This window comes from Mangifera indica, chromosome 7, assembly GCF_011075055.1.
Source record: "Mangifera indica cultivar Alphonso chromosome 7, CATAS_Mindica_2.1, whole genome shotgun sequence".
Classification (NCBI taxonomy): Eukaryota; Viridiplantae; Streptophyta; class Magnoliopsida; order Sapindales; family Anacardiaceae; genus Mangifera; species Mangifera indica.
In genome coordinates, this window is record NC_058143.1 from 6,898,629 (window position 1) to 6,970,717 (window position 72,089).

The window sequence follows — 72,089 nt, forward strand, 5'->3', positions numbered from 1 at the left end:
TAACTATCTCTTTCACATAAATGCAACCCAGCTGGTCTATAGAGGTAGTATCTTTCACTGGCAAGAAATGGTTTGTCTTGGTTAAACTATCCATTATGACCCATATAACATTGTACCCTTGTACCCCTTAGGAGCCTTACTATGAAATTCATGAAGATATGCTTTCATTTCCACTTTAGCATGCTTAACGACTGTAACAACCTTACTAGTCTCTAGTCTTCAACTTTGACTTACTGGTACATGAGACATTTAACTACATACTCTCCCATATCTCTCATCATTGACCATCAAAAACTCTTTCTTCAAATCTTGATATATCTTTACACCCTTTGGATATGTTGGGTAAATAAAACTATGAGCTTCAGCCAATATTCTCTATATTAACTCCTAATCCTAAGGTACACATGTTCTACCTTGAAACTTAGCACCTCTTCCACGACCTAAAAATTTACCTCAAGTTCATTCTTAACCCCTTTGGACTGTCTACTTACACAATTCATTATAAGCTTGCTCTACCTAGACTTTCTCTAGTAAGGTTGTCTGCATTTCTAATCTTGTCAATGCTTTAGGAACCCATTTTATCTTCTTCTTCTCAAACTCCACTTGGATCTCTTTTTGACCAAAATTTTGTGATAGGTATACTTTTCTACTTAAGGCATAAACCACCACATTTATTTTCCTAAGGTGATATTTGATATTGCAATCATAATCTTTCACTAACTCTAGCCACTAGTGTTGTCTCATGTTCAATTCCTTCTAGGTGAAGAAACATTTTAAACTTTTATGGTCTGTAAAGATGTCACAATGGACTCCATACAAGTAATGTCTCCATATCTTTAATGCAAACACTATTATTGCTAGCTTTAGATCATGCATGGAATACCTTGTCTAAAAGTTCTTCAACTACCCTGAGGAGTAAGCTATCATTCTATCTTGTTGCATCAATACTACTTCAATCCCACTATGAAAGTCATGCATGTAGATATTAAACTCTACCTCATCCTCAAGTATGGTTAATATTGGTGCTAACATCAGTCTATGCTTTAACTCTTAAAAGTTTTCTTCATAGTCATCAATCCACTAAAATAGTGCCATTTTCTTAATAAAGGTCATGAGGGGCTTAGCTAACTTGACAAATCTGTGGTACCAAGAAGGTTACCTTGTCTAACCAAAACTCATACTTGGAAAATTTTGTATATGACTTCCTCTCCCTTAACCTCTGAAGCATGAATCTCAAGTGATTCTCATACTCTTTCCTACTTTTTAAGTACAATAGGATGTCATCAAAAACACCACAAAAAAACTTGTTGATGCAATTCGAGAATACTCTATTCATTAAGTCCATGAAATGGCTAAGGCATTTGTTAATTTAAATGGCATCACTACAATATCATAATACCCATATCTAGTTTTGAAAGCTATTTTGGGATGTCTTTCCTAGCTACCCTAACTTGATGATAACCTAACCTTAAGTCAGTCTTTAAAAACATCAAAGCTTCACTCAATTAGTTAAACTGATCATCAATCTTGGGAAAGAGATATTTATTCTTAATGGTCATCTTATTGAGCTTTTAGTAATCAATACATATTTTTAAAAACCCGTCTTTCTTCTTCACAAACAAAACTAAAGCTCCCCAGGGTGAGTGACTCGGTCTGAAACCCATTATCTAAAGCTTTTACAACTATTTTTTCAATTCTTAGAGTTTTGTAGAATACCTTAAATATGGGTGTTATGTACAATGCCAATTCTATATTGAATTTTATCTCTCTCTTTGGCACTAACTCTGGTAGGTCATCTAAAAACATATTAGGAAATTCCTAAACCATTAATATGTTATCCACTCTTAAACCTAATCCCTCTTTTTTGGTCACTATATAGGTAATGAACCTTGTACACCGTTCATTCAACATTTTTGGGCCTTCATACTACTTATCATCAGAATTCTTATTCGTCCTTCCTCGAACTCAAATTGATCTTCATTATTTATACTAAACTTGACCTTCTTCCTTTGATAGTAGATTTTAGCTCTAAACTTTCCTAGAAAGTTCATAGACAAAATTATGTCAAAATTTGGCATCTCAAACATAATCAGGTTTACCATCATTTTTCCCATGATTATTATTTTTTGCCCTAATAGAATCTACTCACTAATGACTATATCTCCATCGAGCTCTATTTTTACTTTTTGTGCTATTGTGATCAATTTAACTTTTAGCCTTTCTATTAGGCCTTTAGCAACAAAGTAAAGAGTTACACCACAATCGATTAGCACATATAAAAGAGTTTTAGGGAATAGCAACTGACTAGTTATAGTTGATAGGCTAACTTATGCTTATCCTTGAGCTATTGTATATACTCTAGTTGTGGCACCACCCACAGTTTGTTTTACTTTTAGTTGCGCTGCATAATTTTCTTCTAAGTGCCTTGGTTACTTGTATCTAAAACATACTCCCTAACCATTAAAACACTCATTCTAGTGTTGCTTGCCATATTTCTAACATACTAGGGCATCACATTTATTTTTTTTCTTATTGGCCTTCCAATTTTTCTTTCCCTTTTGCTAAAAGGTCTCTTACCTTTATTGGACCTCTCATGTTGTGTCTAATCGCTAAAGCTATTGTTACTATTTACAGAAACTATTGGTAAAGGCTTTTAATTCATCTTCTAAATGAACACCTCTGATCTGAATGTCTTGCTCAATGCCTCACTATAGGTCTGAGGTGGTATTAATCCTATCATCACATAATAAGTTATTGTTGGATTTAGCCCATGGATGAATTTCTCCATTATGTCAAGTTTTGTGCTTACCATTCCAAGTATATAACTACCCAATGCATTAAACATAGTGGAGTACTTCTTCACTGAATTGGTCCATTGCATGAGATTGATGAATTCTTAGGCCCTCAAGTAGGTCATATAAGTTGTTTTATATTCAACCTCAAACAATTTTTTGAAATCTGCCCAAGTTATATAGATAGTCCTCATTATCTCTAGGGTGAGATTCCACTAAGCTCTAACATCTAATTTCAGCATATAGGTGACATATCTCTCTTTTTCCCTATTTATCATATCAAACAAGGAAATAACTTTCTTAACTGACTCTAGCCACTCTTAAACTACAATAGGGTCCTTAGTACCTATAAACTTTTAGGGTTGGTGCATGTTTATTAGGTTGTAAATTGAGTACAATTGTGTTTTCCTTGAAACTAGAGTCTCTGTTAACACTTTCTTATGCAACCTTTGAGATGTAAAGCTTGTACTGATTCACTCCCCTAAGTTAGAGCACTTTCTTGTTATTACTCCCTAAGTACCTTGCAGATCAAATTTCTAATGTCTGTAATGTTCAATCCTGACTAAGAGGCTATGGGAGTTATCTTTAAAGTCTGAGCCTTCTACTAGTTGCCTTGACCATTACCATTCAATTGTCTAGATCTTCTTATTATGAATCTTGAAAACTCACAAAGATTACGAACATTTCTTGGACAAGCAGGAAATTTTATAAGTTAAACTTACAGTGATTAGTTACAAGTACGATCGACTTGATGTAAGGGGCACATATGTATTTTTTGAAAATTTCCCTATGACACCCATTTCTAGAAGTATCTTACAATGGTAAGTTGTTTTTAAAAAAGACTAAAAATATCTTGATTAAAAATATAGAGAGGAAAACATACAAATGATGTCTCTAATTATTTTTAAAAAAAAAAAAACTCTCATAGTTCAATAAAAAAATCATTCTTATACATCATCTATTGAAAACATAATTATAAGTAGAAAAATTGACATAACTGTCCTTTTTGTCCACATCGATCGAAACCTTACACTGTTGCCATCACTCAATCCTTTCACCTACGAAATAGACAAAATAGGAAAAGGTGAGTGATAAACACTCAATAAGTAAGAACATGTTAAAACTTTATTAAATTCCTATTTTACCTTAGACTCAGTTCACCCTTATCTGATCATTGCACGTATACTATTTACTCTACTTGGATGACATGAATCGACTTTTCATTTATTTCACACCTCGAGACCTATTAAGCCTTTCAAGTCTGCCTTACTAAATTAATCTCGTGTCTCATATCTAACGACCTTCTAGGATGTCATTTTCACTATACATTTTTCAAGTGAAAGCTCACTTAACCTTAAACTGGACTGTAACTGACTTGTCAATCAAACTAAGTCAAAATAGGGATTTGACACCTTAACCACATGAGTGTCATAACTGTGTAGTCTATTCCTTATGCCACTATCGGACTATGATTAAACTCAAACCTACTATAGCTCACCACACCTTATTATGGGTGATTGGATTTTCCAGTAAACCAATGGTCCTACCATAGACCATGCCCTACTAGAGGCAGAGTAAAGATTATCTCATAAATGTCCCCTTTCAATGACCCTAAAACTTGTACCTCTAACTATGGTACTATTATATTAAACATGTATGTTGTCTCAAGCTACCTAGCTGTGAGCTCGTTATGTTTTCACCTTTTCATTTATGTAACTTGGACTCTTGAGGCAATAACTCACTTTCTAAGTCTTGCTTTTACTATTGAAGTATTCAGGATTCATCATTTATTCTCAAATAATTATACAATATAACCAATAGTCGTTCGTTCCTTATGAACGTTTGTTCATTATTTGTTCATGACAAATAGACATTCTTATTCAGATGAACATTTATCTATCATTTCTCTTTGAACATCCTTTACTCTTCATTTTGCTCATTCCTAAGTCCAAAAGGGTATTCTAGTCTTTCTACGCTATGCATGATTGTTCATTTTTGTTGAATGTTCATTCATAACGTCTCTTCTGACAAAGATTAGTGATGAGCAATGCACATGCACATTCATCTAACCTCATTATAGAAAGTTATAAGTCATGAATGAACATTTGTTATCATGTGAATGAACGTTCATGATGTGTAAAAATACACTTCCAAGCATGAAATGTTCGTCTATCTTAGACAAATGAATGTTTCATATGTCTAGAAAGCCTAAACTACACTATTTTTTAAACTACAGTATGATTTATTCCATTCCATCAATTACACATATTCCAACATAATTTTAATACTCTACACCATGCAATAACACAACATCACATGAACATAATCTATACACAATAATAAATCAATATACAAAAGCCTGATCATTCTCCTAGGTCTCAAGTGTTCATTAATATCACACAAAGCACATCATGGGCAACATTCATATGTTTTATCATTACAAAACGCTAAATCAATCATTGACATACCTAGGTTCTTTGTCTAGCACTACATCACAAAACCATTACCATATTTGTATCAACACATTCATACATACATATCAAGAAGGAATGCCACACTAATTTCACCATGAGAAACATCTCATACAATCATCAAATATCATAATCATACAATGTCCTATTTGAAATGTGAATGAAACGAAACCTTTACTTATAGATTATGGTAAAATTATGAGTTGGCTTACTGATAACTATATCTCTCTAACTGGATTTTTCCCTTATTCACACTCTTCGAAACCTACAAGTGATTGCAAAAAACTGGAGTGTTACGACTCTTCTCTCTAAAACATTATCACTCTAAAGGTTTTCTATTTTCACGCATTTGGAATGAAAACTTGTCACTTTTAAATGCAATTTTCATAACAACACAAACGAAAGTTCCTTTTATAGTTGAACATTCATTCCTTATATTTAAAATTGTGTACATGGCTTTTCCAACTATTCTAACATGGAAGGTTATGCACAAATGTTCATAAGCTTATGATTGTTCATTCATAAATTGGAACTAAAATTTATTATTTAATTTTGACTTATTTTGGTCCACAGTCAATATAGGTTGACTTATAACACTTGAAATGACTATTTTACCCTTGATCTTATTTATGAGTATTACAATTTTCCACCCCTTCAATTTTTAAAATACAAACTACTAACCACAATTTAACTTTATTGACCAAAAAAAATTCTTTACCTATTATAAAAAGAAATCACAATATTATTTCTAATTATTTCACTTTTTTTGAAATTATCATGTTGCCCTAAAAAGTGATTGCTAGCAATTTGACCAAATCTAACCTAAATCACACCATTGAAGGTGTGATCTTATTGTATTTCACTTGGCCTAGCATGATGTAGATCAAATCTAACCAAATCAAACTAAGAAAGGTACAATCATGTTAACAAAATTGTAGTCAAGTGTGTTGAATTGTTGAAATAACAACAAAGGTGTGATTCTAGCCAACAAAATCACATCAACCCATGTGTGATCTAATAACCAAAACTTATCTTTTTAAGTGTAATTTGATTAAAATCACACTTAAAAATGTGTTATTTCAACTACCAAAATTGCATTAGGCCTAACTACACCTAGAAAGGTCTGATTTTGTTGAAGCAAACCTAACCTAGTGAGATTTTGATCCAATCACACTTTTCAATTGCACTCTAATAGAAAAAATCATAATCAGTGTGTGATTGATAAGCAAGCAGAAATAAAAGAAGAAAAACTACTAATTCGAGGAAGGAGGACCTCTAAAAATTAGAGAAAAGAATTATGTAGAAGTTGATTGTTCATTGACTTTTTAATTCTCTCACATCATGTTTATATTGCTCTATAATTCAGAACTAAATTGGGTATAATTGTCATTGCACTACTACAAACAAAATTCATCAAAATTAGAAGCAAAACTAACATGGATCCAATAACTTCTTAGCCAGACTCTTAATGTATGCCCTAGTTGTAATCTTGTAGCCACTTTATACGTTGGGCCCTTTAAATAGGCCTACTATAAGAAGATACAATGAGTTGTTGATCCATTTTTAATGAATCTACAATGACTTTATTGTCCCCTTCCCCTTGGAAAAGAACCTTGCCCTCAATGTTTAAATAGGGATAATCTTACTAGAGGTCTTGCGATAACTCCCAAGAAGTGTCTTTTGAAAGTAGGTTTGTCTATTGTACCAAGATTTATACAAGACTAGTAGCATTAATCCTTTTGTCCACGACCATTAATGGTTGTATTATAGGTTGGTTATCCACAACAGTTAAAGGAAGAGACAATAGTGTTGCAAAAGTGGAAAACTTATGTGGTTTTAACAAGGGAACATAAAAGGTAAGAAAAATTTGTGAAGTTAGAGGAAGGTCCAAGGTGTAAGCAACTTTTCCCACACGAGCAACGATTTGGAAAGGTTAATTCTATCATTTTGCCAATTTGTGGTGAACTCTAAAGGTGACCAAAGTTTGGCGGTGTAGTTACAATTTAACACAAACCTAATCCCTGACATGGAATGTTTTATCTTAATAATGAACATCAATAGCTTTTTTCATTTTAGTTTGGGCTATTATCAAATTTTGAGGCAATTGAGTAAAAATGTCCTCACAGTTAGAATAAAAGCCATCAACAGTCACAATAGTGGAAATGTCAAGGAGATAGGTCAATATGGCAGCAGGTAACCTTCCATAAACAACCTAAAAATGGGTGAAACCAGAAGAAGAATGAACAAAGGTGATGTAGCACCATTCTACCTAATGTAAATATTTACCCCAAGTAGAAGGCTTGTCATGTACAAAAGCTCATAAATATTGCTCTAATCCTGATTCACTATTTGATTTGACCATCAGTTTGTGGATGGTATGCCAAACTTATTTTAAGCTTGGTCCTATGAAGCTTGAACAATTACACCAAAAATTACTAACAAATATCGGGTCTCTATCAAAGACTATGTTGTGAGGGAAGCCATGCAGCTTACAAATAAATAAGGCAAAAAGCTCAACAATTTTATAGGTAGTGAAATAGTTGATAATATTCTAAAATGACTTGTTTTAGAGAAGTGATCAATAACCACCAAAATTATTGTATAACCTTGGTATAAAGGAAGACTGATAATAAAGTTGAGAAAAATATCTTCCTACACTCAAGAAGGCAATGGTAATGGCTAAAGTAAACCAATAGAAGTTGCAGGGCTATATTTAGTTTGTAGGCACATTAAACAAGCTGCAACAAATTCCACTGCATCACGGCCTATTCCTTGCCAAGCAAAGCTTGTATTCAACCGAGCTAACGTTTTAGCAACTCTATTGTGTCCCCTAACAAGAGTGCTATGAAATTCCTTCATGAGTAAATGGCTAAAAGGTGATGTAAAGCTGAGATAGTAACTTGCCATGTTAATAAATCAAACCATTAGCCATTTAGAGGTCAGGATGTGAGTTAGGAGTCTGTAAAATAAGTTGATGTAAAGCTTACAATTCTAGATTAGTACAATTCTCTTTAAGCATAAGGAGTTGGGGCTATAAGTCAGAGGTGCTTTTCATAGCAATGTTGCAAGATAAGCATCAGCAATAAGATTGGCCTTTCTTGGCTAATAACAAATTTTATAATCGAAGCCACATAATTTTGTGAGATAGTAATGTTGAATAGAGTTTTGAATGACTTGATACTTTTCTAATATATTAAAATAGTGAATTCACACCCCCAACAAATATGGGCTCCACTTTGCAATGGCTAACATAATGGCACATAATTCTCTGACATAAGTAAAAGAGTTATAGAGTTTGGGACATAATTTTTGCTAAAAAATGCTACTGGATGGCCATCTTCTATAGAACTGCACCTATGTTGAGTCCATATGCATTAGTATGAAAAGTGAAAGGTTTGGTGAAGTCTGACAACACTAAAACAAGAGCATTTGTCATTACATTTTTCAAAGCATCAAAAGCCAACTGAGAGGAGTTATCCCACTTGAATGCATCCTTTTTAAGTAATTTAGTGTAAAGGTAAGCAATAGAGGTGTAATTACGAATGAAACAACAATAAAACCTCTTAAAGCCTAATAAGCCACGTAATTGTTTCGTTAGGCAAGGAATTGCCAATCCACAATGGTAGAAATTTTGCTAGATTCTAGAGCAACTTTCCTATGGGATATTATATGACCGAAGTAATCCATCGAAACTTGAACAAATAAACATTTAGATAGCTTCAAGAGGAAAGAAGTTAACAACAAACTTTGAAAGACTGTGGTCAAATGTTACACATGTTGATTCAAGTCAGGGCTGTAAACTAATATATCATCAAAAAGCACAATGACAAACTTCCACAGAGAAGGCTTTAAAAACTAGTTCATCATGCACTAAAATATGGAAAGGGCACTCAGAAACTAAAATGACATGACTAAAAACTCAAAGTGTCCATCATGAGTGTGAAAAAATGTCTTGTAAACATTATCAAGATGCATTCAAATTTGATGATAACTAATGCAAAGATCCAATTTCAAAAAGAAGGAAGCATAAGGCAATTTATTGAGTAGCTCATCAATAGTCAATATAAGTAATCGATCTTTAGTTGTTTAAGCATTGAGAGTGCGATAGTCAACATAAAAATGTCAACTCCTGTCTTTTTTTCACTAAAAGAAAGGATAGGTAATGAAAAAGCACTTGTGAAAGGTTAAATGACACCCAAGTTAAGCATTTCATGTACCAACTTATCAATTTCCTGTTTTTGAAAAAAAAGATAATAGTAAAGGCAAATATTAACTAGTGCGACATTAAGAACCAAGTGAATGAGGTGGTTCATTGGCTGTAATAAAGGCAAATCAATTAGCTCAACAAAGCCTAAAATTGAAGCAAAACTTATCAAATGGCAGGACGAATATCTTATACGGGTGTGCCAATGGTCGAAGAAGCTTGCGACTCTAAATAAAAAAACGATGCCACAAAGTCTGTTAATGTCAAATGGTGGAGCTATTTGGGAGTAATTTCATAAGCAAAAATGTTCTACTCCTATTTGAAATAAACAACTTTGCCTTCCTATATAAATTTCATCGTTAAGTTATTGTAATCCATCATAACTAGCTCCAATAATTTGAGCCATTAAACTCCCAAAACTAGGTCAACACCACTAAGAGGTAACAAATAAAAATCAACAAGAAACCGCTGCTTTTGGAGTAGCAAAGGAACCTTATAACAAATAAAGTCACAGAGTTGTTCAACCCTATAACCTACCATAACTTTAAAAGCTTCAGTTGCATAAGAAGGTCCAAACATTTAGCAATTCAGCCTTGAATGAAATTATATGTGTTATTGGTATAAATAAGAATGGTAACCTCATGTTTACCGATAGTACCACGAACTCAAAGGGTTTCGAGTCGTCTATGTCCTTCCATGGCATGAAGGCTGATAGTATGAGTAATCACTGAATTACGATGCTCAACCAAAATGGCAGAATCAACATTATTCATAGAATCCAAAAGAGATGCATCTAGAGTAATATCATCTTCATTATCGTGGGCAGGAAGAATAAAAAACTTACTCTTTCATTTTTGGCCAACATGAAATTTCTCATCACAATAAAAATAGAAGCCTTTTTCTCTCCTAAGTTGTTGCTTAACCAAGGATAATTTCTTTATTGGAAATTAGGTTAGAGAAGATAAAAGTAATGAGGAAGGCGTAGTGTGATTTTGTTTTGGAATTATGATTGTGTTAGAGCGTTCTATGTAATTGGAAAATGGGAGGCAAGTCATCAATAAGTATACTTGTCCTTTTGAATCTTGGCAAGGCCAATGGCTTGGTGAAGACTGAGTGGTTGGAGAGCACAAACTTTGTGTTGCAGTTATAGCTTAAGACTAGAGATAAAGTAACTAAAAATGAATTGAGGAGGTAAACCCAAGAGATTGTCTCGAACTCTGTTTGGTAATCTTGGATTGAAGTCTTTTGGGTTAGCTTAAACAAAGCAATTGTTGAATCGTCAAATTGAGAAGGCGTAAAGCATTGTTCCAAGGCATAAAGAAACTCACTCCATGAACGAACTTAATTATTGTTATACATCCATTGAAAGTAGCCTAACGTAAGGTTGTCCAAATAAAATGAAGCAATGGCGATTCGTTGAGTTTATGTTGTTTGATGATAGGTGAAAAATTGATTAATCTTAAAGATCTAGCCTATTGGATTAGTGTCGTCAAAGTATGGAACATCCAACTTAAAAAAGTTGGAGGGCATATCATGGTAGCCAGGTGTTTGGGGAGAATAAGTGTCATCTGGTGATCAAAGGCCAAGAGTTGCTCCAATTGGCCAAACATGACTACTAAGGAGCGACCAAAGTCTTGCATTTGAGATTGGAAACCTGTTTGATATTCCTGAAGAGTTTGTTGTCCCAGACAAAGTGACTATTGCTTCTCAGATAAATGAGCAATAGCTTCCTCTTGACGTTGTGCTTTAGTCTCCACCATTGCTTGAGCTTTAGACGAAAGCACCAAAATGATAAGCAAGCAAAATTAAAAGAAGAAAAAACTCATTATTCAAGGAAAGAGGACCTCTAAAAATGAGATAAAAGAATTTTGTAAAAGCTAATTATTCATTAACTTTTTAATTCTCTTACATCATGTTTGTATTGCTCTACAATTCACAATTGAATTGGTTTAACTATCATTACAATGTTGTAAACAAAATTCATCAAAATTAGAAACAAAACTAATATGGATCCAATAACTCCCCAACTAGACTTTCAATGCAAACCCCAATTGTAATTTTGCAACCACTTTGGAGGTTGGGCCCTTCGTATAAGCCAGTTATAAGGAGATACAGTGAACTATTGATCAATTTCTGATAAATTTAAAATGACTCTATCAGTGATCTTGTTAGATCATATCCAATTTGGGATAATTTTACTTGAATTATATCCAAAGAAGTGTGATCTTATCGAATCTCATTATGCTTGTGCAATTATGTCTAATTGGCACCTTGTTTAGTGTAATCCAACAATTTGGTGTTCATTTGTTTTCATAATTTTAGAAAACTGAAATTCCTTCTATGTCCTTCTAATTTGAGTATATTTTTACTAGCATAATTGATTTTTGAGAGATAGCTCACAAACCTGGGGTGAGAAAAAAAAAAAACACGAGATGGTAGAATTGTTAAAACCAGTTGCGGTGTTAAAAGGCCAACGGCAAACGGAATCTTAAATGGATAATGAAGTAATTTAAAAAGGAAAAACCACGTAGATTAAAAAAAAAAAAGGTAGGGACCACCTTGCTTATTTAGAAAAGAGAGGAATTGCATTGTAAAAAAATCAAAACAAAAAAAAAAAATCTCTCTCGTTCTCAATTACAAAACACACAAAAACATGGCGTTTGCGTGCGTGCTCTTTCCTTCATCAATAAACTCAAACCGTTTCAGCCGACAAATAATAAACCCAACTCGCTCCTTTCATTATTAATTTTCATCATTACCAAAACTCACACTTTATTCGGCTCCCTTTGCCTCTTCCTCTTCCTCTTCTTCTTCTTCATTATCATGTCCTTGGAGGCATTCGATTACGAGCAAGAGATGGCCGATTTTATGGACGACGAAAATCATCTCGTAGCTCCGGCGGAAAACGAGCTTAACGAATACGACATGGTTTTTTACATCGCTTTCTTTCTTTATCATTTTTTCAGATGGGATACGATGTCGTTTTTTCGATTTTTGTTTCTAATAATTTTGCTTGAAGCAGCTGACGAAGGTGACTGATACTTCGGCGGCTCAAGCCCGGAGTGGCAAGGACATCCAAGGGATTCCATGGGAGACTTTGAATATAACGAGGGATTTTTATAGATTGACCAGGCTTCAGCAGTACAAGAATTTTGAGAATATTCCTTCATCTGGTGAAGCTGTGGACAAGGTTTCTAAATTTTGTTTCACTTTATTATTTGGTTGTTTACTAAGTTCAGAGAGTCTAATTTTTTTTATAATTTTTATTTGATCATGTAGGAATGCAAACAAACACAAAAATGTGGAAATTATTATCAGTTTTTTCATAACACAAGATTGGTTAAGCCTACAATTCTACATTTTCAGGTTTGTTAAATTTTTAAGCGCTATAATTGGCTCTTTTTACCTGTATTTTAAGTGTTGTTTGGAAAATATTTGTACCTTTATTCATGTATTTTTTTCGCTTAATCATTATTATTTGAATTTACCTCACTTCTGGTTCAGTTTTGTTGTAAGGATAAGGTTACTTCTTTGTTATGTGGGTTTCTGATCTGTTTTTGAATTATCCCGCGTTATAGGAAGATAGTTTCCCTCCTTACACTTTTATATTTCAAAATACTGTAAGCTTTGATTTTAATTTCTTGGAAGTGGATCTTAAGTCTTTTTAATTACAGAAAGAATATAGTTAACGTTTCTGCAAACTGCCTTGAGTGTTAGTTTTACTTCTGTTTTTTTTTCCCTCAGTCTATGGCACCCAAGTAAAGCTGCAAAATAAGAAAAAGAAAAAGGATTATCTGCTTGTGTGTGGCAAGCTTTTTGTTTTCTGAAAATTTTTTATGTTATACAGTTTACACTAAAAGGCTCATGTGGGGAAATTTTTTTCCAAGTGTTTCTGCCATTAAAAGTTTTTATTAACTTTGTTGATCTTCATGTTATTATGTTTCTTTGTTATCCCTTTTTTGGCCATATATGATGTTCTAATGGCTGAATTTGTGTTCTTAATGTTTTCCATTATTTACATAATTTTTCTGAAAATTTGCAGCTCAGGAACCTGGTTTGGGCTACTTCAAAACATGATGTCTATCTCATGTCCAACTATTCAGTCATGCATTGGTCAACACTATCTTCCAATTTGTCGGAGATCCTCAATTTTGCAGGGCACATAGCCCCTAGTGAGGTATAAAAGTTACTTGGTTATAAGGTTTATGCCATTAGCCACTATAATGAATACTCTATGTATGGCACAAGGGTGCACCTTTAGTTTTGCTATGTAATTAGTTTATGGAACTGAATAAGTTTCTTTGAGGAAAAATTCTTTCAAAGGTGGAATTTATATGTTAGTTACATAAATGCTTGCGGTGAATGGTTGAGTTGGAAGATTCTATAAGTTAGTATATGACTGTAATCTAGGGAGTAAATTGATTGAATGATAGGGTTATACTCAACAGTGGACATGTATTAATCTTAGTATATACATAATTTTAATAATTCTGTCTACTTCATACAGTAATTGTTTGGTGGATCCTATCTTGCTATCATAAAAAATTTCTCAAGTATTTGCTAACTTTTAACTGTTTGCCAATGTAGAAACATGCAGGGAGTTTATTAGAAGGTTTTACACAAACGCAGATAAGCACTCTGGCAGTGAAATATAATTTTATGGTTGCAGGTGGCTTCCAAGGAGAGCTGATTTGCAAGGTGAAATGATTTATTTGCAGTTTGTCCACAGCTTTGAAACCCTATTAAGATATCTTGGTGAACATATATATATATATATATGCACACACACACACACTTATATATATATCTGGCTCTAGACAAACAGATACTTGTGATTTTTCTCTCCAATTTCTTCTTAGATATAAGCAATGATATATATATTTTTTATTTTCTCCTTCTTTTAGCATTTTTTTTTCTTGGTTAGAATTTCATCAATGGTTCTTTTATTATCAAATTCAAGATTTAAAAGCCTTATGGCTAACAACCATTTCTGACTTTTTCTATGTTAATTTGGGTAATTACTCCCTCAAACCATTGTTCCAGCATGTCCAAAAACTGTTATTTGAATATGCAATCTCTAGTTATACTAATGCAAATATATTTTATATATTATGTGATCAGATATAGTGACCCATTTGTAGTACTTTTTAGCAAATATTTGGAAGTTTAACATTATTTTGTGTTGTAGTAAAAATTAAAATGTTGATCCTCTATACATAAAACATCTTATACTAATCACAACACTTGTAGCATGTGTTATAGTGGTTCAAGAGTATGGAAAAAACAAATTATAACTATAGTGAGTATAATGTTGGTCGATTATACCAACCACATTTTATATGCCATGATGCTAACTAAAGGTAAAGATTATATGCTCTAAAATATGTGTGGGAGGAATACCTGAGTAATTTGGATCTAATGAATTTGATAGTTGAGTTTTTTAAGGTATTAAAGAAGTCTAGTTCCATTGAACCTTGTAGTACATGACAGGTAAAAAGTCGTTTATCCAAAGGATTTCTATTATTGAATAGCATCATCCCAATTGTCACTGGAAAGTAAGGGTGTAATCAAGCCAAGTCGACTATTGGCTTGCTCTAGCTTAGCTTGATTACTTTAGGAAGAGCTCAAGATTCAGCTTAAGATCAAGCTTTAGACAAGTTTGGCTAACTCAAGGTTGACTTGACAAATTATATTTTAATCCTCTAATCTTTAAATTATTACATGTTAACCTTGTAATTTGTATATTTAATAATCATCCCCATATTTAAAGTATAGAAATAAGATTTTAGGGTGGTAAGTGTAAGATTTAAAACTTTTTGAGCGTGTTGATGTTTTACTTGAGTCTAGTTGTGAGTTCGTGAGCTCACTGAACTAGCCATCCTCAAGCTCAAGCTCAGCTAAAAAACCGAACTTGAGCGACTCGAGCTCAACCTGAAAGCCAAACTTAAGTGGCTCAAGCTCAGCTTATGTGAGCAACTTGACTTGGCTTATACACCTACTAGGAAAATTGTTCAAAGGATTGCATTGAAGAAATTTGGGAAAGTTAAAGTAGGCTATTTATTTAAAAAAAGCCATTTCGACACAAGAAACAATTGTTTCATCATGTTGGAGATAAAGCATTAGAAGTCTTAGGCCTCTCAAGAAATAAGCATCCTAAAGTTTTTAAGGTGGCCACTTGTCAAGTCAATCCATTCAAGCACTATGTAACATCCCACATCACTTGAGAAGGAAAGGTGAAGGCTAGCGTAATAGTTTATAAGCTTCTAAACTATAAGACGTATTTTGAATTACAAAGCCAAAAAACAAAATTTTGATAGACTATGTATCTAAGTAGACAATCTTGGTGCTGTGTTAAGTAGTTTCAAATGGTGTGAGAGTCAATCTCAATTGACTCTGAGTCTATCCCATTTGAAGATGTATGGATGATTTGCAAATGTTATTTGAGTCAATCCCAACTAAAGATGTGTGGATGATCCGTTTTGTGCAATTAAATAGTTTGTGAACTCTTAAACTATTAAAACATATTTTTGGGTTGCAAAGATCTAAAGCAAAATCATAATGAATTTTGTGTCCAATGTGAATAATTTTCCTCGGTTGTTCAGGTTGTTGCACAATGTATGTGTGTTCCCAATAGTTGCCTAGCATAATTATTTTGACACCAAATAATTCTTCATTTGGTGGAACAAGCATGGGAGTCAATTATTAAGAGATGAAAAGTTGAAGGAAAGTGGTTGACAAACTTTGCAAGAAAATCTGAAACTCCTTTTGGACTTAAAAACTGACAATGGGGTGAAGCATGTGTTGTTCTACCAATTGTTTGTCCTTTAACCCTGTTATGCTAAGGTTGCAATTTTTTAGTGTCTGGTTAAATTTCATTCTGTTCCTAACCTTCTGAGAGCCTTCTTAATTGGCATTATAACTGAGATTGACTAGAGGAATCAAATGAACTATTAAAAGAATTGGGTGTTGTAGCTTTATTTGTGAAGGAATGGGCATTCAACTTATCCCAGGTTGTCAGTTTAGAACTGTTGTAGTTCGTTGTTGTTTATTCTTAGGAATATGATTGTCCAGAATTTATTTGACTTAAAGTTCAATGCTAGGAATCTGCACTAATCAAAGCACATCTGGACTTATGACTAGTGGAAGTTTCTAGGTTATTTAAACGGAGCTAGCAGTTGAATCTAGGGATACTTTGTGTTTCTAGCAGACAAATAGGAATAAAGCTGAGGGAACTTTAGTACAAATATAGAATTCTTAAACACTGTCAGCGACCTAATGCTGCTTGTGCTATTGACATTTATCAATAGGACATTGCAAGTTCAAATCAAAAGTATAAATTTTACTTCTTCAAGTGGCACTTTGTTAATTTAACTAGTACTGCACCTTGAGAAGCTGATATCGTCACATGGTTTTTTCATTTCACATTCCTATCTTTTATAAAATTTCTTTTATGTTCTTGACATTGAGTTTTCATGTTTACTGCTTCAGCGTTTGGATAAGCAAGGAGTAAGCTTTTGTACCCGGACAACTTGTGATGATAATTCCATAACGAATGCTGTAGAGATATATGACAACTTGAGGTTTTAATATTATTCCAGATTATTTTGGAGGACTTGTTATCTCAATGGGGATAGTTTGATATGAATATTCTGTTTTGCAGGGGTGGAACACATTTAATGGCATCCAACAATGACTGTGGTGTAAGAGAATATGATATGGCGAGATTTCAGCTTTTAAATCACTACCGTTTCCCTTGGCCAGTGAATGTGAGCTACTTAAGTGCTTAGAGATAATTGCCTGTTTGAGTAAAACTATGCTAGTTTATTTCATTTATGTTAATGACCACTCATTTTTCACTTTCTAACCTATTAGAAAGTATTTTGGGTGGCCTATTTCTTTAAATTTCAACTTGTAATAGGAAATTGGGTTTTATGAATTTCTGCTTCAAATTTAAGATATAGAGATGCTGGCAGTGACTTTTAGCTAACATGCTAGGATGTTGCTATTCTCCCCATAGTTTCAAAGTCTTTTTCCCCTTATTTCAGTTTGATTAACCATAATTTTATAGAGCAGAAAAGTATGTAAGTGTGATGTGAAGAGATTAGTGATTGTGTCAATCTCCAGAGGAGCAATTTTCTCTACTATTTTTCATATCCTCCTGTGGGGTAAAATAGAAGGCAACATGAAAACCTTAGTACATGTGCAAGTCACAAGACTAGAGACATCTGCATGAGATGTGTTAAGTTATTGATTCTATACACCAACAAAATGAAAACCTTACAATGTATGCAAGTCTAATCTTAGGGACATGTGTTAGATGTGTTAAGTTAGTGATTCAATGAACCAACAAAGGCTGTGATGGTAATTAGATCTCCAATGATCCTTTCTTCACATCTTTTCTCATACTCTCTGTTTCGATGCAGCATACATCAATGAGTCCCGATTGCAAGCTTTTTGTTGTTGTTGGAGATCACCAACATGCCTTGCTTGTTGATTCACAAAATGGGAAGGTATGTATCCTTTCATAATTGGATACTGGATATGGCATGACATAATTCATATGCAAATTTATTTATTTTGAAAAAAAAAATAGTTTGGTGCTGATGAAATGACAAATATGGAATTTATTAGTAAAATTCAGTTGTTACTGTTAATATATGTATTTATTTCATTTATATGAAAAACAATTAAAATTTCACAAACACTTAAACTTTATTTATTTTCCTGCTGCATCTTCTCTTTTCAGTCACTTTAATCGTTTGGTTGAGGGAAGCATTCCCTTCTCTGAACTTGGGTGTGTTATTTATATAGCCTTAGTTATCAAATAGGGGGGATTGTTTTTGCTTGAACTTTAATTTACGCCAGGTGAAGCTTTATGTATTTTCATTGTTTCAAAATAACTGCTGGACAAACAAAATTTAGCAAAATATTTAAAACATTTGTTGTGTATGTTTCTTTTTTTATCATTTCTGTCATTTATTACTTTTGTTTAGCAATGAGATGTTTGGCAACATGTGTCTCACAGATAACTGATTTTTTAGCTATTTATTGGCCTCTGAATTCATATTTTAAAGCAATTATTTGAATAGATACTTGTAAGGCAGGTTTGTTTTATGCCTAGTTTTGTTGACAATATTCGTCTTTTGTTTGATGATTTCAGACTGTTGCCACAGTGGTTGGTCACCAAGATTACTCTTTTGCGTCTTCATGGCACCCGGATGGACGCATCTTTGCTACAGGGAATCAGGATAAGACCTGCCGAGTCTGGGATATAAGGAAGCTGTCTGTGCCAGTTGCAACTCTTAAAGGAAACCTAGGGGCCATTCGATCAGTTCGCTTTTCATCCAACGGACAGTTTATGGTTGTCGCGGAACCTGCAGATTTTGTGCATGTGTATAGTACGAAGGGAGATTTTAAAGTGCAGCAAGAGATAGATTTCTTCGGTGAGATATCTGGAGTATCTCTTAGCCCAGATGATGAGTCTTTATTTATAGGAATATGGGACAGGACTTATGCCAGTTTACTGCAGTATAACAAGAGGCACACCTATGGATATCTTGATTCCTATTTGTAATTTTGATGATATAAGCAGATGGCTACTTTTTCCCTTTTGTAAGCCAGTTTGTTTGAAATCAAAGTTGTTGGCAGAATAAGTTAATTTTTTGTTATAACTTTGATTGCAAAGTATATAGTCATAATATGGGTTAATTTGATATTTCCATGTGGTTTTGTTGGTGAAATTTTAATGTCCTGAACTGTCAGTGAGAGTCCAGACAGTCATGCTATTAGGGGCTAAAAGCTCGTAAATAGGAGTTGCTAAAATAGCAAGAGTGCCCTTAGAAGAGTAATTCCTAATTATAACATAAGCCAGTTCATATAACATATGCTATACCATATATATTGATGATTCATAAAAAAATTTATTCGGATCTGTTAAAATCACATTAAAACATATTTGTTTATAAAGTTAGATTCAAATTGAGTTAGCTTTAACGTGACTTATTATTGGGCTTGAATAACTCGAATTCAAATTAAAGTAATTTCAGTTTGTCGAGCTTAAGGATGACATTGACATTAGAACCCATTTCGTCAGCAATTCTCCTTCTATCTTTTCTCTTTTATATATTTTCGTTTTTTCTATGTTATTGTTTGCCTTTTCCAACATTCCTATTCACTTGTTCAAACCGAATTTAAATTTGAATTAATCATTGTTAAGGTTCAATTCAGTTTAAATCAACCTCGTGTTAGTTTAGAGACATAATTTTACATAAAAAGTTTGTATATAATACATTATTTTCTCCTAGAAATGTCTAAAAAAAATAAAAAATTCATCCTAGAGATGCCAAGAAATAACAAAGTCTCCTATAATGTAGAAAATATACCGACTGGCCAGTTAGAATTGGATTTCATTGTTCAGTCATTGATGACTGGTTAATCTAAATTAATGCTTCATATTAATTGAATTACATAGTCTCGTTGCTCTTTATAAGATTTCTCGAGCATTTCTAAAGTTGTGCAATAAAAATTTTTTGAAAAACAAACTGTCGATTCCATCAAAGTTTAAATATACTGCGAAGTAGAGTACAACACATCAAACTGAACAAAAATAAAGATAATTTCAACAAATCAAATTAAGAAATAAGTCCTCAGAACATTTCCATTCTTTCAGGTAGTGCGGTCTTGATGACTTGCAAAATTTGTAGGATTTCATCCATGGAAGGCCTGCTTGAAGGCACTTGAGAAGTGCAAACCAGGGCTAATTTGAGCACCGGCAATACCTCATCTTCTGGATACTCTCCCATGCCTGAATCCACACATTCAGATGCATTCCCTTGCTCTAACATTACTCTCACATGGTCACTTAATATCACCACATTGTCCTCTCCATATTCAACCGCTCTCCTCCCTGTCACCACCTCAAGTATCAGCACCCCAAATCCATAAACGTCACATTTCTCATTCACTCTCAGGCTCTGGCATGTCAATTCTGGTGCAACATACCCTACTGCACTCTGAAACCTATTGCTCATCACATGTTTATCCAACTTTGTCAACAATCTCGCCAGGCCAAAGTCTGAAATCTTGGGGTTGAGGTTATCATCTAGCAAGATATTGCTGGGTTTGATGTTGTAGTGAATTATAGGCGGACGGAAAGAGTGATGCAGATGAGCAAGTCCTTTAGCTGTTCCAAGTATTACTTTGAATCTGTCCGCCCAAGAAAGAGGTGGAGTTGAAGGGAGCCTTTCATGAAGCTTGGCTTGCAAGCTACCATTTGGTGCATAGTCTGAGACTAGAAGTTGTAATTGAGGTGTCCAATAGTAGCCTTCCAGGGATATCAAATTCGGGTGCCTTGCTTTTCCCAGTACTCGAACCTCTCGTTCGAAGTCTTCAGGATGTTGAATTATGTTTGGTGTAACAAGCTTTTTGATTGCTACTATTCTTCCTTGTGTGCCCAATGGGATCCTGTATACAGTACCGAAGACTCCTTCTCCAATCTCTGCTGCCTTTTTCAGGATGGCTTCAGGGTTGCTGATGATCCAATCCGGTGATGATCTTGTATCGAACAAAACAAGCTTACCGGCAGAAATACTACCGGACTTTGAAGAGCTTGAGCACATGCTTTCCAGGGCAGTATCAACAAAGGCAAGTTTCCTTCTGGCTGATACATTTAAGAGACTAATTACTACCACTCCAAATGCAATTATAGCAGCTGCTGAAATCGCAACAATTGCAGAAACAGTAAGGAACATATGCCGACCCGATTTCTGATTTGAGGATTCAGTTCTTGGCCTATGACCATCAGTTTGATCAGTATATTCATTTGGGTTCAGAACAAGAGGCTTTGGAACATTCATTTTACAAGGTCCCTTTAGCAATGGAGAGCAGAGGCCTAAATTTCCCTGCAATGCACTTTGATCCAAGGTCGGAAATACACCAGCAACAGGAAGCCTTCCTATGAGTCTGTTATATGACACATTTACAGCCAGAAGATTTTCCAATTTTCCTAACTCTTGTGGTATCTCTCCGCTTAGCTCATTAAACTCCAACTTCAGAATCTTCAGCTTATTCAATTTTGAAATGGATTTTGGGATAGACCCACTTAAGTTATTGTGTGAAAAGCTCCTGCATATACAATAAAAAGTCAGAATAACAAAGCATTTTAAAATTTTCATTTCAAGTGATATGTCACCTTATAAGCTATCCTAAAGACTTAGGCTGATTCAGTGTCACAATAGGCTTAAAAGGATATTCAAGCGTAATGTGATGCCAATGTTGTGTTGCATAAGTCTAAAAAGTTACTTTTTTCTAATGCCAACATTTGTGTGGAGAAACTCATTTTTCTTGTAGTTCTATGTTTCAGTTGAGGATAAAAAAGGGAAAAGAAAAGGTTAAGACTTACAACAAATAGAGGGATGAGCAATTTCCAATCTCTTCAGGAATTGGACCTGCCAATGAATTGCCATCCAACTGAAGAATTCCTAAACTTGCAGATTCACATATATCTTCAGGAATTGAACCATACAAGTCATTGTTTCGAAGGTCTAACTCCGTCAGGTTCTGAAAGTATCCAAGCTCTGGGGGTATCCTTGAGTGAAGATGATTCCATGATAAATTCAAGTATCTCAAATTAGCAAAAAGACCCATTTCTGCAGGAATACTTCCAGCAAGATTATTACTTGACAAATCAAGTATCTGTAAAGATTCGAAGAGTTTACTTGATCCAGGTGGTATGGTACCCATCAGTTCATTTTCTGAAAAATCTACCACTTCCAATCCCAAATTAAACAAACCCTCCGGCATGCTACCATTAAAGCTATTTCCCCTCAAACTAATCACTGATAACTTTGTACATTCAGCAAATGAGCTTGAAATTTTTCCTGTTAACTTATTATTAGACAAACTCAAGTATTTAAGTGACTTCAAGTTAGCCATTGAAGAAGGGAGGCTTCCTGTCAAACCATTGTTGGAGAAATCAACAAATTCCAGAGAACTTATATTACCAATCCACTGAGGTAAATCCCCTCTCAACATATTACTTGATACATTGATAAAGCTCAAAGCATTCAGCATCCCAAAAGACTCTGGCAATTCTCCAATTAAAAGATTATTGCTCAAATCCAACCTGTTCAAATGCGGGCAGAATCCAATATCTTTTGGTAGAGGTCCTGAAAACTTATTACCCTTCAGTTGTAACTCTTTCAGGTTATGAAGAATCAGCACTCCTTCAGGAATTGAGCCTGAAAAGGCATTGTTGGAAAGATCCAAAGTCCTGAGCCTTTTTAATGACCATATCCGTGAAGCGAAATCCGGTTCACCGGAGAAATGATTGGCTGAAAGATTGAGAGTGTTTAACGATGAACATCTAGAGAGACTACTAGAAAGTGGTCCTTCGAGATTATTACCAGCCAAAGAAAGATAACGCAGTGATAAACATTCAGCAAATAGATCGTCAGGAAGTGGACCTGAGAGAGAGTTCTCAGAAAGATCTAAGAACTTTATTGAAGTGGAATTCACAAGCGTTGAAGGAATAAGGCCTGAGAGACTATTGAAGCTCAAATTAAGTCTTTCGAGGCTACTGATGAGGCCAAGTTCAGGACTGATATTGCCACTAAAATTGTTATGCGAAAGTGAAAGTACCTTCAAATGCTGCAATTTTTGAAGCCCTCTTCCGATTTTTCCTGATAATCCCAAGCTATCAAGAGAAACTTGAGACACACGGCCATTTAATGGATTGCACTGTATGAATCGCCATGAACATGGAGAGTTATCATCTTCATTCCAAGATTCAAGAAACGCAGAAGGGTCTTTAAGCTCTGACTTGAAAACAATGAGGCCTAAAACATCATCGTTTAGTTGAATAGAAGCATCATCGTTGTCCATGCAGTAGCCTGAAGCCATGAAAAGAAGAAAATATACGACCAGTTTAACATCAAACTGACGCATTTTCATCATTCTTTACTTTTTTCCAGTGCTTGTTATGAAAATATTTTATAACATGAGAAGGGAAACCATATGATTAAGAAATTGAAGATATGAAGGGAATGAAGTTCAGATTCTGCAGAAGGCAACTTGAAAAAGATGTGATAGGACAGTGGTCACGAGCGGCAGTTTAATGTACAATTATTTGTCATGTGAATACCCAAAACAAAATTGGAACTCAAGTTAAAGATAACTTTTTTAAGGACTCCATTCATTCGTAGGTTAAACTTTTTTAAAGGAAGGCTGAACAACAATTTCCCACTTAAATTTGGATAAAAGTGCCATTTCACACTCATCTAAATTTGAAAAGTCTATTTTACCCACCTCTGTCAAGTCAGTCATTAGCTTTATTGGTCAAAATATATTTTTGTCACTATATATAATATATAATAAAATTAATATAATTTATATCTTTAATAATATAAATAAATTACACTTTTCAACATAACTACATTATATTTTTCTTTTTTTATTCTTATCTTCTTATCTTTTTCTCTTCTTCCCCTCTCATTTATTGGCAGCTAACAAACATCGAAAGAGAACCAACAGATTTGGATGCGATTGGGGTTAATGCAGGCAAAGAGATGTCTTGCAGTTGGTTGCAACAACATGGTCCAAAGAAAGCAGAGCTTGGTAGTGACAGGTCTAAGTGACAAGCAACATATCCATCAACTACTAGTTGGCAACAATACAAGAGTGACGACAATGGGAGAGGACCAGTTTGCCAATGACTTGTTTTAATTTTCCTTTTTCATAATTACTATCTAGGGGTAGAGGACATTTTATAATTATTTGGGGGATAATTTTTTTATTTAGCTTCAATAAAGATAGAGGGCATATTTGTCTTTTTGTTAATTTTATTTTAGAAAAATGAGTAATATTATACGAACTCATTTTAAATACATTAATGAGTACATATTTATATGTGTCATTATATGATTGAATTTTATTTTATCTTTAATTTAAAATTATTCAATTATATGATGACATATATAAATGTATTTAAAATTGGTACACATAATTTTATTCAAAAAGAATTTATTAAAAAATTTACCATATTGGCCTTAAAACTCTACAAACAACACAAAATTCAAAATATTCTTGAAGAAAATTTTATTAATTTACATGAAAGCCAAAGCCCTTTTAAAATATATATATTTATTTATATTTATACAAAGATATAAATAAATTCTCTTAAAATTAAATATAAATTCCTTCCGATTTATTTGCCAGAGAAAATATCATATTCAAATTACCAAACAAGTGGGCATGGGCGTTTGGAATTACAAGGCTGTGATTTGTCTGGAAGCTGAAGGCATTATTGCTGTGACTAAAAGTGGCCGCTGCTCGTGACTCAATTTTATAATTTCAATATGTCTATGAGTCAATTACCTTGTCCCACCCAAAGTTTTGCTCAAAAGCATTTTTTCATTCCTTGTGATATAAATCACATTTTTCAATTTTAAAAGAAAAACAAACCCCTGAAAATATACAGTAAAAAGGAAAAGTAGCGAATTCTGTATAGCTTGACATATGCTAGAGTTCTAGATAAAATCAAAATAAAACAATAAAGAAAACTGGAGAAGAAGAAAATGAGTTGTGTTTCCTTCTGTAAATCAGATTCCAATCAAACATCTTCAACTTTCCTCTTAATCTCATCAAATCAAAGTTTTTTCTTCTTCCTCACTACCATTTTAGCAAACATGGTGATGTTGAAAGGTCATGTTTCTAGTTTCCTTTAGCAAACATAATGATAGTGGAAGATTGTAATCGCACCCTTTGCCTCTTTCAATCGTCGACCTATTGTTTGTATCAAATAATAAGGATAATACAGAAATTATAGATTTAATGGCGGCAGGAGGAGGGGTCAAGGAGGGTTAATTGACCCTCTAGCTTTTTTTTTTTTTATTTATAAGTTTATATATATTTACATTTGTGCTCCTCATATTATATGAACAATGTTTTGTTATAAAATGTATATTTTATCTTTAAACAAGCAGGATTAGATTTCTACCAAGTTTGTTTAAGCTCAAAAATGAATTCAACTCAAATAGACTTGAAATGAGATCAGCTTAAATGAATTTGAACTCGAGCTTATAAGATGTTTGGCTTGTCAAGTTCACAAATTTGAAAAAATTAATACAAATTTACTAAAATGACGTAATTTTGACCAATACATATCAAAACGATATCATTTTAGTCATTTTTATTTGGTTATAGTATCAAGCGAACTCGAAGCTCGAGTTCTAAATTTGAGTTTAACTCTCCTCAAACCAAGACTAACTCGAGCTTGACTTGTATCAATCCAACCCTAAACACAAGCAATAGAGGTAGACTAAGTGAAGGAGAGTTATTCGTGCTTCTCACCTACGCACCCTTTTCTCCACAACAGTGTCAACCCTCCTCCACCTTCATATTATATTGTTGTCTAGTTATTTCTTCAGGTATCAAAATATTGTCAACCTTTTCTCCACAATATTTTTAACTTAATGTTTACATTTTGAATATACTCTCTATTGTCAAATTTATGGGATTGAGTGTGTTTAAAGACATGGATTGCATAACTAGATCAGACCGGCCAGTCAGACTAGCTAGCCGTTGAACCGGGCACTATAGTGGTTTCTGTAATGCACAAAATCGTTTTTAATTAATTTTTAGAGTAAATTGCGAACAGACCAGTGGTTTAATAATTTCACAGTTTAAACCGCAGGTGGACCGGTTTCTACAGACGTTTGATGTGGTTGACGACAACATGCATTAATATTTGCATGCCAATGTTTCGCTTTCTCCTTCTCTCAGTGGTTTATGCTACTTTCTAGAGCTTTCTATTGCATCTTGGAGCTTTCTGTTGCTTTCTAGAACTTTTTGCTGTTGGGTTTCCTTTCTCTTTGGCTGCATTTTCTTGTCAAGAAGCTGCTTTTTTGGGTGATGCTTTGGATGCTTTCTAGTATGCTGCTTCTGTCTACTTCAGCCGAAGTATGCTTTCGTGGCCTTTTCTTAAGCTGGTGTAGCACATTGAAGTCAGTTTTCTCTGCCTCTCCTTGCCTGCGCCTGAGGATTTTGGAGAAGCCTTGCCCTGTTGCTGTTTGTCTCCTGTCCATTTGCCTTCTTCCTGCTGCAACTCTCTGTGGTTCCTTGCCAAGTTTTATGCCGATTTGTTTCTGAATTTTCCAGATTTTCTTGGGTGCCATGTCTTCTTCTAGTCACCTAGGCCCAGTTGGCTTCTGTTGGTCTCTTGTTGGCTACTTAGGATTCTAAAACTCCGGTTTGACCGACCAATCAAAATAGTCTGACCGGTTGGACCAAAACCAGTATTCAAAACGGTTTATGTCCCGATCTGGTTGTTAAAACATTGATTAAAGATCTTGCAAAAGGAATGGTTGAAATAAAGAAGAATAAGATGTTTCCTGTTAGGTTTAGGTTCACCCATGACGGGTTAATCCAACCTAGTTTACTTTAACTATCAAGGGCAATTAGTGCAAAAGTTCTGGCAGTTGGTCTTTTATTTAATGTCCAAAACTACCTTCCCTCAAAGGTAATTTTTTACATAATATTTTTAAAAAAAAGTTTTTTCTTCTTCTTCTCCACACATATAACCAAAATTGCATAGTAGTTCTTGTCTCCCAAAAGGAATGCAATACGTGGGCAAATGGAGTCGTGGAAATTACTCACATTAACACCTCGTGTCGTGTTTGAATAGATTTCATCACAAACTTGAAGTTGGGTACATGTATTTATATTTACAAAATTTACAGTATTTACAGAATGTTATGTTTAGCATGTTTAAATTATTTCTAACATTGGTATCAAAATCTCGGTTGCAAAGAAATCATCTTTTTTGTGAATTAAATTTCGTACTTTGTGATTTTTATAATCTGGAATTTTGATTTGTAATTAAAATTACGTTTAAAATTTGTTTTTGGCACGAATTAAATTCTACCAAAATTGACTGAAATTAGAGGATAGAAACATGTTAGAATGATTACTAGATTATTATACATGTCTTGAATTGAAGAAACACATCAAATTCAGCCTAAATTGATGGATTCAGAGTCAAAAAATTGTGACCCATGCAATGTCATTCAAGCCATCATTTGTCAAATTTCGACCACTATGGAGGTCATCGTCTATCTGAGAAGGATGACTAAAGGGCTACAAAAACCTCATGGTCCCATCATCAGAAAATGGTCAAAAGATGGTCAATTAAACAACCAAATTTTTAGGGTTCATGCAAAAATCTGGGTAGCAATCAAGTTGGAAAAACTCGATTGTCCGACTCATTTGTCAACAGGCTAACCAAACCCATTGATCAACAGGTCAACCCATGGTAAACCAGGTTAACCCGAACCAATCAATGCCCATCCAAGTCAATTAATCAGTCAACAATCAAAACTTGACCTTCATCATTAACTAGTGCGTGTGAGCATGTAATAGTATTCTCCCAGTGCATGGCAGTGCATGTGGCTCACTCTTAGCGCGTGAAGACACGTGCAGGCATTACTATAGTGAGTGGAAGCATTGATTTGGCAAGTGAATATAGTTGCATGACATTGTGTGGGTAACTCTTTTCAACATGTTTTGGCACATGAAACTTGTCTACAAAATGTGACAACTATGTGATGTTTGGATCTATACGTGAAATGTGTTTCATGGGTCTTAAGGTGTGTAAAAACATGTAAAACCTTATTCTAGCTTTCAAAAATGCATATTGGTGTTTCGAAATACATGTTTCTAATTCATGCACGTTTGTTGACTAAAAACCATCACATTGTGTAAATGATGTGATTATCTGATGATGTAATGGTACATGTTGAGACTATATATAATCTATTGCACTCTCTTAATTGGAAAAGAGATAGTACATAGTCTAATAATATCTATGCATGACTATTAGCCTTGTAATGAATAATCTTGTTTGGCACAAGAATTTGAAAACTTTTGATACTGAGCAAATATATTACAGCTTGCTAAAGAGCAACATTTAGTAATGTACGAGGGAAAATCCACCACTTTGATGTTATTCCCAAATTAACGAAATGTGGTTATTTGACCTATCACAAATTTTATAGAGACTTTATCATAGATAAAGTGACTCTAAGAATGATACGAGTTGATAAAATAGTCCTAATCATAATAAATGATATATTTGTTGTATATATATTTTATTTATGTTAAATGTGAGAATTCTGAGATTTATAGAATTTAATGAAATTTTCATCCAAAATTAATATTGGAGTAATTAGATTGAATTTTAAAATGTCGAGCATTTGTGTCATGGAATATGATTAAGAACACAATAAACTTTCGATAAAATGAACATAGTAAACTTTAAATGTCAAGCAATTGATGTATATTTGGTTGCATTGATTGAGTTATGTCTAATATATGTCTTTGTGATTTAGTTAACCCCTAATGTCTTAGGACATGATGGCTGATTTGAATAATAAGGATATTGAATGAAGATAATTTTAACATGTATCATTTAAAATGCATAATATCATAGATGAGCAAAAGGCTTTGGAGGTTGTAAATCAAGTTAAGATAGAGTCACAACTAACTGAGGGATAAAAACCCAAATGGTGCCTTACAAACAGGATGTGGATACACATCATACATGTCAGAAGCAAGACTCACTTCGTGTGATATCTTGGCTTGTTCCATGAATAACACTCTAGTATACAAGTACTAGTAATGTTCAACTACATATGTCATAAGTATGGTTTTGATTAAAAAATTTGAAAAAACTGCAATCCCGAAATAAAGGTAATTGATTGTTAATTTGATTAAATATCAAATATGATTATAGAACTGAAGTCAGCTAGACGCAACCTGACAAATGAACAATAGGTTCATTTAATAGAGCAATTTTTTCCCTAAAGTGGGAGCGTATAAAGGTGCATATGACCCATAATAAAAATATAAGGACTTTTGTTAGTAGTTCTTGCCACATAGAACTAGAAGACAATCGTTCTTAAGGCAACTAGACCTAGTACTCATACATACATTGCAAAATCAACTTCAAAAAGTAAATGGCTTAAATCCGAGTAAAGGAAAGAGGTCGTATAATACTCAAAGAATAAGAACAAGGAATTGAAATGGAAAAGTGGCAAAACTACTGGAAAAAGAGATGGAAACAAAATGAATTATTGTAATAGAAACAATGAAAGTTATTTCGCTCGTGAATGAACGTAGCTAAAAATAATATTGTCTCATTCTATATAAAGTGACGAAACTTTATTTTTTAGTACTATAATATTAACTAAGTATTATCCTATATGGATTATGGACTCAAAAGTCATCGACCATGTAGCCCATGTTAGAATATCTTTAGTGGATTTCTATCAAATTTTGAAGAAGGTGAATTGGATGTATGTAGGCAATAGCACAAGGGTTGTAATAAGAGGAATGGACATGAGCAAATGAGCTTTGCTAGGTGGTTGAATCCAATACCTACATAAAATCCTATATACTCCAAATATTCGATGAATCTTGGTCAAAGTACTTGTTCTTTTTAAACTATGATATAATAGATTTGATTTCTATGGATTTGGTTTATTGGTTGAATAGTTATACGGTGTTTACCACATTTCATTATGATAATGTTAGTTTTTCATTATTTGTTTCTCTTATATGTATAGATATGAATGTAAATATATGATATATTATATTAGGGCACGTTTGTCAAGATGGGTTGAATAAATTAGCCTATGAAAGTTTATTAGGAATCTTTACATAAATAAAACTGTCCATGTGTATGCATTGCCTAACTGGAAAAACTACTAGAAAACCATTTAACAAAGCTACAAGAGTTTGACTTCTTTTGCAATTTATGTATTTAGGTATATGTTTTCCTATGAATGTAAAGTTTGAGAAGGTATCTCATATTTTATTATTTGTGTTGATGACAATGCTCGATTCGATCTTGTCTATTTGATCTCTATTAGTCAAAAGTCGTAGACTACTTTAGACATTATATATATAATTAAGGTTGAAAATCAATTAGACAAAATGAATAAGAGTTTTAAGAATTGACCGAAATAGTGTGGCAATTAGTAATTCTAAGAACTTCATAACAAATTGGTATAGTAGAGGAGAATAATTAAAATCTATTGGGAATGGTTAGGTTAATGATGGCACAAACAAAACATTAACCTTACATTTTAATAATATGATGTTAATTGTTACTTACGTACTTAATCGAGTGTCTACTAAATCAATTGTTTTCACTCTCTATGAGTCATAGTTAGGGAAAAAACCCGAGTTAATTGATTGCAACTTTAGTAGTTTTGCAATGTTTACCTTTAGCTTTTCCCATGAGTTAAAAAAAAAAAAAAACAGGACCAAAAAGAAAGGAATGTATCTTGATAAGATACGTTGAACCCCCCATGGGTATATGTTCATTAGGGGAGGATTCCACTGAAAGATTAATTGAAATTGTATTAGGAAATACTACATTCATAAAAGATATTTTTTTTAATAAGGGTGATGTTGATAAAAGGTTTCATCTGAATGAGAGAGAGAAGAATGAGGATAAATACATTTTAGCAATCATTAGTTGAGTCTTGAGAGATAATACCTACACTTATTCTAGGCAATAGGAGCGAATGCAATTGAGCTCCAATCTATTTTGGATAGTGGGATCAATGATCCTCAACTGCTTGCTTCGTCCATCTCAATCTAGTGGGAGCATTAAGATTAAGTTTTAATCTATTTCGGATAGTAAGAGCGATGATCCTCAATTGCATAGAAGTGGATGTCCAAAAGTACTCTAGTGACATTTTAAATTGAAAACAAGATTTTCACAACTGCTCCCCAAGCTGATGAAAAACCTAAAATCATAAAAGAAGTTAATTCATCTCTTGCTAAAAAAAATGTTGAGATGCGTTGGAAGAATAGATGGAATACGTAGAAAACAAACCAATTCTAGGTTTTGATTGACTCATCGTTAGGTCGAACACTCATTAAGAACAATTGGATTCCCTAAATCAATCGTAAGACGGATAACTCAATAAATAGATATAATTTTGCTTTATAGCGAATACCTATACCTAATAAGTATAGATTGTGAAGAATAACGTTTTTGTCATTTATAAAATTTACTTCAATATATTTGATTCTAACTGTAGTAACACATTTGAATTTAGAATTATATTATATGATTATCAAGACAAATTCCTTAGTGGAGAACTTGGCAAAGAAATCTGCGTGAAACGAGATATGAATTTGTTGTTATAGGTTTAAAACATAGAGTGTGCAAGTTTCAAAAACATTAAATGACCTAAAATTCTCATCCAGACACTAATATTTGAAATTTTATAAGTGTTAATACCTTATGACTTTAAAATTATTAATCAAGACCATCATACCTATGTGACAAAGTTGATGATAAATTTGTAATTCTGTCAATGCGTGTGATGATGAGTAGATAGATAAAAATGATTTGAAGTAATGGTCATCAAAGGATGGTTGCCCATATTTTTAACCTACAAGATGTGAGAAAGTAGATTTCATATTTGGAGTTAAAATTGAGAGGGATTGTTCAAAAAAACTTTTGACTCTATCATAAGAGCATAATATTCAAAAGATTATAGAACAATCTAATATGGTAAGCTATGAACCCGTTGGTACTTCTGTGTCAAATGATAAATTATTGAGTCGAGAGGTATGTCCCAAAATTTAAGATAGAAGCAGAGAAATGTCAATAGTTACTTATTCGAATATCATCGGATGTATAGTGTATGTTATGGTGCATACATGCCCAATCATTTGTTTTTATTGTTAGGCTAGTTAGTCAATATAAGTCAATATTGGAAAGAACACTGAAAGGTTGTCTATAGAATATTGATATATTTTTGAAAAAGCTTTCTGGATTATTGTTTATGTGATTACAGATCAAATTTATGTTTGATTGGCTATTGAGATGCTAGTTGGGGAAGTAATTTAGACCAACGCAAATCAAATTTTGGTAATACTTTCTTACTCTGAAAGGGTTCATATCTTAGAGCGATAAGAAAAGGAGATAGGTAGTCTTATCTACAACGAAGCTCAAGTATATAACCTATTTAGTGATTGTGCAAGAAACTATTTGGTTAAAAAGATTCTTCATGAATATGAGTAAATAAGATGATATTGTTAGAGCAATAGTTGTCTATTAAAATAAAAGATTCTGAATTTTTATAGAATAACCAAACATATTAACACTAAACACAATGTTTTAAGAGACTTCATTTCTAAAAGAAAAATGAACATACAATATAATTTTACACATTGCATGGTCACTGATCCTTTAATTGAGATTGTTCTAAGAAAAGTATATCTGACATATGTTAAATCTCTTGAATTGCATAAACTATGATTAATAAGTTATTGAGCTTATATATTGTACAAATTTGAAAACCACGAATTCAAGTTTATTTTTATTTGAACTTGCATCATAAAATTCTTGGGTTTTCACTATATACGCATCATTTTTAACTCAACAAAATTGTAATGTCACACAATTAGAGATTAACTTACTCACACAAGCAATCATCTTTGACGCTAAGAAAGCATGCAAAGATGAGATATTATTCTTCAGAAAAGTGATGCTAAGAGAGCATGCTAATAGGAAACAAATTTCTCAAGAAAAGATTTATTGAAATTAAAATGTCTTCTTGATGATTGATCAAGATAAGGTCATAGATAGATACATTTGAAAATGATAAATTTAGATTCCCTATGTCCAAACAACTTATGAATGTCAGATGTTAATTCTTAATATGGATATATACCTACAAATGTGATGATGATTAATAACTCAGGTTAGGTACTAGGTGTAGCAACTGAACAAAGATCTGTATAGTGTTGGGAATAACATTTAAGAAAATACACAATATAGCACATGATTCATACCATGTGTAGCAAAACGACTAGTTAAAGTAATAAGATAATGAATCATTACTCCTGCACTGTTTGAGACTTTATAAGGATTGTCTCATGTTGATACCTTTTGACTATTTACTGTTGTTTGATATTTACTTTTAGTATTGCTATCTCAGCTTGACACCTATGACCACATATAATTCGATCTATGGAACATGACTAGAAAAACAACTAAATTTAAATTAAAAATTTTGAGTAGAAGAGGAAAACTTATATATTAAGTGTGTCTATTGGTCTGCCGATCATATCACTTATATGAGAGAATGGACTTGATCATAGATACATAGGAAAATAACACAATAATATATGAGGGATTGAAGGAAGCTAGTGTTATTGAGTAAATTTGGGGCTGTTACAAGCCTAAAGCTTTATTTTCTTTTATTTAGGTTGAAACAATTATGTTATTCCTAATAGATACATAGTATTTAGCCCCCAAGTGCAAGTTGCTCGTGAGGTTATACGACATATTTGCAAATATGAAATGTACCTTCGTATGAGACTTTTGTAAATAAGTTTTTTTTTTTTGTTCAGGTCTTTCGTCATACATGAGCTAGAGATATTAGGTTTGTGTCCACCCATAATGGGTCGATCCAATCTAGTTTACTTTAACTATGAAAGGTAGTTGGTGTAAAAGTTATTAGCAGTTGGATTTTTATTTAAAATCTAAAACTGTCTTCCCTCAAAGTTAATTTTTTACGTAATATTTTTCAAAAGATGTTTTCTCTTTTTCTTCTCCACACACACGAAACTAAAATTGCATAATAGTTCTTATCTCCCAAAAAGAATGTAGTACATGGGCAAATAAGGCCATGAAAATAACTCATGTCAACACCTCATACCGTGTTCAAATGGATTTCATTGCAAACTCAAAGTCAGGTACATGTATTTATATTCACAGAATTTATAGTATTCATAGAATGTTATGTTTGACATATTTAAATTGTTTCCAACATTTTCATTAGTTTATTTATTGATAAAAATTAACAATGGCAACTACTAGTATGGAAAAAGCATTTTCAGTAATGAATTTTGTGAAGAATCGTTTGTGAAATAGAATAAATGATTATTGATTGAATAATAGTTTAAATATGTATATAAAAAAAAATTATTTAATAATATTGATAAGAAACTCATTATATAATACTTTCAAAAGATAAAGTCATATCGAAGATAATTATAAATGTTAGATGCCGAATACTACATTTTTAGCATTTCAATATCAAATATTTTTAAATTAAAAATAAATGATATTTAATTAAATAATAAAAAAAATCTAAATACATTACAAAATAATCACTAATAGCATTGCGGTCAATATAAATAATAAAAAAAGTATAAAATATTCCCCGCAATTGAAGGTGGCATGACATGGGCAACACATGAGAAGATCCAAACAACGTTCACGAGACACACATAAAAGTGAGCGAAAACAAAGTGTAATGTCGCTTGGGCCCCCACCAACCCAACGCCTGCACTTCCACCGTGACTTCTTCTCTTGTCTTTTCCCTATACGGTGCCACAACCCTCTTATTTCCAACCAATTACAACTTGCCACGTTTTTCAATACTGGTACCACTAATGCAGTCTGCCAACTTTTCTTTTCTTTTCTTTTCTTTTTATTTTCGTTTTGTTCTTGTAAGTAACTTGTTATCTTTGTTTTTGTTCCTGGGAATTAATTTCATTCGACTTAGAGAAGAACGTCTTAGCCTGCTAATAACGTGGGCTATGTTTAGATTTCATAAGAAGGCTATGTTTAGATGGGCTGACACGGTTTACAGGTCTTAACTAATGCATATGAAATGTGCTGTATATTTTATTAATTATTTCAAATTATAATTATCTTAGATTTATGACATTTGAGGGTTTCTTCTGATTTATGGTTGGTTTAATGTCATATCCTTATGGTCAACAAATATATTTTTAGTATAAATATTTGGTGAATCCTATAGTTTTGAGACTAAATTATTATTTAAACATGTAATGTTTATAGAAGATTATATTTGCATGGATAGAGAAATTTTGTTCTATTATTGTCTTTGGTTTTAAATGATATTTTGAATTCTACCATTATTAAAAGTCATTGTATCTTTGAGGTTAAAAACGCTTACTTATTTGAATCGTTATAATTGTGGATTGGGGTGGAATTTTCTTTTAATTAACAATAAACTCTTAATTAAATTAGATCGTCTTTTTGAAATTAAACTGATCACTCAATTAGATATTACCATCTCAATTTATATAAATAATTTTTTACAATTTATTTGTATATATATTTTTACTCTTTTAATATCTATAAAATTATATGTATTATCAATAAATAATTAATTATATATTAATAATAATGTATTATTATATAAATAAGTAATTTTGAATTAAATATCAAGTTATTTAATGAAATTGAGAAACACAGTATTGCACAATCTAGATGTATTCAAATCTTTTTTTTTTTTTTTTTTTTTTTTTTTTGTATGAGGCAATTTGAAAAGGTAAAGACTTAGTCATTCAAAGACAATTAAATTATTGTCAAAGGAAAAGACACCATTGATTAATAATAGGTTGTTTTATTTGGTAAAATCCACCATTGTTTGACTTTGAAGGATCGCCACGTTATTTTACATAAATGTATATTACTTTCCAATTTAATCGAAGTAATAACATGTTAATTGATCTACAATGGAGACTTAATTATTGGACTAAACAGGCACTGGTTCATTTATAACAACTAATGTAGAAAAAATTAGTATTGATTTATTTCAACCTTCTTTTCACTTATTGGTCCCTTATGGCCAACTATTATTTGTTTAGCATAAATATTTGGTGAAAACTATACATTTAATTCTTGAATTTGAGCGTAAAATTGAAGTTGTCACAAAAGAGTGCTAATGTTAAAACATGGAAAGATAAAATGGCAAAGTTACCTCGGTCCTTGACGGTGTTTAAGTACTATTACAGTGATTGAATTATTATAAATTAGAAATGAAAAAAATCTAATTAATATAAATTATTATACATAAATCCAGTAATAACAAATTACCATTCCTAGGTCGTTTCTCCATGCAACCAAAATAAACACCCATCTTTACCATTCCACACGTACTTCCATGACCACCTGACCACCCATATCTGATTTCCCCATGTTAATTTAGTTTCAAATAAAAAACAATTTGGGTCAAATTCAAGCACAGATTTGAAACATAAATAACAACCAAACTCAAACAACAAATTCGAACTATAAATTCAAAGTAAACTCAAAATGAACATTCCCTATCACGGATTCGTAAGATCACGGATTCGTACTAATTAAAATCACGTATATTAAATGCTGCCTATCTAAACTTGTTGAAGAAAGATGGCCAAAGTGCAGTAAATATAAATAAAATCTCTTGTCAAAAACATATTACAAATAACATTTGCCTACTTGCCATCCAAATTTTTTGTCTTCCAACATTTGCCTACAAGCAATCAATGACCAATCGCAAAATGACAGGAGTCAAAAAGTATCAAGCTTAAAATCAGTTATCATGCAAAGCCTTCATCAAATATAGTCTGTTGAAACTCTGTCCGCTAACCCTGCAACCAGTCAAACAAAAATTTATTAATCACCCCAACCTAGTAAATTCCACTGCCCCAGAGGACATAATCTACCCTTTTCATGTAACCTTTTCATTCTCCAACGAAAAGCAAAGTCACAAAGTTTTTTTTGTCATGGGGGGACACCATAATACAGGATAAATTTTGCAATTAAATAGGAAATCTGATAAAGGAATAAATTGCAATGAGTAAAACTCTATAAGAGAAGTTATTTTACAAGAAATTTAAGGCAAGTAATCTCATAAGTACACTCTTTACAGCTACAGCCATCAGCATCAAATCAAAGAGCCATTAGAAATTGCCACAAGCACATTTTGGTGACATATATCCACGAAAATAAGGCACACCAAAAGGTATAGAAAGCAAGGAAATTCATGCCATTTTCAGGAGTCACCAGATGATCTTGACACAAATCATTTCACATCATATTTTTGAATCAAAATGTTAAGGGGTAAAAGGGCAGTAAAAATTCCCTTTAACATCCTATGCTTCCCAACCCTAAAAGCTTCCAAAACAATTAAACTAATATTAAAATAAGATGAAGATAGAAAGAAGCACAAAACTTTTATCAACAGATTGTGAAGCCAAATCATAAAACTGTTGTTCAAAAATCAGCAAGGGCCATGGTATGGAGTACCTTAAGTTGTGATATTCAAATGAAATCTAGGTAAAGACCAGGTAGGCCATTTTGCAATCAAAAGATGCAAGAAAGAATGAAATCTATGCAAGTCTTCCAAGATTTATAGCATACCCATTGATTTGGTTGCAGTAGTTTGCAATTCGATTTGTTACAAGAAAGCTTTCCAGGCGGGATGGCTCTGGGATTGGCTTAAAGATGGGATTTGCAGGATCTTCCTCAGGTAAAGGTTCTTCCCCAGCAGCTTTACGTGCCTTGTTCTCATCCCTACAAAACAAAACAGAATCTATATTAACTAATGTAAATGGGTGCTATGTTCCATGGGTCTGCAAATAAAGATAAAATGAACTAGGGGGCAACCACATCCAGCATAAAAAGCAGACAATATGAAATGTTGCTGAAGTATCAAAACCTAAAAATACTTGGTCCCCATAAATAACCATTTCAGTTGTTCATGTTCCTTAAGACTGATTAGGAAACAATATTGATTATAAGGTGATAATTAATATTATTTCATAATCAAAAGTCTGAGAAACAAAAACAGCCTATGACTTGGTTTATCAGAGCCGGGTAGTCAAAACTAGTAAAACACAAACTGAGTAGCAAATAATAAAATTTACCCCAACCAAACTAGTGAAGACAATAAAAAACAAATTCAAGGGAAATAAGAAAATAACATTAGATCCCTAGAATCTCTAGGCTGTCCTACATCTCACCAACCACAAATATGAAAAAACTTATACCAAAATCAAAGAACATGGAAAACCATGGATGTTGGTATAAGAGGCAAACCATACCTACTAAATGTGCAATATCTCCACAAACACAGACAGGACAGATTTATGTCACAAGAATAGTATCTTCGTTGTTATTATATTTCTCATCTGGGCAAATAAATAAGAGGCTGAATTTTCCTTCCAGAAAAAGTTCCCCATCTAAGATAAGACTTCTTGATATTATGGCAATGTTTCAGACATAAATTCAGTATCCAAACTGGATTACCATCATGCTGAAACATAGCTTAGCCCAAGGAGAGGTCAGTGTAGCATGGACATCAAAATTAACATCTGAAGTCTCATTTCATATCAACAGGACCTCCATATATGTCTCTAAAATAAAATCAGTCCATGATTGGTACAAGAATTAATCTTAAAAGAAAAAATCACAGCTTTTGAAAATAATAGCAAATTCACCCCAAGAAAAACCATGTAAATACAAAAACATAAAATATTTACAGGTCAAAACAGCAAGAAAGATCGTAAGCTTTCAAAAGTTAAGCCAAAAATATAATAATTAAAAAAAAAAACCTTCTCTTTTGAAGCCATGCTTGCTGCTGCGCTTGTTGGCGCGTCAGGTTCCGGTAGTAATATTGAAACTGGAAGAGAAGCATGAATCATGTCAAAGAAACAGTATGGAAACTAATACAATACTAGGAAAGAGGACACAAACCTTCTGTTGTTCCGCTGATAAATCATCCATGCATTCAATCAAAAATTCCACATTCCTTGCCAAAAATGGACCGCTTGATAATCTCAGGCGGTCATAATCACACTAACAAAGCACCAGAATATTCCAAAGTAAGATTAAATTGAGATTCATGATCAAGCTGTAAGTTCTCCAGTTGCAGTTGCTAACTTACCTGGGTAACTGGTGTATCAGCTTCCAGCTCAGTCATAAAAGCACTGACAAGTGCAGAATTTGATACTTTTATCTGTGATACAAACACCACCACAAATTGCAACAATACCCCTTTTGTCAATCAAATGCAGACAAAGCATCAACAAAAAATAATAAATGTCACACTTCCACTTCCAAATACAAATGATCTTTAAAATATACATTAGTTGCAGCTAGAATTCAAATGCAAATCAAGGCACAAATTAGGCCAGTTAATCAATTAATCAGAACAAAAAATGACTAAGATCTCACAACAGGAAAAAATAAACTCTTAAGTGAATGACCACCACATGAAGTGTTTTTTTATTCTCCCTCACCCAGTAAGAAAAACAATGTAACAACCACATACAATAATTTTGTCTTTAGAGAAATTAAACAACAGTGTGAAAAACAATAGCAAGAAATAACAGACATGATTATAAATTTGCAGAAAGAGAAGAAATGGCTCATAAGCTTACAGGAATTTCCTCAAAAATATCCACCCATGACAAGTTTTTCTCTCTCAACCTGTTGGGACACATACAAGCATTTAAATTGACAATTTACATAAACAAATATTTTGAAATGAAAACATAAATTCCCATACTTCTCTCCAGTAAAATTGTTATTGCGGTAAAGATCCATGAAAGAGTCAGAAAGCTTCAAAGCCTTGAGAGCTAAGGCGCCTTGATTTGACCTCGAAGGATCATATATTATGCACACACAACGTCTAATATTCTCCTGCAACCACCCAAAAGAAAGTACAAATGAAACAAAAGAAAAAAGTAAGCAGGAAAGCTATGATGCCATAAAATGAAGGTTACGCCTATGTGGTAGGATTTTTCTTTTTTCAGTAGTTTCATTGTTCCCTTGGAAGCTTTAAAGGAAGACCTTATCTTTCTTTGACAGTATTTGTGCAACAAACAAATCAGCACACTATTACCCTCATAACAGAACAACACAATCAACCAGATAATTTGCTGAATACTTTTGAGTACCTTTAAATTTTGCTAGTTCTAGATACATCAAGTTTTATTAGGTTTAACAAATCAAAGGTAGATATTCCAATTCCATAACTCCTGGAATGAGTTGTAGCAATGCCCATGTATCTTATCTCAGCTTTAGTCATGTGGTATTTTATTATCAATTATACCAATTTTGCCATAGTAAAGATCCAGTTCTTTTTTTCCAAATAGGAATCATATTCCTGTATGATTTAGAAAATTCAGACCTCCATTTTGGCATCTGACTGCATTTTTCCAAGATGTGATTACATGGGTATCCCCAAGGTGTAAATGCCAGGCTCACCTCGACTCTTCTTTTCTTCTTCGCCAAGTCAACTTTTAACCCTAAACTCTAAACCCTAAGTAAACTTCTTTAAAGTTGTTATTGTGAAACCAATATCAACCTAACCACCATTGAACCAGAAAAAAAAATTTACTCATGGTTCAAAACCTACATTCCACAGAAAAAAAAAAAAGCATTCCTGTTTACAACATGTGAAACATGATATATGTTGCTTGATAAAGCACTGAAACAATAAAGGGCAAAGAATACTATAACAGCAATTTGGAGAGCATATCCTTTACTAAGGAATAGAAAGCAAACAAGAAACATACCTGGTAATTCATAAATGTCTCAATCAGTTCCACTGTCTGAAAACAGCCCAGCAGTGTCGATTGGTACCTGAAAATATTAGAGAAAGGGCTTCATTGTATTGAGAAAAAGATCAAGAAAGTCTCATAAGTGGTAACCAGTGCAATCTATTCATTGGTACTACAACAAATTATCCCTTCAACCAAGGAATAATGAATGTTACAGTAAATAAATTATGTAAGGTGAGTGAAAGACTCCCCAAACTCTATTTTTACACTGAATTTTACTTATAAAATTGTAACCAGCTTTTGTTTTTCACTATTTTGTAAATAAATTTTTTAGTTAAATTTTTATCATGGATTTGAACGTACTTTTAGGCTGTTTAGAGTAACTAAATGTTAGGTTGGGACTCATTTCATGTGTTTAAATCAGTAAGTAAAACCATCGAAAGTATCAACTAGGGTAAACCAAAGGTGATAAAATTTAGTTGGAACTAGATATCTATAAGTTGCTTACTGTTAGAGTGAAAGTGTATGTAAGGAGGAAAACAGAAAAAGATAAAAGAGGAAGTCCACTTGGCAGCACTAATCCACCTAGCAGCAACAATCCATCCGGCAGCGGTGCAGGAGAAACAAATGTCAGCCAGTTAACTAAGGAAACTGCAGCAAATTATGAAACAAATGTCAACCAGCCAACTAAGGAAACCACAGCAGACCAAGATCGACAGGAAGCAGAAAAGATAAACGGGCAGCAGACATTGGGAACCATCAAGTCAAGGGAAGCTGATGTGGCACCAAAAGAGTGGAGGAGAGCAACAAGGGAGGAGCAGAAGAACAGATAGAAAAACCTGGAGAGGGTAGGGAAAAGGCGAACAATCAGAAAATAGAACAGCAGACGGGAAGAGCCAGCCTCTCGTAGCTGGAAGGTTTTGGGGGATTCATCAGTGGTGATTAGTTCATTGCTGGGAATTCATTAGTTGTATTACCCCTCATAATGTGGGTTGCCTGACTTATGTAATGCAATTTCAACTATCAAACGGGGACTGCTTTTGTATTCATTTGAATTAGTCTAATACAAGCTTCGAAAGTACTTTTGTCATTTGCTATACAATAATACCGTTACAATCATTTACATTTATTGTGCTGTGGTTATTGGTGTGTGAACTGCTTGTTTGGGACCATTTTAGAGAGTCTCCCTGCTGCTGGTAGCCTGGAGTCATAATTGAGGGTGTGCAGTAGCTCGATCCGCATCACTTATTCTTGTTTACCCTTTTCCTATCCTTTCCAAATACTAATTTGGGTTTCATCTATCTGCTCCCCTCACTATTGAGACTTCTTTCTTGTCTAATTGTTTCTGTCGGCCAAATCTTCTTTAAATTCTTAATTCCTAGTATCTAAATTCAAACTGCATGAATATTGGAATCTTTAACATACTACAGTGAACTCAAGTAATCGTAGAAAACCATGCAACTTGAACTCTACAGAACTTGTACAATCCTTCAGGATGTGAAATCACTAAAATTTAACTGAAAAGCAAGAATTAGCACGTTTATTTACTATTTAAAAAAATTCTTTAAACTTTATCCTAAATTTATGATTAGCTGTGAGGGATGCTAATAAAAAATTTCAATAAATATCTAATACCCTAGAAATTTTGTTTCTCACACTTTTAGCAAATAGAACTTTTATTAACCACTCATCAGAGCCGGAAATTAAATTTAGTAAAGCTTACCATCCAACCGTGTTGTTATCAACATTAACCTCCCTCAAACACCTCATCATATCAAGCTGGTAATTAGCACCATCAGCCTCAATCTCCTCATCCTCTTCCTGGATCTGTATTCAGATTCAAAAAGCATTCAGTATTTACACCTGAATATTATCTTATTTAGGAATTTGAGTGAAAAGCTTATCATACCGGGAAGGGGAAACAGTTAGTAACTTCAAGAACACTACCAACATCCAACCCTAGAAGCTGACCAGTCACCAACGCTGGAGAAAACTCCTTGCAGTGTTTAATTATCTTTAATACAACCTGTTCGTCATAAATAAAAAATTAACGAAATATATTATCCATCATCAACGATTAAAAAAAAGCATAAAATTCGAAATATTAAACAAAGAAAGAGAAATAAAATTACCAGTCCCTCGATTTGAACAACTCTTAGAGGAGTAGCAACTTCCTCCGTTGCCGCTACTTGAAGAAACGACCTTGCCATGGCTGCAAAATACAACCAAAACCTATTTTAATAAATAAAGGCGCACAATTTGTCTGAATGAAATCTGGAAGGAGAGAAATTCACTCACAGTTAGCCATTGATATGAAAATTTAATACTCAAACGATTCTGGAAGCTCTCAGCTCTGGTGTAGCGCGTCTGGGTCTGGAAAAACCCTAGTCGATTATAGGCCTTTCCGGGTAAAGAGTTTGGTGTTTTTTTTTTAATTCTGTTTTTTAATTATTATTACTATTTAAAAAATGAAGTGATTGGGCCTTAAAAGGGCCCAAGGAGACCTAGGCTAAAGGTATACATGCAACCCAAGGAATGGTTTGGGTTTGTAAAAGGATAGAGTTTTAAAATAGGAAAATTATATTAAATGCTCACTTTACCTTTTTATGAAGGGGAAATTAAATTAAATATCTTTTTTACCTCTTCATTAAGTAAAAATATCCAATTTTTCTATTCTTAAATAAAAATACCCAATTTTCCTATTCCTAAACAAAAATACCCTAAATTTTTTTTAAAATACCAAAATTACCCTTCACCACATCTATATAAACCCTCTTACTCACTCTTATTACACACACTTCTCATATCACTCAAATACTCACTCTTACTCATATTTTTACTCAATATCAATTAGTACGGATTCGTTCAGATAGAAGAAATTCATATTTTTGAATTCGAATTGAAAAAAGTCGATTTATAAAAAAAAGATATTTATACGAATCTTAACTCAAAAGTTAATTTTATTTGTTAAAAATAGTTTGTATATCATGTAAAGGGGGTATTTGAATATTAGATAATAATATAGGGGTTAAATGAAATGTTAAAAAAATATTGGGGTATTTTGATATTATATAATATATATAAAAGATTTAAATAACATTTTAAGAATAGATAGATATATTTTGATACAAGACAACATAAAAGGGTGTTAAATGAAAGATTAGATAATTATAGGAAGTTAAATAAAATATTATAAAAATATGAGGGGTATTTTGATATTAAACATTTTAAGAGCATTATAAATAAAATTTAGAAATAGATAGATGTATTTTAATATGAGACAATATACAAGGGTGTTAAATGAAATGTTAGGTAATTATAGGAGGCAAAAAAATATAAAAAAATATTTTGATATTACATAATATATGAAAGATTTAAATAATAGGTTAAAAATAGATAAATGTATTTTGATAGAAGACAACATAAAAGAGTGTTAAATGAAAGATTAGATAATTAAAGGGGGTTAAATAGAATTTTAGAAAAATTATGGGTGTATTTTGATATTACATAATATATGAAAAATTTAAATAATATGTTAAAAATAAATAGATATATTTTGATAATAAAGATCATACGAGGGTATTAAAGAAATATTAGATAAGTATGGGGGTTAAATGAAATATTATAAAAATATAAGGGTATTTTGATATTAAACATTGTACGAACATTTTAAATGAAATGTTAAGAATGGATAGATACATTTTGATACAAGATAATATACAAGGTTGTTAAATAAAATGTTAGATATTTAGAGGGTTAAATAAAATATTAGAAAAATATAAAGGGTATTTTGATAGTAAAAATTGTAAGAACGTTTTTAATGAAATATTAAGAATAGATAGATGCATTTTGATATAAGATATCATACAAGGGTGTTAAATAAAATATTAGATAATTATATGAGGTTAAATGAAATATTAAAAAATATAAGGAGTATTTTGATATTAAACATTGTAAAAACGTTTTAAATGGAATATTAAGAATAGATAGATACATTTTAATACAAAATAACATACAAGGGTGTTACATAAAATGTTAAATAATTATAAGGGGTTAAATAAAATATTAGAAAAATGTGAGGGGTATTTTGATATTAATAATTGTAAGACTGTTTTAAATAGTTATTACAGATTTTTTGTTATAAATGAATAATTTTTTTCAAAAACTTGTCATTGCAGGATTGATAATTAAAATGAATAATTATGCATTGGTTCGTTACCAAGGAGAATGGATTCAAGGTGATGACAATACAATGAAATATGTTAGAGGATCCAAACAATTGATCAAAATTCCTTATGAAACAATATTTGAGGGATTTATTAAGCTTTTGAAGGAGACTTGCGGTTTTGATCCAATGAAAAACTATCTTCAACTATCAATGAAGTTAAGAAAAATTGAGTTGGACTGTCCCGTACAGATCCAAAATGATGAAGATATCCAGGGTCTTATTAATATGTCTCAATACTTATAGGAATGTATTCATGTTTTTGTTACATGTACCCCAATTGAAGGACAAGAGGAAGAAGAAGAAGATGATGATGATGATGATGATGAAGAAATTAGTTGGGTGAAACAAGAATATGATTTGGAAAACTTAATTGATTTCAGTAATGACTCATTGTATATTGCAAACTTATGGGCTCATGGAGAGAAAGATAGGGTAACTAGAGTGACTTTAATGGAAATGATATACCCGATATTCCTTCTAAAGAAGCAGAACCCGAGTATATATCACCTGTTACCAAGGGTATGAATAGTTTATAGCTTGAAGATCCTATTTCAGGTAGTGAAAATTATTCTGGGCCATTTTTTAACAATATCCTAACTGATCCGTTTAGGTGGCTTACTGATTTTTCTCTATAGCCATCAATATCATCAGGTGGTACAAGATCAATCCGAGAGGAGAATGGTGTAAAGTTTGGTGATATTTTCTATAATAAAATACAATTGAAAGATGTTGTGAAGCAATTTGCCTTACTAAAAGAATTTCAATTTATGGTCAAGAAGTCTGACAAAGGGCAATGGGAAATTAAGTGTAAGGCTGAAAATTGTTAGTGGTATATACATGCAAGCAAGTCCAAAGTTGATGAAGTGTTTCAAATCAACCAAATGAATCCAACCCACATATGTTCAGTTGATCAAATAATATCACATCACAGACAAGCTAGGGCCCGAGCTTTAAGTCAATTAATGAGGTCAAAGTTTGTGCTGATTGATCAAATTTATCGACCTAAAGAAATAATTGTGGATATCGTCGACTGGTATAAAATTGACATTTCATATTCACAGGCTTGGCGGGCAAGAAACTGAGCTTTAAATTCATTGAGGGGCTCACCGGAGGAATCATTTATGCTCTTACCAGATTATTGTTACAATTTACAATGTACTAATCCGGGCATTGTTACAGCTATTGAAACGGACGATGACCATCGATTTAAGTATTTTTTTCATTGCATTAGGATGTTTCTTTCGTGCATTCAAAGAATATCTCCTACCTGTTATTTGCATTAACGTTGTTTTCCTTAAAGGTCAGTATCTAGGTCATTTATTCCTTGTGGTGGGCCTTGATGATAATAACAATAACTTGATTCAAACAAGAGTAAAGAAGATGTACTAACCTTCTTTACCATTTTCAGTCATCGAAAAACAAAAAGATCGACAAAAATCTCTTCATCTGTGGAATGCCCGTGGGATGACTGTAGGAACCAAAGATTTCTTTGAATTTGCACATAGAACCGTGGAAAAATAACGTAGGAAATAAGAAAATTTCTTTATTTATATAAGGGGCAGTTTGGTCATTTCACAAAAATGGGGCATTTTTGCTTAAACTTGATTGTTTTAGGCAATTTCGCTTAGACCCCCTTAATTTTGGCTATTTAATATAATTTCCCTTTGTTAAGTAAAAATACCCAATTTTCCTATTCTTAAGCAAAAATATCCATTTTTCCTATTCTTAAGCAAAAATGCCCTAATTTTTTTTAAATACCAAAATTACCCTTCACTACATCTATATAAACCCTCTCACTATTACTCTCATTACATACATTTCTCATATCACTTAAACACTCACTCTCACTCTCATTTTTACTTAATATCAATTACTATAGGTTTGTTTGAAAGGAAGAAGTTCGTATTTTTTAATTCGAATCGAAAAAATTAATTCGTTAAAAAAAAGTATTTATATAAACCTTAACTCAAAACTTAATTTTATTTGTTAAATCTAGTTTGTATGTCATGTAAAAGGGGTATTTGGATATTTGATAATAATTTAAGGGTTAAATGAAATGTTAAAAAAATATAGGACACATTTTGATATTACACAATATATAAGGATTTAAATAACATATTAAGAATGAATAGATATATTTTGATACAAGACAATATATAAATATGTTAAATGAAGTGTTAGATAATTATAAAGGGCTAAAAAATGTTATAAAAATATGAAGGTATTTTGATATTAAACATTGTAAGAACATTTTAAATGAAATGTTAGGAATAGATAGATGCATTTTGATACGAGACAACATACAAGGGTGTTAAAAAAATGTTAAATAATTATAGGGAGTTAAATAAAAAAAATACAAATCAACATATCATAAATTAACAAATATTGAAAAACATAAATGAAATTTGAAATCTACATGTAGAAATAACCTAGAATGTGAAAAACCAAAAATCTTTAAACGGTAGAAACTAGAAAAACGAAACTGAAATTCGAATTGTATACGTTGAAATACCCTAGAATGTCAATAATAAAAAATTCACTTGAAAATATGAAAAGTACGAGTCGATGTATCCTAAAATGACAAAAATAAAAATATTAAAACTGAAATTCAAATTCTGTACATTGAAATACCCTAAAATGTCAACAATCGAAAAATCGCTCGACAATCTGAAAAGTGAGAGTCGATATATCCTAAAATGACAAAAATCAAAAAATCAAAACTGAAATTTGAATTCTATATGTTAAAATACCTTATAATGTCAACATTTAAAAAATCGTTCGAAAATTTGAAAAAACGAATCTGAATTTCAAAAATTACACATTCAAATAGCTTAGAAATAAGAAAACTGAAAAATCAATTGAAATTTCATAATTACATCATAAAACGTGTCAAAAATAAAAAGACGGATGGTAAATTTGAAAACTATATTTCAAAAAACTTTAAAACAGGAAAAACGGATATGAAATTCAAAAACTACACATTAAAAAACCTTAATGTGAAAAATATCAATTTACCCCCTTATAAATTTTTCACTCTTAATAGGTCCAATATTTTTCCTTTGCCCCCTTATCAATTTTTTAATCTTCTATAGGCCATATAGTTGAAAAAAAGTCAATTTTCACACAACCCACAGTTTTCAAGGACTGCCCCACAGTTCAGTGAAAAATTTCCCATGGACCCCGTGGATCTCCCCCTCTTTCCCCTCTCCCTAAAATTTTGAAAACGCTAAATTTCGCCCCATCCCACAGGCGCTCGTGGGAGATTACCGTAGTGCCGATAGATCTAACCCATTTTTCAACCAAAAATCGTCATTTCAGCCTCTAATTTCAACACAAATCAAATCTACACATCCAATAACACAAAACTCCTCAAGAAATTCAAGTAAAACAATCAAGAACCAAAACATTTTATGCATAGTTCAAAATCAAAACCCTAAAAATTCAAACCTCAAAATCTCTCTCAAATCTCAATACTTCTAACAATAAATTGATTTAAACAAGAAGTAGGATGATGTATTATCCTTATTTGTTATTTTCGATTGCCAAAAAACACAAAAAATTGACAAAAAAGACGAAAACTCATTGTTCCCATAGGAGATCTGAATTTGAACAGTAAATCTATAGGAAATGTGGGGTTTATATATAAGGGCAGTTTGGTCATTTCCCAAATTGAGGGCATTTTTGCTTCATCTTTAGAGTTTTGGGTAATTTTGCTTAACACCCTTTAATTTTAGGCATTTATTATAATTTTTCTTAAAAATAAGAGTTTGGGTTTAAATCTTTCTAACGGATAAAATTTTTAACTTATTTGATTTAATAATTCTAGTGAGAGTTTGGGTTAAATTTAAACTTAAATCGAATGAGTTAAGTGTAAATTAAAGATTAAAAATATTTTTTGTAAAACAAACATAATTCGAATTAATTTGAATATTTAATATCTATTTAGTTTAAATTAAATCCAAAATAAATTTTTTTTCAATCAAAGTTCAATATTCATTTTGCTCCATAATCAAATCGAGTCCAATCTACTGTGGTGTCATATGATGTGGATCCAAGTTAAGTTGTAGTGATGGTAGGTGAGTTACCTTCAAATATTAACAAGGCCGAACGACTATTTCCCACCCAAGATTTGATGTTTTCTCAAAAATCCCCTTTTTAACTATTGAAACACCAAATACCCACCCATGACCGGTTAGATTTAACAAAACTCTAATAATGGTAAGGGTAAAATCGTCATTTTTGCTATAATATTAAAAATAAACTAAAATAAAAACTAATTTTGCCCCCTTAAACTTTAAAAACTAAAATTTTCCTCCAGCCTAAGTTTTAAAAAATGGCAGTTTCACCCTAGGGTTTGGTTTGAAATCTCCGGCGACCGTTCTGGCTCCATTGTCGATGGCCTCTCCGTCTCCCAAAATGTATCCGACGTCGATCGAGCCTCCAAATGGGAGGAAAGCATTCGCCGAAAGGAGAGGCTACTTCGGGAGGGAGAGGCTATCGACAATGGAGTCGGAACAGTCGGCAGAGATTTCAAAACCAAACCCTAGGGTGAAACTGCCATTTTTTAAAACTTAGGCTGAGGGAAAATTTTTAGTTTTTAAAGTTTAAGGGGGCAAAAGGAGATAAAATTTTCAGGCGTTAGGGTTTTGTTAAATTTAACCGGTCATGGGTGGGTATTTAGTGTTTCCATAGTTAAAGGGGGGACTTTTGAGAAAACATCAAACCTTGGGTGGGAAATATTCATTTGGCCTATTAACAATACACAAGGATAAGATTCAGCCGAGGAAGAACAAACACAATAGTACATGAATTGAACAAAGTAACAAGAGACCTAAGGGCACCCTCGGCTTAAAAGAAACAACCACCGGCTAAGGTTCTTCTACTACCTAACTCTGGTCGCTAAAGTAAGGATAAAGGAATATAAGTTGCAAGAACAAGCTTAAGCAATAATCAAGTCTAACCTTGTGTATGAAAGAGATAAGCCTTTATATAAGGTATAAAATATAATAAACTAAGCTAATTTGAATTCAAACAATAATAAAATATGACATCTTGAGATCTTCAATCCAAATAACTTTAATTTATATGACATGATCAAAGAAGAAATGGGACAAAAGCCGCCCAAAGTGTCATCCTTTGTCATTGTCAAATGAGAATTCTTAACTTGCCAAATGTCTTTTTGTCTCCTTTAATGTAGCTCTCTTTGACTTGCCTGCTATTCCCGTGATGAACCAAATCTACTAATGGAGTTCAATTATACATAAACACAAAATTAAGCATAATACACAATTAATTAAAAAACACTTAAACAAATAAGTAACTCAATTGGGTTTGTATGTTAATCTTGGACTCAAGTGTCCAGATTGCACCCAATTGAAAGACTTAAGCTCAAATGAAGCTTAGATGGCCGAATGGTGAATGAAGTGAGCTTGGTTTTGAACTTTTTTATCTTGGTTAGAAGTGTTGGAGTTTGGTTGCAACAATTAATACTTTTCATAAATTTTACAAATATCATTTATTTTATTTTTTATATTTTTAAATATTTAAATTCTATTTTTTTGCTTATCTTAAAATAAAATTTTAGATAATTAAATTAAAAGTTCAGAAAAAATTTTAAAACTAAAAGTGATCCTTATTAATAATTTCAATAACATAATACAATTAGAATAATAATAGACAAAAACTAACCCAAAAAAAAAAAAAATTTAGAATAACATCAGTATCACCAATGTGACAATGCTGCAGTGAAGATGGTGATGCTAAATAACGCAGAAACTTAGCTTAAAAAAAAAAACTAGGGCATTAACTAAAAAAAAAAAATTAGTGCAGGTAGCACCATTGTGACAATGCAAATCGACAAAGAATCTCAACATAACAGAACAACACAAGTAGCCTTACTGTGACAAAGCAAATTGACAAAGAATCTCGGCATAACAAAACAATTACTGTTCATTCGACGGAAAGGAGCTACCAGGGCAGATAGACAATAAAAACAACAAAGAAGGAATAGTAAAACAGATTGCCAGCCATATCACTGTGCCAGTAAAAAAAATTAAGACAATACCAGATGCAGATCACAACCCAAAAAAAAGGGGAAATTAAAATAATTATCTTTTTTTTGGGGTAATAAAAAATTTACCCCTAGTTTTGGGGTTTAAATGAAAATACTTATACTTTAAAAGATTTAAACAAAAATACCCTAAATATCCTACAAAATACCAAAACTATCATTCATTTATTCTATATTTTGGGAAATTAATAAAATTACCCTTTTTTTAAGTGGAATAAAAAATTTACCCCTAATTTTGGGGTTTAAATAAAATACCCTTATTTCAAGGGACTTAAACAAAAATACCCCAAAAAAATATCAAAACTATCCTTTCTTTATTTCTATATAAACCATATCCCTTTTATTATTTTTAACATATTTGAAAGAGATTTCTGGAAAGAGAAAAGAAGTTCATGTTCAAGATTTCGAGCGAGAAGAAAAAAGTTCGTGATATCGAGATATTTATACCTGTTATAACTTCGATTATTATTATTTTATTAATAATACAATTATATATGATGTTTTATATAATAAATTATAATTTTGTGTAAAAAGTAAATTAATAAAAATTATATGGCCTATTTTGTAAATATTATGTAGTATGAGGTGAAATGATATTTTACAATAAAGGGTGTTAAAAGTTAAATTAGACAATATTTAAAGGTAAAATGATATTTTACAATGAAGGGTGTCAGAAATATGTTAGACAATATTTTGGATAAAATAATATTTATATATTGTAACTATTAATATACTTTGATTAATACGATACTAATTTGGGAAAATATTTATTTGCCTCTATATAGAATATGTATAATTGTGCAATAGAAATCTGTAAATAGTGTTTTCAATCATATTATTTATGTTGATTATATATTTTATTATATGATTAATCTAAATGGTTGAATATGTTTTAATTAGATTAGGGGAAAATGGACAAAAATGGGTGACAATGTAATAAAATATGTTGGAGGTAACAGAAATTGATTAAAATTTCAGAGCACACGACATTCGAGGAATTAATCTAAATGGTGAACGACAAGTGTAATATAGATCGAAGAATATTTAGTATTCAATTAAGAATGAAACCAAAACATCTTGATGATAGCATCCTGGTTGAAATTTTGAATGATGAAGATGTTAAAATTCTTAACGGTCTATCTAACATTTTCAAAGAATGTGTTCTTATTTTTGTAACAACTATAGTTAATGATGATAATTATGAGGCTCAATAAGCAGATGAGGATTTACAAGGTGATAAGTCAAGTAGTTATCCAAAAGATCAAAATATTGGTTTAGAAATTATTCAAAATATCGGGATCAATTCGAAATAAAAATTTTCAAAGGAAGATTTTGCGTATTTAAATGATGTTAATGTTGATGCATTGTATTATACAAAAGAATTTCTTCATGGCAACAAAGAAAAATTTTCAGAATGGAGTGAATTTGACAGAAAAGTTGTGTATGATATTCCTATCGAGGAATCAGAGGTCCAAGGGAAGACACATGTTAATGAAAATATCAAAGGTACAAGTAGTTTTTTGTAAATAAATCCTGATGGTGGGAATGTTCGTATTTATGTATTTCATTGGTCACCACCTTTTCCTAACCAACAATCTACATTCAAAAGCCTAAGAGTGTCAAGCAATAGTGATTCTCTAAAAATTAGGATATTATTTTCAAGTAAACAATATGTCATTGATGCGATAAGTCGAGATGCTCTTTAAAAGGGATATCAGTTTGTAGTGGACAAGTCAGACACGGGTAGACGGGTGTTTAAATGTCATAACAAAGAATGTAAGTGGTGTGCACATGCAATTAGGGTAGGAGAAAGTGATAGTTTTGAATTACGTTGTTTGAATAGCCATCACATATTTTCTAGAGACCAGATATCATAGCTTGAGGGCAAATTTTGAGGACCAAATTTATATTAGTTGATCGTGTTTATCGATCAAAAGAGATCATTGCGGACATCGTTGACTAATATAAAATTGATATATCATACGCACAAGCATGATAGACGAGAAATTAAGCACTTTAATCATTAAATGGCACACCAAAAGAATCGTTTATGTTACTATCAGAGTATAACTATAATCTAGTACCTTGTAGTCTGGGAATTGACACATACACTAACAGATGAGTAGGAATGATTTAAATGCTTTTATATGGCATTGGGTTGCAGTATCCGTGCATTCCAACAATATATTCGACTAGTCATTTGTATTGACGCTGCCTTCTTAAAGGGTAGATATTTGGGTCAATTATTTATCATTGTTACATTGCATGGTAATAATCAAATATACCCATTGTTTTGGCATTGGTTCCAGGGAAGACCATGACATATGGTGTTGGTTTTTAACAAAGCTAAAGAATTGTTTTAGTGAGGTATCTCATTTAGCCATGATTTCAGATCAACATGTCAGTATATTTTCTCTAATGGCTGAAGTATTCCTTAGTGTGACTATTGTTATCATCACCTCCATTGTAACATGCGATCCAAGTACAAGAAGATTGCAAAAGTTGTATGGATGTATTGGAAAACAACCAAAACGTACATAAAGTATGAATTCTGAGAGATAATGAAGTCATTGGCCCATATGCACCCTGATAAAATAGCATACCTGTGAGGTAGGTTTTGATCGATAGGCATGGGTATATTTCTCAAGACATAGGTACAATACAATGATTACCAATATCGCTGAGTCATTTAATTTACTTGTCAAACACGCTTGAGGTTTACCCATTACTATACTAATCGAGTTCATCAAAGGTATATTGCAACGATGGTTTTATGAAAGAAGAAATCATGTAAGTAAGTACATATTCAATATTATAATATGTTATAAATGTGTGTATGTAAACTTATACTTAATTACTCATCATATCTGTTTACATTTATATAATTTGTAGATATTTGCACTAACCTAGTAACACCTTGGGTAGAGGAAAAAATTACCAAACGTGTGCAAAAGTCTTCAAACTTGGAAGTGTGTCTTATTACATCTAAACAATACCAAGTTCTTGGTAATGGCCAATATGATGCCCAATCGACCTTACAGAGCAGACATGTACCTGTAGAAAATTTCAACTATCATAGATTCCTTGCATGCATGTCATTACTGTTGCTAGATATATAAAGCTCACCACATGCATTCAATGGGTGCATCCATACTACAACACTGCTTTTTATCGTATAGTCTACGCAAAGGCTGTCAATCCATTAGGAGATCAATGTAAAGGAGGCAAGTGTTATCTAACCATCGTTCGTGCATCGTTGTCACGCAGGACGTCCAGTAAATAAAAATATATGTCCTTTTTAAGGAGAGATTGTTGAACAACTTATTTGTAGCTGATATCACAAACCTGGACATACGAGACAAAATTGCAAGAGTCTTTTCCAATACCTAGTTCTATACCACCAAGTTCAGGAAGAAAAAAGAAAGATGGAAGATCACTGCACTTGTAATTGTACTTGTTAATTTAGATATAAATGTTGTTATTGTACTTGTAACTTTAAATATAAAGTTTGTGATTGTAATATATTTTGATATAAAAGTCGTGATTGTAGTTGTTACTTTATATATACAATTTCTGATTGTAATATATCATTTTTAAAATTTGTGATTGTACTTGTTAATGTATCTATAAAATTTCGACTAGTAATCATTATATATGTCCATGTTAATTTCATATCTCCATTTTCAGTTGTTGTTTATATATTATACTTATCGCTTATAGTAATTATATAAAGGACAAACGCATATAAATGAACCAACATATGAACATAGTAACACATAAAACATATGAACAAATAAACATATATACATATACAAATAAGATATAATATAATGGTTAATCAATATCCTGAAAAAATAGTTATGTACCTAAACGCATGCGTAGACGTAACGAGTCCTCCCCTTCAAAAGATAATGATCGGCCAAATGTTAAACACTTGATGTATCGTAACATGAACACACTACAATCACCTAATAGGAGCACTTGTTGCAGTATATCCACCACCCTATGTAATGCAAATGGATCGTCTTGTGGAGTTCGACCTGTAAACACTGAAACACTGCATCCAATCCATAAATGCTTTCATTCAAATATATAAAAACATGACAAGGATTGTTTTACTAACCTTTATTCATTTTCATTGCCAAAAACGTCGCAAAATTTGCTTGAGAATATCGTCGGAGAGAATATGCGAATACAACACATGGAGGTATGCATTTTCATCTGTTAGAGATTTGGATTTACATCATTTTCTTCGTTTTTGAATGAAAGGCATTTTCGTCTTAACAATAAAATGGGGCATTTTTGTTTAAAATGCAAAATGTGGGGCAATTTCGTTTTGCCTGCTATTTTTAGGGCAAAATTTAGTTGTCATTTGTTCAATAAAAAGAGCTCCCAATGTAGTTATTATCAACAAAAGGAATAGGAAAAAAAAAGGAGAGAAAAAAAGGAAGAGATACCAAAGAAACTGCAAGATATCATCAAATATAAAAGCAAACCGGCAAGAGACAGAAGTAAGTGTTACAAAGAGCAACCATTTTAGGCATTATTATAGTGCCAAAAAAAAACTTCAAGATATCATCAGATGCAAAAACAATTCAACAAGAGACAGAAGTAAGTGTTATAGAGAGCAAACTAGTGCATAACCAGTGTTCAAGGAGAATGCTTAGGTGGTTGTTTGTCTACTTTTAAAGAGCTTCTAAAAGATTCAAATTTATGAGTACGCAAGGTTTTAGACAAAATTTCAACATTTTTAAAATCACTATGGACATATTGTAAGATTGTATAAACTCAATATAGTAAATCAATCAATTCCAATTCTAAGATCTATGCTCAAATTATAAAATACTAAATTAAATTTTAGAGTTTTGGAATTACTTGGACTGCCATGCAATTTCAATCCATAAAGCATCTGAAATTACCTGTCGCGATCATCTCTTAACGTAACTTAAATCTTTCTCAATGACAGCTTTGAATTGGTAAGTTATATTGTAGGCTTATTATATTCGATTTTAGAGCAGGGACCTAACCAATTTATAGCATGATAATTGACTCTCCATCAAGATCCAATAAATCTCAAGACTCACACTTATGTTACCCACCCAGATTATAACATTCAAGTGTATTACGTTTATCTTTATTGATCACTCAAGTCCGATTATAAACTTACATTAGACTATTCAATTATTTGGTTTTATTAAACTAAAATCATAATCCTAATTAGTAAATACAGGAAGTTATAATACGACGAATAATGAAAAATACATTTGTAAAAAAATATCTGTAAAATTTTCATATAGGAAAGTACGAAATATATATATAGAGGTTTAATACGACACATCGTCAATAATAAGTTTCTAAAAATACGACAATATCATAATAATTTTAATACTTTTCATGAATCTCCTATTAGAATTCAATATCATGATTGAAATGTAAAGTATTTAATTAACTATTAAACTTAATATAACAAAAAACATAATTAAAATTTCTTGTATAATAAGTAACTATCAGTTAATTAGGAAAAACAAACAAATTAATCAGCTTAAATTTCAGACTCAGATAAGAGTAAATCTTTGTATAGGTCATAGGGGAGGAAAATGCAAAATTAGAGTTAGGAATTAAGAAAGAAATATTGTTATGTTTTTTTTTTTAAATGACAATAGTATTTTCATAAATAATTAAAAATATAAGAGACAATTTTGTATTTTAAGTTTAGCAAAAAATTCAAAAATACAACAAAAATACAGTGTATAATTCGCGTTACAAGGACGTACAATATCCATTTAACATGTTTTAAGTTTAAAAATTCTTTTGAATGTGTTTAATATGCGAATTATACGGGAACGTGAATAATCCATGAATTTACTAATTAAGAGCATAATTAATGTTAATCCACATTAGAAAATTTCTAATATTCTCTCACTTGGGTAACATTAATTATTTTTATTTTATTTTAAATAAACAATTTTTTTTTACTCTTGAGTAATCAATATTTTTAACTTTAAGTAGCCACTATTTTAGAAAATAAAATAGTCCAAAAATAAATTATATTTTAATAAACAATTCAGTTGATATGATCACCAATAACGAATTAATGTATTACTTATGCTTTCTATCAATATAAGATTATCCTTGATCACAATTACTAATAATCAAATCAACATGAATCAAATTTAGGAGTGTGATAGAAATAGTATCCACAAAATGATCACAAAAATATATTATGTCTCTATTAGTTTTCTTTGTGATTTCTCTTTAATCTTATGTTTCAAAAAAAATAAGAGAAATTTTTTTGCTTCTAACGAAATTTATATGTTTCAGCCTTATTTGAGACTCATTGAACATACACATTCAACTATCATACTCAAGAGAAACCTTGTCTTGAGACACATGTTGTACCTTAACTATATATATGCCTATACATCCATAGACAAATATATATATCAATATGATTATGACCAATATATATATATCAACAAAACCAATAATAATTAAAACTCTCACTAACCCTAAATATCAAAAGACCCTAAACACTATCATATTTTCAACATGATTTTATGAGCTACAAGTCTTTATTCATTTGATTAGGGGTTTAACCTTTATTAACTTTATATTTTTGTACTTTACCCTAATGTCTCCTTTCTTTATGAGGTTTTTGACTGTAAGATATTTTATTTTGTATGTCTCAATTTATTAATAGTCTTTTACTTAATTACATTGTTATCGTTATAGATAAAGTCAATATCAAGTAGTCTAAAAACTATAATCCTTCAACCACTCAACTTGTGAAGCTGCCCCATGACAAACTACAAATCCAATGTCTATGGTTGAGACTGTTGCTAACGACTACTTAGTACTTTTCCAAATATAGTCAATTCAGCGAGTATAATAATATGTTTGAAAAGAATTTTAGATCATCTTTACAACTACCAAAATCTTGATTTTTTGCAAGCATCTTATTACCTCTTAAACACTCTTAAATAATAACTAAATAAAGAAAACTTAGATTTGAGTGGTAAAGATTAAAAACTTTAAATGCAAAAGTTATATCAAATTTGTGCATACTTAGGTGTTTATCAAACTTCTAATAACACTATCATAATGGACATTTCACATGAATTCCTTTTCAACTTCGTCATTTACTCAATGTTTGATGTCAAACTTATCTCCTTTTAAATAGACACATTGCTTGCCTTACAATCCTACATGTTGAACCTTTTAAGCACACACTTCAAGTATGCATTTGAGATAAGCCACTAAGCCCATGAGTCTCTTTCATATTGGATCTCAATACCAAGAACAAATGATATATCTTCAAGATTCTTCACATCATAGGTCTTGAAAAAACTGACTTGATGTTAATGTCATTATCACCAATATATTTAACCATACTATGAAGACAAATTTACTCCTATTGATCTTCATATTTCTATATTGATCTAATTTATTCTCTATAAGGTCACGAGAAGTACATTTTATTGAAATTAAAACACCATAGTAAATAAGTATATTTCAATTATAGATAGACTTTTTAAGACTAAATACCAAAAGCTTCATCCTTTATGTTTTCAATAAACTTATTGCACTATATAAACTTCTATACTAAGACTTTCATTTAGAAAGACTACTTCAACAGTTATCTTGCATGACTGAGATACACAAAAAAATTCTTAATTATAACAAATCATTCTTTTATAATAGATTTTCTCATCAGAATTTTCATACCTTTGTTAATTGTATTTGACTCGTCTATTATAAAATTAGCTATTAGTTCTTTAGTGGGAACATTCTCTTAGGTAATCTCATATTCTATTAGACTTTGTAAACTTTATTGACTCTTACTCTTGATTTAGCCATGACACTATCCAACCTTAGGAACATTTCAAGAATTGGACGAATCTATTTCACTTTCTTAATATGGAAGATCATCAAATTTGAAAAGTCTTAAAGCTTAAGATATTTTCCATATTGGAGTCAATCACTTTAGTAACTTAATTGGGGCAATACTTATTATATCCTTTATAATGCTCTATATAGCCAATGATGTAACAATAAAGTAATTTTAGATTTAGCATTTTTTCAATAGGAACATCCCCAGATTGGAAATGTATTTGGCTAGGTTTTCTTATGCCCAAAAACCTAAAAATAACTTTAGCATAAATATATAAAGGAATTCATTAAGAAAATGTTATGCCATCTTGACTACTTTGCCTAATAGATACTTAGACACATTTGCTTATCACCATAACTTTACGGTCATAACTGAGTTTTATAACAACCCTATTTTGGCTTCTTAGATCTTGGCAAAATAGTCATCATGCCCATATTGATAACTTCAATGTCCATATAATTCCCAAACCTAAATATGGACACCCATTTACTTATCTTTCTTTTATTAACTAATTTCACATCCAAAATTTTAATCGTATTTGTGCAATAATACTAGTGTTTCTTATTGTTGTTCTTGCTTTATAATTAAGCATCAATTGAACAACCAAGCCTACCATTAAAGACTCATTCACTTTATGCTTCCCTAATTCAAGAACATTTAGAAGTTAGATTAATAATACCTCATATTTGATTCTAAAGCATATACTAGTCTTTATTTGGCTGAAGTCAAATAAGTCTTATGGTACCTTTTAAAACCCAACATATACTTATCAATCTTTGACTCCTTCATGATTATCATACCTTGTCCAAGTCGTATCACTCACCAAACCAATAATTCTAATACTTTCATATATCTAGCTAATCTTGGTGAGAACCTTTTTAATATTTATGGTATAAGGTAATGTAACACCCGGATTCAGGTATGTCAGTAAACTCCACTTCCAAAATTACCCCTGAGTTGATTTATAGCTTGTTGTTTAAAGAAATTGCAAAAGAATTATATAAAACTACTAAATGAGCAATAATTTTTAAAGGGGGTAAAATGGTCATTTTAGAAGGATTTAAGAGACAAAGTGGGAATGAAAATTGAATGGCACACTTGAAATTATATGGTGGTGCTAAGGGTTTTTGGTAATTGGCTAAGGATAAAATAGTCATTTATAGAAAAGGTTAAGGGCAAATTGGTCCAAAAGGCTTATAAAACCTATAACCTATTCATTTTCTTCTTCAATTGCCGAGAACCTCCATTATTTTTAGCTAAAGCTTTCCTTCAATCAAAATTCATCCAAAAACCTAGCTAAACCACTTAATTTCCAGAGCCTCCACATGAGGAATCATAGCATATGCATGATTTTAGAAAAAAAAAATAAAGAAAGAGGAAAAACATTTTCTAATTTAGAAAATAGAAACCAAGTATTTTTGGTTTTATAATGACTCATATGATATAGAAAAGCAGAAAACATGCTTAAAATCCTTACACGCGAGTTGTACTGTGTAGACAGCAAAGAAAAATATCGGTTGTACTGTGTAGACAATAAGCTGTACTGTATGGACAACAAAGAAAAATATTAGTTGTACTATGTGGACAGCAAAGAAAAAATAATAAAATATGCATGTAAGAGATAATTGTACATTTTATGGTGACTGCAAGTACTATCTTATGTAGTCTAGATCGATCAATAAAAAAAAAAAAGAATTAGTAAATATTTTATGAAAGTCAATTGCATTAGAATCATACATGCAAGCCTATGTGGCTGATAAATAGTTGAGAAAGATGTACGATCAGAAAATAGAAAAGTCATGACACTCATACATGCATAAATCATAACGAGTGAATCATATTTGTATAGTAAGGAAATGAATGAATGGGTGATAGAAAAAAATTATGATATGTGTTTAATGCGTGTTCTGTGTCAATTATTTTGTTGTAAATAGCTCAGACACGCTGAGTATGGAAGAGATTAATACTAGTATGAAATACTGTAAGATTGAGTATGATTTTCTTACTGAGCCGTGGTCACTCACTCCGTTTAATTTAATATTTTACAGGTAAAGAGTTACAGCAAAGGTTCTCGGGGAGCGTAGTGAGACATGAGGTTGAGGGAGAAAGGTACCATAATTTTGTTGATTTATATGTTTTGATGTATATGTGAATATATATATATATATATATACACTTGATGTAGATATTGGTGGATATGTATATATTTTGTTTCTTATATGTATATATGTGTTTGTGTGTAGCTATATCTATATATGTATATATATATATATATATATATATGGCTAATTATGAAAATTGGTTGTAAAGTTTCTGTGGATAATAATTTTTATGATGGTTTTTATCATGTACTTATTTTATTAATTGTGATTAAGTTGATGAAAATCTAATCGGTTGGTAGGACTAGTTTATGTGAATTGCTAATTGGGAGTGTTACAGGGCATAATTAAAAAAAAAAAATATTCCCCGGGCCCTTTAAAATAGGCGAACTCTTGTCGTTTTTCTGTAACACATTTATTGGTTAGGAGAGGTTACATTTTTGGTATCAAAACGCGATTTTAGGCACTTAAAAGTGGATATAATAGAATGTGTTGTAATATAATATAATATTTATATATAGTTTTGCATTCTAGTATTACACAGGTGCCCCTCATGTCTCACAGATTAGCTCCCGAGAATCGACTACAGTAAGTTATTTTCTTTGCCTATATTCAAATAATAGAATATTATGTAATTATACTTATGCAGTTATTAGATGAGGAGTACCACAAGACGAGGACGAGGACGGGGTCGTGGAAGGGGTATTCAGAGAGAGACGGGAGAATCGTCTAACCCTACCCCGTCAGGTGATTCAGGATTTGGGCTAGCAGAAATCAGAGATATAATCCGTTAGGTGTTGATCGAGAGTCAAGATAGACCCACACCTGAAAATATAGCCAGAGATGCCATCCGAGATGAGATTAGAAGTGAGATTCGTGAGAAGGTCATAGAAGAAATCAGAAATGAAATGAGGAATGAAGGGAGAGGAGAAGTTGGAGCTCAAAAGCGGCTTGAGCCCATTTATTCCTTACCTAGTCAGCATACCCCTCATGAATTTAAAGGTACTAAAGATCCTTTAGTGGCTGATGAGTGGATCAAATAGGTGGAAAGTACTATAGATTTGTTTCCTATGATCGATAGAGAAAAAGTTCAGTATGCCAGTTTCTTAATGAGGAGAGAGGCCCACGTATGGTGGGACCTAGTTAAAGAAACCAGAAATGTGGATCTGATGACTTGGCAAGACTTTAGAATGGTATTTGAGGCCCAATACAGAATAGCTGATGTGGTAGCAGTCAAAGTTCAGGAGTTTATTTCTTTGCAGCAGGGGGAGGGTTCAGTAAAGGATTACTCTACCCGTTTTGATGTCTTAGCTAGTTTTGCACCAGACATGGTGAATACACCTAGTCTCCGGTTGGACAGATTTCTTCAAGGCCTTAGACCGGAGATAGCCTTGCATGTACTAGCTGGACCACAACTTCCTCAAACTTATGAAGAGGCATTAGAGAGAGCATTGAGGTTAGAGGTATATGTTAATAAGCTACCCAGGAATGCACCCTCTATGGCAACACCTTTATCATTGACAGCACCCTAGACAGTGATGCCAAGTCGGTCAGCTCTACCTGTTTCATTGACTGTTTCAGCACCTGTTACAACATCAGAGGATAGTTCAATTGGTCTAGTTTCAGAAACAATAGAGGAAAAAGAAAATTTTAGTCAAAAGCAAATAAAAAATGCAGGAAAAGTGACAAGAAGCCTAGAAAAGAAAATATTCCCCAGTGTCAGATTTGTGGGAGACGTCATAGCAGGGAATGTTGGTACCAGTAGAAACAGGTGATTTGTTATAGATGCCGACAACCAAGGCATATAGCAAAGGATTGCCAGAGTACCGAGGTGCCAGTCTCGATACAGCCACAACAAATCCTAATTTCACCAGTGCAACCAGGGAGAGGTATCAATGCACGGGTTTGTACAGTTACCCATAGTCAGGTGAAGGCTAGTCCATCTGCAGTTACTGGTCAGCTCTTTTTCCACTCTGTTTTCTTATATGCATTGATTGATTCAGGAGCTACATACTCTTTTATTACACCAGGGGTTATTGAAAGGGTAGGTTTAGTGCCTGTTAGATCTACACATTCCATTAGAGTTAAGATGTTAGATGGTGGGAGTGTGATTACTGATAAGATGTTAAAAGACCAGAAGGTAGTGATACATGGGAGAGAGTTAAAGGTGGACTTGATTGTCTTTGATATGCCTGATTTTGATGTTATCTTAGGCATGGATTTTTTAGAAAGATATGGAGTCGAGATTGACTGTAGAAAGAAAAAGGCTCGATTCCAACTTGATAATGGGGATTACTTTAATTTCGGAGAGGGTCATCAGCATAGTATGATGATCAGTAGTGTAAAGGCGTAAAAATTATTGAAAAAGGGGTGTACGGGATATTTAGCTCATATGGTACATGAGTATGATATTCAAAGATTGGGTGTTCAGGATGTCCCAATAGTACGAGATTTCTCAGATATTTTTCCTGATAAGCTACCAGGTTTACCCCCAGAGAGAGAGTTGGAGTTTAGTATAGAGTTAGAACCTAGCTTAGCCCCAATTTCAAAAGCCCCTTATCGAATGGCTCTAGCTAAATTACAAGAATTAAAGAAACAATTGCAAGAACTTTAGATAAGGGTTTTATTAGACCTAGTCACTCTCCTTGGGGAGCGCCCATACTATTTGTCAAAAAGAAAGATGGGTCACTTCGTATGTGCATAGATTACAGAGAGTTGAATAAATTGACAGTGAAGAATAAATACCTGTTGCCTCGAATTGATGATTTATTTGATCAATTGAAAGGAGCTTCTGTGTTCTCCAAAATTGACTTGAGGTCGGGTTATCACCAGGTAAGGATTGCAGAGCAAGATATTCCAAAGACAGCTTTTCGGACTCACTACAGGCACTACGAGTTTGTTGTGATGCCCTTTGGATTGACTAATACCCCAACAATCTTTATGGATTTAATGAATCGAGTATTTCATGATTGCCTTGACAAATTCTTGGTAGTATTTATTGATGATATCTTGATATACTCCAGATAAGAAGAAGAACATGCCAAACACTTGAGATTTGTGTTACAAAGATTGAGAGAAAAGAAATTGTATGCCAAATTCTCTAAGTGTGAATTCTGGTTGGGTCGAGTAGTATTTTTGGGACATGTGGTTACTAAGAAAGGTATAGCTGTAGACCCTAGTAAAGTGGAAACAATACTTGAATGGGCGAGACCGAAAACGGTGAAGGAAATCAAAAGCTTTTTAGGGCTAGCTGGTTATTACAGGAGATTTGTACAAGGTTTTGATAGGTTAGCCAAACCACTTACAACTCTTACTAGACAAGGAACTCATTTTCTATGGACTGAAGCTTGTGAAAAGAGTTTCCAAGAGCTAAAAAGGAGGTTGACTACAACTCCTATTTTAGTATTACCAGAGGAGGGTGTAGACTATGATATTTATTGTGATGCCTCGCATAATGGTTTGGGAGTCGTACTAATGCAAATGGGGTAAGATGATAGCGTATGCCTCTTGGCAGTTAAAAGATTATGAAACACGCTACCCTACCCATGATTTAGAGTTAGCGATAGTGGTTTTTGCTTTAAAAATTTGGAGGCATTATTTATATGGTGTTAAATGTAATATCTGCACTAACCATAAAAGTCTAAAATATTTTTTCACTCAGAAAGACTTGAATATGAGACAAAGAAGATGGTTGGAGCTAGTCAAAGATTATGAATGTGATATTAAATATCAGCCAGGTAAAGCAAATGTGGTAGCCGATTCCTTAAGTAGAAAGATTGTCATAGCTCATCTCACCACTCAGATAGAGTTATAAGAAGAGTTTCAGAGGGAACAAATTAAGGTGATAGGAAGTCAGGTGGCCAGATTAGAAATTCAACCTAATCTTCTCAATGAAATAAAAGAGAAGCAAGTAGAAGATTTGTAGTGCCAGAAAATAAGTCAATAGATATGTGAAGGGAAAACAACTGAGTTTCAAATGATTGATGACGTGCTCAAGTTCAGAAATAAGGTATGTATTCCTCAAGATTTGGAGTTGAGAAAGAAAATCTTAAGTGAAGCACATGATACACTTTACACTACTCACCCTGGGGGAGTAAAGATATATTAGGATTTAAAGAAAACTTATTGGTGGATAGGTATGAAGAAAGATATTGGTGACTATATAGCTAAGTGCTTGGTATGTCAACAGGTCAAGGCCGAGCATCAGAGAGCTTCGGGTTTACTTCACCCACTTAGTGTTCCTGAATGGAAATGAGAAGATATTTCAATGAATTTCATCATTGGCCTATCTCGAGTACAAAAAGGCTATAATGCACTATAGGTGATTCTAGATAGATTGACTAAATCAGCACATTTTATTCCAGTGAAAGATAGTTTTACTTTAGATCAACTGACCTAGATTTATATACAAGAGATTGTGAGATTACATGACGTACCCAAAATTATTGTGTCAGATAGAGACCCCAGATTTGTTTCAACTTTTTGGGGTAGTTTACAGAGAGCATTGGGTACTAAGCTGGCATTTAGCACAACATATCATCCTCAAACAGATGGCCAGACAGAAAGGGTGAATCAAATACTAGAGGATATGTTGAGGGCCTGTTGCTTAGATTACAAAATGACTTGGCATGAAATAGTTCCATTGATAGAATTTGCATATAATAATAGTTACCAGTCCACTATTAAAATGGCACCATATAAGGCTCTTTATGGACGAAAGTGTAGATCCCTATTACATTGGGATGACATAGGAGAGCGAGATAATTTGAGTCAAGTTCTTGGGCCTGAGTTAACCCAAAGGATGGTGGAAGATATAAAGACTATCAAGGCTAGATTGAAGCAAGCTCAGGATAGACAAAAGAGTTATGCAGATTTGAAAAGAAAAGAAGTAGAGTTTCAACCGGGTGATAAAGTTTTTGTGAAAGTAGCCCTTCATAAGCACATGATGAGATTTGAAAGAAAAGAGAAACTTGCTCCAAGATTTATTGGCCCATTTGAAATTTTAGAAAGAGTGAGCAAGGTGGCTTATAGACTTGCATTTCCACCTAGTATGGATCGAGTTCATAATGTATTTCATATTTCTTTATTGAGAAAGTACATTAGTGATCCTTCACATGTCTTAAAATCAGATGATATGGAATTAAAAGAAGATTTAGCTTATGAGGAGCAGCCAGTACAGATACTAGATAGAAAAATAAAAGAGCTCCAAAATAAAACAATTCCATTAGTGAAAGTATTATGGAAGAATCATAAGGTGGAAGAAGCCACATGGGAGGTTGAGCAACAAATGAGAGAAAAATTTCCCAACCTATTTGTTTAAATTTCAAGGACGAAATTCTTTTAAGGGGGAAAGAAATGTAACACCCGGATTCAGGTATGTCAGTAAAGTCCACTTCCAAAATTACCCCTAGAGTTGATTTATAACTTGTTGTTTAAAAAAATTGCAAAAGAATTATAGAAAACTACTAAATGAGCAATAATTTTTAAAGAGGGTAAAATGGCCATTTTAGAAGGATTTAAAAGACAAAGTGGGAATGAAAATTGAATGGCACACTTGAAATTATATGGTGGTGCTAAGGGTTTTTTGTAATTGGCTAAGGATAAAATAGTCATTTATGAAAAAGGTTAAGGGCAAATTGGTCCAAAAGGCTTATAAAACCTATAACCTATTCATTTTCTTCTTCAATTACCGAGAACCTCTATTATTTTTAGCTAAAGCTTTCCTTTAATCAAAATTCATCCAAAAACCTAGCTAAACCACCTAATTTCCAGAGCCTCCAGTTATAAAAAGTGTAGATCTATCAATTCTGGTCAGTTCTAAGGTAAGAAATTTAATTTTTAAGAGATGTGAAATTTAGAGTTTTGATAGATGATTATATTTTTGGTTGATTAAGGTTGCTAGGAAGAAGAAAATAAGGAGAATAAGCTTAAATCACCTAAGTAGCAAAGAAAAGATAAGAATTTCATACTTTACATACTTGAAGTAATTTGAGTTAGGTTATTTAAATAACTTTTACTTGTATAAATGTGTAAGGTATTAGAATTAAGGTGATTTATGCTTAAAATGATAAAGAAATTCATTAGAATTCATGATGTAATTTTTGGCCATAAGGGTATTTTAGACATTTCCTATTCTTAGGGTTAGCTCAATGGATTTTGTGTGTTGAATAAATGAGAAATGATGAATTGATGAAAGAATTTGCATTAAGGGTAAACATGTAATTTTATCCATAAGGGGCAAAAGTATCATTTTTTGTGATGTAGGTTAATTTCCACTTAATTATGTGCATGACATGTGGAATAACCCTTATATTAAGCCTATATTGTATATTTGAAATTAATTTGATGCATGAGATATATATAAATGCATGAGAAAATAATATGATGTTTGATAAGGAGTGAAAAGAATAAGAGAAAATAATGAATGAACATATTTCATATTATGGTTATACATGCATACATGAGGAATCATAGCATATGCATGATTTCAGAAAAAAAATAAAGAAAGAGGAAAAACATTTTCTAATTTAGAAAATAGAAACCAAGTATTTTTGGTTTTATAATGACTCATATGATACAGAAAAGCAGAAAACATGCTTAAAATCTTTACATGCGAGTTGTACTGTGTGGACAACAAAGAAAAATATCGGTTGTACTGTGTGGACAACCAGCTATACTGTATGGACAACAAAGAAAAATATTAGTTGTACTGTGTGGAAAGCAAAAAAAAATATTAGTTATACTGTATGGACAACAAAGAAAAAAATAATAAAATATGCGTGTAAAAGATAATTGTACCTTTTATGGTGACTGTAAGTACTGTTATATGTAGTCTAGATCGATCAATAAAAAATAAAAAATAAAAAATTAGTAAATATTTTATGAAAGTCAATTGCATTAGAATCATACATGCAAGCCTATGTGGCTGATAAACAGTTGAGAAAGATGTACGATCAGAAAATAGAAAAGTCATGACACTCATACATGCATAAATCATAACGAGTGAATCATATTTGTATAGTAAGGAATTGAATGAATGGGTGAAAGAAAAAAATTATGATATGTGTTTAATGCGTGTTCTGTGTCAATTATTTTGTTGTAAATAGCTCAGACACGCTGAATATGGAAGAGATTAGTACTGGTATGAAATACTTTGAGTATTGAGTATGATTTTCTTACTGAGTCGTAGTCGTTCACTCCGTTTAATTTAATATTTTACAGGTAAAGAGTTACAGTAAAGGTTCCCGGGGAGCACTAGTGAGACATGAGGCTGAGGGAGAAAGACACCATAATTTTGTTGATTTATATGTTTTGATGTATATGTGAATATATGCATATATATATATACTTGATGTAGATATTGGTGGATATGTATATATTTTGTTTCTTATATGTATATATGTGTTTGTGTGTAGCTATATCTATATATGTATATATATATATATATGGCTAATTATGAAAATTGGTTGTAAAGTTTCTGTGGATGATAATTTTTATGATGGTTATTATCATGTACTTATTTTATTAATTGTGATTAAGTTGATGAAAATCCAGTCGGTTGGTAGGACTAGTTTATGTGAATTGCTAATTGGGAGTGTTACAGGGCATAATTAAAAAGAAAAAAATATTCCCCGGGCCCTCTAAAATAGGGGAACTCTTACCATTTTTCTGTAACACACCTATTGGTTAAGAGAGGTTACAGGTAAACCTCAAATGAAGTAGTCGATAAAAGATTCTTTCAACCTTAACTTTATGGATTTTTCTCACTAAAGTTGGAAATGCTTTAACTCAATTAAGTTATTATCTTAGGTTTGGGTGGTTAATCTACTCGCTAATCTATTTCCTTAATCAACAATGTAAATTCAAATCTTATCTCTACCTCTTGAAGTTAGAACCAATCAAAACCTCTATTGTGACATTATTATTATTGTTCACAATGATGAAGTCTATTAGAGATGAGATGTAATAAACAATATTATTGATAATAAATAGCTTAAAAACCTCATAAACTATTATCCACGAGGATTTTAGGTGCATCATCATATAATCACCTTTAGATAGAGAATACGACATGCAATTAAGACCCTCGAGCATAAGGTTACAAAAAGGAGAACAAATAACTTTTGGAAAGTTTATCACCTTTAGGCAGATGAACTCCCTAGGTTACTGCTCTCTTTCACCCCAGAAGGAAAGACACATGTGAATTTTAAAATCACAACCACCTTTGGAGCATTGAACTTTTCATGACCAATGTAATTTCAAAAACACCTTATGCAACCATCAATTTTAAAACACACAACAACCACCTTTGGGTAGGAAATTGCATGCATCAAATTGAAGAATGTCTTTTTCACTGAATATAGAAATATCGTAAGTTTCAATAAATGCACCGTTTTAATGATTAAACATTCGAACAACTTATAATAATTTCTACTGAGACTACATAAGATTGCCAAAATTAAGATTTCATGACATATAAAACCAAATAATCTCTAATAGTCTTAATTGAGTATTATATTAAATTCGTATTAGGCAATAATCAAAGCAGTTTTAAAACCGTATAAGCCACACCTTATAGGGATTCATGATGCATTATCATTAATCACTTTTGGGCAGAAAAAATGATATGCTATTAGGATCGCAAACACAAAGGTATATTAGTCATATGAGTACCTTTATAATATATAGTTTTTGAAAGAAATATCACTTTTAGGCAAATAAAACTTCCTAATACATTGTTTCTCCTCTATTTAATATGAAAACAAATGTCATTTGAATAAGCCCAACCACCTTTGAGTGTATTAAGTTTTTCACAATCAGTGTATTTTCAAAATAAACCTTATGCATTAAAAACCAGAGAGCGTATCATTACTGATAGGAAAATTTTGTAAGTCTCAACAATGTATCCCTTTGGTGATTAATATCACGAAAGCTCACAAATTATTCTAATGATACTAAATATTATTTTCTTAATTAAGGTTTCATAAGACATAATACTTTATTGTCTTTGATAATCTTCCTTAAAACTATTGCATCTAAGCCGATGAACAATAATTTTAACCTAATGCAGTAACTTAACCACACGCTACGAAATTGATATTATCCTTTATGCCACAATATTTAATCTAAAAAATACAATTTACCTTCAAATGAAGACTTACACGGTGTCTAATATGTCTTTATATGCCAGCACAAGCCATTCACATGCTACCACAAGTCATTCATGCATGTTATGGATTGTTGCTTGCCTTTTATAAGTTCCAACTATTGATTCAAAGAGTCATTATGCTCTTATTTTGATAATAACAAATTAGTTTAAATTACAAGAATTTACCTAATGTATTTAAAGGAGTTTTAGAATAAAAATGAAAGACAAGACTCAAGTGAATAATTTTTGAAGATTTGAAGAAAAACTCAAGTTTAGATAGATATATTTATAATTTTGAAGCATTTTTTTATTAGAATATTTATTTGCATGTGAAAGCTCATTTAAAAATTTATTTTCATATCTTTCACATTTTGGGTTAAAATGTTGTTTTTTAAATTTATTAGATTAAGCCAAATTTTTATCAACGTTTATTAAATATTTAAAATTATAAAGTTTTGTGAACAACATTTTCATATCTCAAAATTCGTTTTGAAAGAATTTTCAAAAATGGGTTAAATTATCACTTTTCAAAGATTTAGAGGGTAAATTGTAAATTTTTAAAAATTCAAGGGGTAAAATGTAATGAAATTTGATTGAACAAATTTGACCAGTCAGATTCTTCTATGACAACTTTCAAATTATCTAGAAACCATGTGTTTTGACTTTCAAAAATTCGATTGACCAAATTTATTCTAGTCAACCAAATTTTGCTTTGAATTTTCTAATGACTAGTGTCATGTAGACACCACGAAAATGTCACGTCATATCTGCTTTGAATTTGCATTTTTTGGAAAAATAAAAACAGTTAGTTTTTGTATACAACAGTAACTTTCCTTATTTTTTTCCTATATAAACTCAATCAAATTCACTTGGGACAAACTTTTGCCATTAAAAACTTTCATATATTTGAGAGCAAATTAATTTTGAGCTATTCACTTGTATATTCTCTTCTCTATTCAAATCCCTTACACACTTTAAGATTTCATTTGCATTGGGTTGTAATAAGTGTAAATTTTGATACACACTCTTTGAGAGAGATTATATTTCAAATTCATATAAAAATTTGTACTATAAAAAAATGAAGTTCACTCTTGAAGAGACTAAGACATTTTTAGTAAAAGAAATTGAGTTGTAGTATTTGTAAAAGTTAATAGTATATTGAAAGCTATTTTTGTTGTAAAGAAAAGCTTGGTTAGGATTTTGTCAACCAAAGAGTAGTGGAATACTCTAAGAAAAATAGCTTAGAGGGGGGGACATGGGTCGGGTTGTGTCGAACCACTACATATTATATGTTTGATTTTCTCATCTCTCAAACTTATATTTTATATTATGTTATTTTGATTGTGTTGATTATTCTAAATATCTTTTGTCATTCTCATAAATTGCATTACAATAGTCAACATTCATTAAATTAAATAAATTGGTTTAATTATTTAATTTGATAAAGATTGTTTTAAATTGTCTAATTCACCTCTCTCTTAGGTCATTCAATCCTTTACCAAACGTGTATCCTTAACTTTTAAATTACTTACAGTCACATGTCCTTATTGTGTTTCACACACTACCTTAGGTTTTATGCCTGCACATACACCTTATAAAACCTTTAACGTACATTTGCGTGGCCTAGAAAAACTTTAAACCTTATTTCATGGAATAACATCACTTAGAAAACTTTACAACTTACTAGAAAGAGATTACACACAACTAAGTGTAGCCACTCAATCCAATTCACCATTTATATGTTACTTTGCACCCACCATAAGCTTACACTTGCACCCACCATAAGCCTACATACAC

At 32.1% G+C, this 72,089-nt stretch overlaps 3 protein-coding genes across 3 annotated transcripts; 1 reads left to right on the top strand and 2 right to left on the bottom strand.

Annotated features, from left to right (window-relative positions):
- The first annotated feature begins 12,118 nt into the window (after positions 1-12,118).
- Positions 12,119-19,182, top strand: LOC123219893 (uncharacterized WD repeat-containing protein C2A9.03-like). The gene is made up of 9 exons (XM_044641848.1): positions 12,119-12,395; positions 12,490-12,657; positions 12,747-12,833; positions 13,510-13,644; positions 14,055-14,165; positions 16,956-17,047; positions 17,128-17,233; positions 17,891-17,977; positions 18,628-19,182. Exons 1-9 carry the CDS (start codon positions 12,291-12,293, stop codon positions 19,039-19,041), a joined length of 1,305 nt encoding a protein of 434 aa, XP_044497783.1. The 5' UTR covers positions 12,119-12,290; the 3' UTR covers positions 19,042-19,182.
- Positions 19,183-19,904: 722 nt separating this feature from the next.
- LOC123220112 (probably inactive leucine-rich repeat receptor-like protein kinase At3g28040) lies at positions 19,905-23,564 on the bottom strand. Its single transcript, XM_044642131.1, has 2 exons — positions 21,868-23,564; positions 19,905-21,590 (listed from the first exon to the last, which is right to left on the bottom strand). The coding sequence occupies exons 1-2, from the start codon at positions 23,418-23,420 to the stop codon at positions 20,114-20,116; spliced, it is 3,030 nt and encodes a 1,009-aa protein (XP_044498066.1). The 5' UTR covers positions 23,421-23,564; the 3' UTR covers positions 19,905-20,113.
- Positions 23,565-36,579: 13,015 nt separating this feature from the next.
- Positions 36,580-43,289, bottom strand: LOC123221918 (eukaryotic translation initiation factor 3 subunit H-like). Its single transcript, XM_044644896.1, has 12 exons — positions 43,155-43,289; positions 42,989-43,068; positions 42,766-42,882; positions 42,580-42,683; positions 40,872-40,938; positions 39,860-39,993; positions 39,732-39,780; positions 39,236-39,307; positions 39,046-39,147; positions 38,904-38,971; positions 37,711-37,863; positions 36,580-36,938 (listed from the first exon to the last, which is right to left on the bottom strand). Exons 1-12 carry the CDS (start codon positions 43,162-43,164, stop codon positions 36,881-36,883), a joined length of 1,014 nt encoding a protein of 337 aa, XP_044500831.1. The 5' UTR covers positions 43,165-43,289; the 3' UTR covers positions 36,580-36,880.
- Positions 43,290-72,089: the final 28,800 nt, after the last annotated feature.

Excerpts from the sequence above, each read along its gene's own strand:
- LOC123219893 (XM_044641848.1), top strand. The coding sequence starts at position 12,291 with ATGTCCTTGGAGGCATTCGATTACGAGCAAGAGATGGCCGATTTTATG. Across the intron at positions 12,658-12,746 it reads CTGGTGAAGCTGTGGACAAG|GAATGCAAACAAACACAAAA; the intron begins GTTTCTAAATTT and ends TTGATCATGTAG. Across the intron at positions 17,234-17,890 it reads GTTTCCCTTGGCCAGTGAAT|CATACATCAATGAGTCCCGA; the intron begins GTGAGCTACTTA and ends GTTTCGATGCAG.
- LOC123220112 (XM_044642131.1), bottom strand. The coding sequence starts at position 23,420 with ATGATGAAAATGCGTCAGTTTGATGTTAAACTGGTCGTATATTTTCTT. Across the intron at positions 21,591-21,867 it reads TGCTCATCCCTCTATTTGTT|GAGCTTTTCACACAATAACT; the intron begins GTAAGTCTTAAC and ends TTGTATATGCAG.
- LOC123221918 (XM_044644896.1), bottom strand. Across the intron at positions 38,972-39,045 it reads TATCAGCGGAACAACAGAAG|TTTCAATATTACTACCGGAA; the intron begins GTTTGTGTCCTC and ends CTTCTCTTCCAG. Across the intron at positions 37,864-38,903 it reads GCATGGCTTCAAAAGAGAAG|GGATGAGAACAAGGCACGTA; the intron begins GTTTTTTTTTTT and ends TTTGTTTTGTAG.